General features: G+C 39.0%; 1 pseudogene across 1 annotated transcript; it reads left to right on the top strand.

Annotated features, from left to right (window-relative positions):
- Positions 1 to 27,980: 27,980 nt before the first annotated feature.
- On the top strand, positions 27,981 to 58,836 carry LOC308256671 (THO complex subunit 1-like; annotated as a pseudogene). Its single transcript has 2 exons — positions 27,981 to 28,044; positions 58,079 to 58,836. The product of its transcript is annotated as a THO complex subunit 1-like (transcript).
- Positions 58,837 to 72,089: the final 13,253 nt, after the last annotated feature.

Below are 72,089 nucleotides of genomic sequence, written 5' to 3'. Positions count from 1 at the left end.
TCCACTCTATAACTATTTTTCACTTTTTAAATTGAGGTGCCCGTGAGAGAAAGGATGAATTTATTTCTTATTTGTGATGGTGCTTAGCTTTCCATCACCAAATTTAAGGGCTTCCTTCTACCCTTGTATATTCCTGTGAAATTTCATTTTTTTTTTTTTTTGAAACAAATAGTTCAGAATTAACGTGAAGAACAAATGAATTGGGATGAGTAAGGAAAGGAGAGAGAGGTATCACCAGTCTGAGAATGATCAAAGGATGAGGAAGGACTCACAGTTCCAGTCAGGGAAAAGGCTGTGTTGTTGTTGGAGATAAAAAGGGAGTTATTTGGACAGAACATACTTCATACATTGCTCCAGGGCTTCATTCTCATTTTGTTTAGTCAAAATTCTCCTGACATCTGAGAGATTATTGACCACTAACTTTCCTTTCTCTTGTCAATAACAAATCCACCCCCTGTTCTCTTAGTCAAGTTAGATGGTGAAGAGGTGAATGTTTCTTTCTACTCTCACACTGTTGCTGGATTTGGATCAGAACCAAGGCGGGTCTGCCGGACTGGTCTGGAAATGGGTTCTGGCGAAGTCAAGAGAAACGCACTTTGAGGACTCATGAATAAGAGGGCTTAAGGTATAGTGGCGAGCTTTAATGGAAGGGCACACTGGGCATAGATGCCTCTAAAGAGGCTGCCACAGTGCCTCATCCACAACCAGGTGGCCCAGCTCTGTCTCACTGTGGAAGAAGTCCATCTCTGGGGCGCAAGCCCGCACTTGGCCTCACCAGGAAGAGGCCAGGAGCCGGAGCTGCGGTGCCTTAGCCCAGCATCGACATCACAGCTTCAGCAGTCTAGCGCGGTCCCTGTTCCCCTGTGGCCCACCTTGAATGCAGCGCTTTGGCCCTGGGCGGCTGCTATGGAGCCAGAACCCGAGAGAACGCATGTGGGTGCTGCCTATAGGGCCTTTGTTAAGCTTTGATGATATTTCCTTTGGTTTGGGAAGGGGTATTCTCTTTCAAACGAACCAATCTTTGTAACTCTTCCTGGGCTTGGGCTTGGACCCAGCCCCTAGCCAACCCCTTTCTTGGATCTCCTTATGCTAATCATTTTCCCTCAGATTTTTCCAGGCTAGATGCCTCCCCTTTATGCTAACCAGTCTGGCTTCTACGGAGCAGGCCTCAGCAGAGGAATTTCTGCTCACTGGTTCTTCCTTCCTCCAGTAGTCTGCAGAGGGACTGGGGAGATTGGAAAGCAGATCTTTCCTGTCCACTCAGAAGCCTGAGTGACTGGGAAGCTACCTCTTCCTAGTTAATTGGCTTAACTAGATGTCTGGCTCCCTTCTCTTTTGTTATTACCTAACTAGCTGCCTACTATAATAACACTAGACACTCCCTCACCCATTTTTTGATGATACTTTTAATTAACTTAGTATGTCTTTTGAGTCATTTCATAGTAAGGAAGCATATACATATATAACATTTTTTAAACAGCAGCTTGTTTTCATTATTGCATCCATAAGGCTATATTAACCTGAATATATTTAGTATTTGAATTCACTTAAACTCTATTTATTTAATAACTAGAGGCCCGGTGCATGAAATTCATGCAGTCAGGGGGGGTCCCTCAGCCTGCCCTGCACCCTCTCACCATCCGAGAGCCCTCAGGGTATGTCCACCTGACAGCTTAAGCCCAGGGGGAGCAGGCCTAAGTATGCAGTCAGACATCCTTAGCACTGCCACAGAGGCGGGAGAGGCTCCCGTCACTGCTGCTGAGCTCATCAGCTGTGAGCCTGGCTTCTGGCTGAGTGGCGCTCCCCCTGTGGGAGCACACTGACCACTAGGGGGCAGCTCCTATGTTAAGCATCTGCCCTCTGGTGGTCAGTATGTGTCATAGCGACCAGTCGTTCCGCCCTTGGGTCGAAACTGGCTCTCCAACATCCCCTGAGGGGTCCCGGATTGCAAGAGGGCGCAGGCCAGGCCAAGGGACCCCACTGGTGCACGATCAGGGTCGGGAGAGATGTGGAAGGTTGACCAGCAGGGGATGGACCATGGGAGGGCTCCAGGGCATGTCTGGCCCATATCGCTCAATCCTGATCAGCCGGACCCCAGCAGCAAGCTCACTACCAGTTGGAGTATCTGCCCCCTGGTGGTCAGTGCACGTCATAGCAATCGGTTGAGCAGCCTTAGCATATCATTAGCATATTAGGCTTTGATTGGTTGAACGGCCAACTGGATGACCAGACACTTAGTATATTAGGCTTTTATTATATAGGACAGACCAGTGGTTGGCAAACTGCGGCTTGTGAGCCACATGCAGCTTGTGAGCCGCGGTTTGCCGCTCTGTTGACTAATGAGTTTGCCAACCACTGGATAGGGGCTTAATCACAAGGAACAACAACAGCCTGTAATTATTGGAATCAAGAGTCTAGGTCAGTGGTCGGCAAACTCATTAGTCAACAGAGCGGCAAACCGCGGCTCACAAGCTGCATGTGTCTTGCGAGCCGCAGTTTGCCAACCACTGGGATAGACAAACTATGGAAGCAATCCAACTGCCCATGAATAGAATGGATAAAGAAGATGCGATTTTTGCCTTGGATGGTTTAGCTCAGTGGTGAGAGTGTCAGCCTTGGGACCCAAGGGTTTTGGATTTGATCCCCATCTAGGGCTCATGTGAGAAGCAATCAATCGTTGTTTCTCTCTCACATAGATATTTCTCTCTTTTCTCTCTCTCTCCCCCTTCCTCCCTCCTTTCCACTCTGAAAATCAATGAAAAAAATATCCTCAGGTGAGGATTAACAAAAAGGTGCGATTTGATATATATACTAGGGGCCCAGTGCACAAATTTGTGCACCTTTAAAGGAACTGTGGGCCACAAGCCTGCAGTAGGCACAGGGGCGGGTCTCGGCCCATCCTCCATGCCCCCGCCCGGCCCCTCCTGCTGCAGCTCCCGGTCCTCTGTCTGCCAGCAGCCTCTCTCCCACTGCCGCCACTCCCACGCTCTGACGACACTGGCCCCACTAACACTTGCTTATGGCGCAGAGCGACTGGGGCCAGCACCAGCAGTGGGTGCAAGTGGGGCCAGTGCCATCAGTGGTGTGAGTGGCACCTGCTGCCCCAATTGCCCCTCAGGAACCAAGGGAAGTGGAGAAGCCCTCAGGGGCAATTGGGCCGGCAGCCACTGCTTGTACCCGCTGATGGCGCCGAGCATTCAGGACCGGCGCTGGGCACCAGCAGCGGGTGTGAGCAGCTGCTCCTGCATCAGCAACGAATGCAAGGGGGTGGTGCCGGCAGCAGGTGCAAGCGCCGGGTAGGACCGCAGTGCATAGGAGCAAATAATTTTTAGTAACCACCAGAGGCTTGCCCCAGTGACAGCAACTGGCACCTGCCTTGGTCTGGCACCCCCCTCACCTGCTCCACCATCCCGCCATGGCTGATGCCCACCATGTTCCGCACATGCCCCCTGGTGGCCAGCACATGTCATAGTGACCCATTGTTCGGTTGTTCCACCATTCGGTCTATTTACATATTAGCCTTTTATTATATAGGATACCATCTCCACTAAATGTTTGATTATAACTGAGTTTCCCACATAGGTCTGCCTATTCTATTTTGGTCTTAAAGGCATCCTACTTTAAAGAAATAAAATAAGCCAGTGTTTTTTCACTGCTTTTTATGTCACCTAAAGCTGAATGGCTCACTATTATGAGTTTTAAAATAGTTGTTGCCATGTCTGGCTTCACTTGGGTTTTGCTACTGACAAACTTCTTGACATCTGGCAATTCTCCTCACCCTTCTAAGCTTTAATTTCATCTTCTCATTCAGAAAAATGAGAGGATATTAGAGTAAATGATGTTAAAGTTTCTTTTCAGCTCTGATACTCAAGCACTTTTATAAAGTGCTGAAGTTTGTTCCAGGTTATAAAATAAGCTAGCAATAGAATTGGAAATAAAGCCCCCGGGATATATCTTTAGCTATAATCAGATGACCTAGAGAAAAGAGAGAACTTTCATAAAGAGAGAGCAAAAGAATAAATGAAAAGTCTGTCTCCCAGTGACTGTCTGTGAGGAAGTGGTCCATGACCTAGGGGCCCAAATATTTAGAATGCACAAAATATAAAATTATCAGACACTTCTATTTGAGTGGGAGGATGTTGAGAATACACAAATTTCAACATTTAAAATATAAAGTTACTTATAAGCACAATTTATGTAGATGTGTTATTCTCAGAGTTTATAGAAGGATCATATCCTACTACCCGCAAAAATAATAAAACAAGTCAACATTTACATGGTGCATTTATTTTAGGGTAGGAAAATATCTGGAGGCTGAGATCGAAATTATTTGAGTAATTCTTCAGTGTGTTTAAGTTTGAATATTTTATTTCCCCTTTTATTCTTATTGTTCAGACAAAGCTACACTAACAACTCTGAGAGATTGTTTTTCATTCAGCCACTTGAAAAGAAAACCCTGCCTAAGTGTCATTTATAACCATTAAGGCAGAATTCTTCCTTTTTGATCAAACTGATCAACTCTTAAGAAAGATTACTACTAAGTTACTTTTTTTTTTCTTACAGAAAGTAACACACCTTTAAAGAGAGATGTATCTGTAATCAGTAATATATACTTATATGACATATGAATGAGTAAATTATATAGAAACATACATATGCATATACCTGTCAAAGTATATGGGTCAAATTTAATATACCGCTGCATTTTTTATTCTCTACAAGTGAAGAATGACTTTATATTTATAAATAGTTGAACAAGGATAAAAAGAATAATATTACACATTAAAGTTACATGAAATTTAAAGGTCAGTATCCAAAAAATAAAGTTTTATTGGGACATAGCCTGCTCATTTATTTATGAACTAGTGGCCTGGTGCACGAAATTCGTGCACATTAAAAGGGGACTAATTAGAGGAAATAATTTAATATTGCTATTTGCCCTTTCTCTATAATAGAAGTGTCAGAGAGGAAAGAAAATTAGTAAAATGTATATGAAAACCTTCCTCCTGTCAGAGTCTGGGGTGCACCACAGGACTCAGAGTCAAGTCCCTGCCCACCCCCATGCACCTCAAAATCGCATAAGACCCAGACCCGGCTGGCCCCCCCCCGCCATTGGGCTAGAATTAGACCCGGCAGGTCCCACCCTTGTCAAGCCTCTCCAGGCAGGGGGCGTAGCCTCAGGTCCCCTGGCCTGGTGCCAGAATGGGGGGCTTGAGGTCCTCCATCAAGCCCCGCTGGATGGGGGGCATGGCCTGAGGTCCCCCATCAAGCCCTGCCAGGCAGGGGGGTGCAGCCTAAGGTCCCCCAGCCCAGAACCAGGAGGGGGGCACAGCCTCAGGTCCCCCATAAAGCCCCACCGCCAGTGGGGCCCATCCTCAGGTCCCCTGTCAAACCCTGCTCAGTGGAGGGTGCGGTCTGAGTCCCCTGACCCAGCACTGGGGGTGCACCTTGAGATTTCCTGTCAAGCCCCACCTGGTGGGGGGTGCAGCCTGAGGTCCCCTGGCCTGTTGCTGGGGCGAGGGGAGCAGCCTGAGGTACCCTAGCCCAGCACCAGGACGGGAAGCCCACCTTGAGGTCCCCTGTCAAGTCCCGCCAGTCGGGGGCATGGCCTCAGGTCCCCTGGCCTGGTGCCGGTGCTGGGGGAGCAGCCTGAGGTCCCCTAGCCTGATGCTAGGGGGAGGGCACGGCCTGAGGTCCCCTGTCAAGCCCTGGAGGGTGGGGGGCGCAGCATGAGGTCCCCTGTCAAGCCCCACAGGGGCGGGGGAGAGCGTAGCCTCAGGTCCCTGCTGATTGCTCCTTAAGGCTCCTTATGGGAACTTGGCCTCAGCTATGGGTGCAGCCATCTTTGTGATGGAGTGATAGTCAATTAGCATGTTCCCTCTTTAGTAGATAGGATTGTTCTTGACTGCTTTCACACTCTACCAACATCTGAGTATGACCACAAAGCCTAAAATACTTGTCTGACCCATTAAGGAACAGGCTTGCCAATCTCTGACATAAAACCAATGCAAGCCCTGCCTCTGCATTGCTCCTGGTGCTGTGCTTTAGTTCCTGCAGCCAGCTGTTCAGGTTCCTGCCTCTTTCATTCCACTGGCCACACTGCTGCATTCACTGCACTGGTCTGCTAGCTCCACACACAAGCTTATTTCAGTCTAGTTCAACTATATTCCCTCTCTTCCTTCCATGATGATGTTTATTCCTAATTTTTCTAGGAGAACCATTCTCAACTTCTACTTTTCCTCAGTTGGCATCCTTCTCTAGGAAAAGCACTTCTTTTTTTTAAATATATTTTTTATTGGTTTCAGAGAGGAAGGGAGAGGGAGAGATAGAAATATCAATGATGAGAGAGAATCATGGATCGGCTGCCTCCTGTTTGCTCCCTACTTGGGGATCAAGCCTGCAACCCAGGCACGTGCCCTGACTGGGAATCAAACCTGGGGCACTTCAGTCCACAGGCTGATGCTCTATCCACTGATCCAAGCTGGCCAGGACAAGCACTTCTTAATTGAAGACATTTATTTCTCTCATACTTTTAATTCATGGAATTAAAGGGAATCAGAGTTTGCCACCCCCAAATATGCCTTTTTTTTTTTTAGATATTGTTTTAAGCTCATTATGTTAAAGAAACAGAAGACTCAGAAATGAACTTGAACCCTCCCCCTAGAGGAATTCAGATAGAAAAACCTGCTTAAAGGAATGGAATGCCTAGAGGAATTCAGATAGAAAAACCTGCTTAAAGGAATGGAGCTCCTACTGTACCTGGACATGAACTCAGTGTGACAGACAGGGAGGAACCTCCCAGTTTGTTTGCTAGACTCCCCTCTGTACCCCATTGTTTCTGGGTGGCCCAGCAAGAACTTCTTTACTAAATGTTTGCTCTTTCTCCTTTACATGTGAAATGATTGCCTGCTTTCTCTTGAAGTCCCAGATCCCTGCTTCTCTCCCTGCTTCCCTCTCCTTAGTCCACAGAGACAGAGAAACCTTAACTGCCTGAGTTGTCTTTGGGCCCATATACTTATTATATGTGTCCCCTTGTGTACTCATATAATACATTTGATTATTTTCTCCTGGAAATCTGGCTCTTGTTAATTTGATTATTAGACTAGGCAAAAGAACTTAGGACAGTAAAAAGAAAATTATTTTTTTCTCCCAAGAAAAAAAATAAGAAGAACATTTTCTATACACAGGACTTTCCAGTGTGTTTGCACCATTATACCTATAGGATTACACCATTATTCCCTATATGTCAGTAACATCTTTTTTTTTCTGTATAATCCATAGCTTTTTCATATATTATACTTTTACTAGTATATTTATCTGTTCATCCTTTCATCCATACACCCATCCATTTATCTAACAAATGTGTATTAGGTACATGCCAGTCATGAAAAAAGATAGGCCAGGCTGGTGAGGCTCAGTGGTTGAGTGTCGATGGATGAACCAGGAGGTCAGTCACTGTTTGATTCCCTGTCAGGGCACATGCCTGGGTTGCGGGCTTGATCCCCAGTAGGGGACGCGCAGGATGTTTCTATCACTCTCTCCTGCTTCCTACCTCTCTGAAATTAATAAAAACTATATATTTTTTAAGAAAGAAGATAAAATATAGTCTTTGCCTGTGCAGAGCTCACATTCTGGTGTGGGAAGAGATATAAATGATTAGAGTTAAAAAAAACTGAATACTGCCGAAACCGGTTTGGCTCAGTGGATAGAGCGTCGGCCTGCGGACTGAAGGATCCCAGGTTTGATTCCGGTCAAGGGCATGTACCTTGGTTGCGGGCACATCCCCAGTGGGAGGTGTGCAGGAGGCAGCTGATTGATGTTTCTCTCTCATCGATGTTTCTAGCTCTCTATCCCTCTCCCTTCCTCTCTCTGTAAAATATCAATAAAATATATTTAAAAAACAAAACAAAAAAAACTGAATACTGTATTAGGTAAAATATTGAGGAGGATAACTGAGGGGCAAAAAGAAAACTTCAGTGTTTTATTATCATTGCCTTCCAACCTTTACAAGAATCTTTTTAAAAAATATTTTTAAGTTGTTATTATTGATTCCTAGAGAGAGAGGAAGGGAGAGGGCGCGAGAGAGAAACACCAAAGTAAGCATGAAACATCCATCAATCTGCCTCTTGCACACCCCCTACTAGGGGGTTGATCCCACAACCTGGGCATGTGCCCTGGCCAGGAATTGAACTGGCAACCTTTCAGTGCATGGGACAACGCCAAACCAACTGAGTCACAGCAGCCAGGGCTCAACAATCTTTTAACTTGAGTCAATCTTATCTATGTTTTACCTTTATTTAATTTCTTAGCATCATTATGATATCTTAGTTCTCAAAGTCCTCCTATACTCTGCCAATAACAATATTTACTTCACTCTGTTACCCACAAAAGCAGCCATATTTAAGTCATTCATGGTGATTTGGAAATTCCTCCTTAGTTAGTGTTACTAGTTCTGGTTTCCCTGCTGTTACTTTAGCTGCTCTTGACCCATATTTTGGCTTCCTGCCTTTCCACATGTGTCGTCAACCCACACTTTATCTGCCACTTCCACTAGACATGCCCCCGTTTGTCATGTCAGCAGTGCCTCACTAGATCTCCCACACACTTCAACTTTTGGTCTTCATTTGAACTCAGACTGCCAACCTGATGCTTAGGTAAATTGCCAATATTTGTTTCCTCTTCCCTTATTATATTTAAATGATTACTGCAGACAATATAAGAGTGCTGAATTTTTTCCTTAATCATTGGTGCTCTCTAACATTACCTCGGGTTTCAACGCTGCATAATAATCTGTTGCAAACTGCTTCAGCTCCCCTCCAGAATCTCTCAAAACTTCCTTTATTTTTGTTCAATGATTGCCATCAAGATAACTTTTTTTGGATTCCACTTTCTTCAGCAATATTTAGCCTGTGTCTAAATTTGCCCTTCACGATCTTGTGCTGTCCAGGCTACTGGGAAACAAACTTTGGAATAGCCTTCTGGACCTTAAGCTAAATGGGGAGTTTAATTATTTCTTCCAAAATTAGTAGAAGAATGCTTCCACATTGTCTCAACATCAACAAAGATTATGGATTCCACACACAAACAGTAATAGGGGATATTCAGAGTGAGAAGACATACTGTACCCTGGCTGGGGCAGAGAGAAGCGTATTCTCTGTATACTTAATAACTAAAAGCAATACATTAAGGGATCCACACCTGCACCCACTATTGCATGTGAATAACATGTAAGGAAGCCCATAGAATCACTTAAGAATGAAGCTGTGTTGTGTCTTTGTCATGCATTATTTCCTAAAACCATGTAGGATGTAATATCTAGATCTGACTCTGACCCTTATTAGCTGTTAGAACTTGGGTCAGTCATAAAACCTCATGCAGCTTCAGGATTTTAAGTGTACAGTTAGGAAAGTCATACCACTACCCCGAACACTGTTCTCATATTTAAAATGATACATTGTATGTAAACCATATAGCCAATGTCTGGAACATAGTAAATGCCCAATAAACTATACTGATTTTAAACATTTATTTTTTGTTTAGAGTTGACATATTAGTTTCAGGTGGACACAATTGTGATTAGACCTTATGATGTAACTAGAGGCCCGGTGCATGAAATTCCTGCATGGGGGGGGGGGGTCCCCTCAGCCCGACCTGCACCCTCTCCAATCTGGGAGCCCTTGGGGGATGTCTAACTGCCAGTTTAGGCTGGATTGGGCCTAAACTGGCAGTTGGACATTCCTCTCGCAGTCCGGGACCTCTGGCTCCTAACCACTCACCTGCCTGCCTGGCCTAACCACTCTGCCTGCCTGCCTGATCCCCCTAACTGCCCTCCCCTGCCAGACTGGTGGCCCCTATTAACTTTTTTTTTTTTTTTTTTTTTTTTTTTTGTAATCTTATCCCCTTCACACACAATTGTATTTGACTTCCTTATTGGCTTCTCCCTCTCACACAATTTTTCTCTCTCCTTTTTTTGTAACACTTTTTCCTACTGACTCATCATTTATAAACTTTTCTTTCCTCCTTATTTCCTACTTCTGTTCCATCATCCTTCTTCCCATCTTTCTCTTACCTTCCCTCCCTCCCCACATTCCTTCTTTCCTTTATCTTTATCTCTGCTCTCCCTCCCCTTTTTCTTCCTTCCCACCTTAATTTTTTTTCTTCACTTCCTCCCTTGAACCTGCTTTGCTCCCTCCCCCATTTCTTCCTTCTTCCCATTCTCCTTTTAAGCTCTACTGGCTCCCCTTTAAAATATTTCTTTCCTCCCTCTTTCTTGCTCATCCACACCCTTCTCTACTTACTTCCACTGTTTTAATATCTATCTACCTGCCTAATCATTCACTATTATTTATCTTTTTTCTTTTCTGACTCCTTCTTTTAAAATCTGTCCCCAGTACACAACTATACTTGATTTTCATTATAGCTCCTACAGTTAGTTCACTCACACATCCTCTTTCCTTCTTTAACTCTGCTCTCTACTGACTCCTTTATAAAGTTCTTCCCTCCCTCCTTCCCTTCTTAAAGCTTTGGTTGGGAGGGGGGTGTTAACCCCCAGCCCAGGGGTCAGCCCCACCCAGGTGTTTGCTGCCCCCCCTTCCCTGGCCTCCCCACCACTGTCTGGCTCCCATTCCCTGCCCAGGATGCCCAGCCCAGCGAGGGTGGCCAAGGCCCGCACGGCCTGGGCGCTGTTGCTGCAAAGCAGGAGCACCTCCGCCCAGAAGGCCTCAGACCGTCCTCCACTCTGTCCTGGACTGTGGGCACCTCCCCACCAACAGCCACTACTGCCCTACTCCCGTGTCTGGGCGGGGCTCCCTGCTCCAAGCTGCCTGCACCTCCGCCCCTCTTCTCCGCCCTGCAGGTGCTCCGCCTCCCTTAGGGTCACCACCCACTTCCGCTAGCAGTTTCCTTCTCTTTTCCATTCCTGTGCCTATCGTATCCTATCCTACCCCAGGCCTTGCAGCTGCCTGAGCAGAGGGCGAGGTCCCAGCCTGCTGATCTGGTCATGACGTGATGCTATAATGGACAAACTTGCATATTTCTCTATTATTATATTAGATCACCATGGTAAAAAGTAGTATCCATCTGACACCATACATAGTTATTACAATGTTGTTGACTATATTTCCTATACTGAACTTTACCTCCCCATTCTGTTTTTATAACTGGCAGTTTATACTTCTTAATCCCTTTAACCTTTTTCACCCAGAAACCCCACCCCCCTCCCATTTGGGCCATCAGTTTATTCTCTGTATCTATTAGTTTGTTTCTGTTCTGTTTTTTATATTTTACATATAAATGAAATCAATGATATTTGTCTTTAAGTGGTACTTGTAAAACAATAAATAATGAGCATCATGTCAAAAAATAAAAGTATATTATAGTGATACTTGATGCAAAAACAACTGCATCCAGAAGAGTATTCATTGGTTATTTCAAGACAAAACTGACTTAAAACAAACACAATCTCAGAAATCTTCCCCATCCCTTCAATTGCGTTATGTCCCCATTTAATATATATTTATATATATATTTTACTTTTCTAAACGAGAACTTAAAATTTGTTTCTACCACCAGTTAACGTAAGACTCACATGTTTTCTCCCTTCTCCCTACCTTCCAAATCCTATTTATTTTTCCGGCATTACAAGGTGGATCTTATCCACCCCCACCTCTTACCATTCCTTTTAATGACCTCTTCACTGAGAACATATTATCATTGTCTCCTGCTAAATATTCCTGCCACTGTATTCTCTGCCCTAGACAGTGTATCCTTCTGTTGGTAGTTTGATATTCCGAAAAATGCATTCTAGGAAAGGCCATAAGAGGGTGGCTTACCATCTAACTATTTGGGTAGAAGAACAAAAATGACTGCCACAGGCATAGTTCTCAAATCCTCTAATCACAAAAAGACTATAAATTCTTTTAAGGAAAGACTCATACATTACTCACTTTTGTAAACCTCCTGCGACCTTCAATGTGGCCTGGTTCAAAATATAAGTTCTTCAATAAAAATTGAACTGGGCCCTTGATGCATGTCATTATTCAAGTCTCCATTGTTATATTATCAGAGAATATTTCCCCTCATTCTTATTTATTTTAGCTAAGTGTGCTGCAGAATTATACACAATGCATGGCTGCAGAGGAAGGAGAAAATTAGCCTTTGAGACTGGGGAAGGCCAACATGCTTTATTATTCTCCTTTCTCTGGTATCTCAGAAATTGCCACATTTAGCAATTCATTTTGTTCTAAGTTGCATTATAAAAAAATGTTAAAGTTTATGAAAGTAATAGGATAAAAGTGGACAGAGTTCTTGCTGAATTGATTGGATAAAATCTAAATAAGAAAGAAAACTCAGAAAGAAGCCATTGACTTTGTATCATATTCAATGGCCAACATAAAGTTAGATAGTGAGTCTATTTTTTTTTCTAATAGGCACATAAATTTTATTTTCCCCAGTGTAAGACAGGTAGGGAAAAGAATATTTAAGAGAGTCTTCTAAAACTGCAACTGATGTGTTCTGTTTGTTGCGCAGGCATATAAACGTGACCTTTAAGCTTTTCTTATATCACCTTCTCCACTCCAACTATCTTAGTTCAGGACACTTTCATCCTAAACTGCTGTATCAGGTCAGCATCCTAAATGCATCCTTACCAACTCAATGCAATCTTCTCTATACTCTTTCTTTGGCGTCCATATGGTCCCTTTGACTAAAATTATTCACAGACATTCTTTTTCTTATTGGAAAAACATGCCAATAATTTTGATAGGTATACATTCCCTCAAAATCTTTCCAATGTACCTGGCTAATTGTCAAATGCTTTCAAAAAGTCATTTATTTTAGACAGAGGCAATTGTAAAATATATCCCATTTGATAAAAATCCCAGAAGATTGTAGGATAGAAGATAGAAGAAAAGTTAGCATTTTGTTGTCGTTGTTTGTTTGTTTCTCACACAACCCCTCTGTTTTGGGGGCCCTTAAGATCTCCCCGCTTTTGGATATTCACTAGAAGGACTCACAGGATTCAGCATATAGTTACCTGGCAGCTAAGATGTATTGTCCTAATGTTTAAGGTATACAGGAAGATAATAAGGGGATAAGGCATAGGTAATATCTGGAGAAATCTATGTGCAGGTTTTCTTATTCTCTCTTTTTCATATGAGGGGTCTCATGAAACATAATCTTTCACAGAACCTAAATGTAACATGAGTTTGAAGCTCATTAAAGATTCACTGCCCAAAGTATGTATTGAGGGTTGGTTACAAAGTACCTTCTGCCTACTGTTTATCAAAATCTCAGATTCCCAGAAGGAAAGCGAATGTTCAGCATAATCCTATCATTTGCACAAAGAGTATAAGACGGTGAACCATTCTTGTGGTTAGCTGTTGCAAAGGTTCATCGTGCAAGCAGGTTATTCTAAGGAGAGCAGTGTCAGTCCTATTATGTTACCTGTTTTTCTGCAAACCTTCATACTCATATCTGCATAGAATGTAATGCGAAGTGTAAGCATCAGAAGTAGCGACCTAATCCTCAAAAGAGAAGCAAGGGGAAAGTTGCATTCTGTACCCAACGTAGTGAGAGAGATAGCAGACAAAACAAACCAGAAAGGTGAATATATGCTAATGCATCTGTTTCCTCATGAATACAGGTGCACAGTTCTGTATAATGGGTAAAAACATGTGACAATTTTGATAGAAATGCAGACCATCATACATCAAAGATGCCAACATATGCAGAAGTATTTAAGACTATAGTGAGAAGCATAGATTCCATGGTTGTTTTCAATTCTCATTATAAATGTCCAGAAAGATCAGTTACTTTTCTGTGTGTACCTGGAACAAAATTTCATCAGCTATTTCATTACAGAAAAAAAGATGGCTCTAATGCCAAAAAGACAGAGTAAACCTCTTTGTGGACTATGAGTCCATCCTGAGAGTTGGTGGGTCTTTGGGTGCAGAACAGGGAATGACTGGGTGTTTACTAAACTAGATGACCCAAAACTGTATTTACCTGAAGTCTGGTATGAATAAACAGAATATCAAATCTGTTAAAAAGCACATTTTAACTTAAAAGAGATATTAATGGACCAAAATCTAAATGGAAAAAAATCCAAGTGGCAATGTTTTCAATAGGGAAAAGTTGGGGAGTTTATAAAAAAAGATTGCATGAGTTTTATGACATAAAAAGTTTACAGTGTCTTTGCATATTTTTGTATTATAATTCTATTTTCAAACTGCCCATACAAATAATTGAGTGTGATACTTTTGGTACTATCTTTTCTATAAAGACATAAAAATAAGGTGATATGATCGTGACTCGAATGGGAAATTTCCTCATCAATTAGTTGATTAGGAACGCCTGGCTCTTGAATGACAGTTTTGAAACTTGAAGGACAAAGAGGACTTTATAATTTAAAAGTTTCGCCGAAACCGGTTTGGCTTAGTGGATAGAGCGTCGGCCTGCGGACTGAAGGGTCCCGGGTTCGATTCCGGTCAAGGGCATGTACCTTGGTTGCGGGCACATCCCCAGTGGGAGGTGTGCAGGAGGCAGCTGATCAATGTTTCTCTCCCATCGATGTTTCTAGCTCTCTATCCCTCTCCCTTCCTCTCTCTAAAATATCAATAAAATATATTAAAAAAAAAGTTTCAAGAAAAATTAATAAAAGTTTCTTAGGAAACAACTTGCAAATCCCCAAATATGGAACAAGTTTAGCAAGAGCAAAAACAAAAAGAAATTTTATTTTGCAATAAGCTCTGTGAGATGTAATGATGGAATCAATTTAGCATATAGAAAGGAATCAATTTAGCATATAGAATGGGCTGAATGTGGGAAGGAATAGGGGAAAGAGGGTCCAGGGTATTATCCAGATCTTTCCTCCTCTTTGTTTATAAAACTTCCCCTTAAATTAGATACAAATAACTAACCCTACCCCTTTGTTTAATATATAAGAAATGTAACAAAAAATGCTAATGATCGTACTTTTAATTAAAGACAGGTTTGCAAAGCGATGCTTTAATTCTGATCTGTTATTTCTTGTGAGTTTTATTACTATAAAATATTTTTAATCTTTCAGGTGAACATATAATTTTTTATACACTCGTATGTATTCAATTTTGTCATGGCTAAGGCAGATAAAGCTACTGCCTTAGCAATAATAAGCAGAAATGTATAAATTTAGGGTAGATGAAAAAAACTGGCTTAGAAAGAATAAACAGCAGTGTGTAAATTCTCCTAAGGTTTGAATTGCTGACCACTTTATAGTGTTTACAATAAGGAAGGTCTAATGAACAGATGCCTGGATGGAGTTTACTTCCTACTGGATATCCTTCAATAAGAACACTCTCTTAATTGGTATGTAGTGGGCAGTGGTGTGCAACAGAAAAAAAATAGTCTTTATATCCTTAAAATTATGATATATTATTTCATTATCAGCCTTTAATCTTGGAATAATTAGCTTATTTCTATTTTCCCTTACTTTTTGTATAACTCAGATTAGTTTCCCACTGTTTTAATTTTTAAAATGTTCTCACTGTTTTAAATAAGATAGTTGAAAACACCAAACCTGACTCTTGAATATTACTGCCAACAAGAAATAAAATACAAAGACTCCCTCATGAAAAACATGATATAACATAAATGCTTACTCTTTATCAGCAAAAAGTGAAATACAAAATTCCTGATTGCAAAACCACTAAATTATTTTCCATAAAGCACAAACAGATACACAAAGAAAAAGCCCTTATTCTCTTTTTCAAAACAGTTAATTATAGATTTTTTATGTAAATAGCTACTTCCCTTTAATGGAAATTCAATTCACATTTATTTATCCTAAGGTTTGTTAGCGGTGCTGTACTAAGTATTACAAATATTAAAAAGAAAAAGAGAATTTCTGTGGTCAAGGACATTCGTGGACCAGAGGAAGCATCTCAGGATTATATTGATCAATCCTTAAAGCACAACCAGACTTCACATGGGAAATTTCAGCCATTAACTTCCATATATGAAGGAGTTTGGGGAGAGGGCTTAATACCTATTGCAATCCCTTGAGAAAAATTCAGGTAGAATGCTATTGGAAAGATAGTCCCTTCACACTAAAATTTTCCACCATTGTAGTGAAGGATGAAAATGCTCCAGTTGGAGCAGTAGGCATGTGGGGACCTGGAGTTGAAACACAATTCTCACAACTGAATGTGTTGGGCAAGTAGGACCGTAGGTCATGTTCATATGTCTAAGGGTAAATAAGGGAGGGGCCTCTTCACACACACACATTCAGAAAAAACCCACCAAGAAATATCTAAATTTTCACTTTTTTTATAAAATGCTATATCTATTTTGTTTTTCTATATGATATTTAACAATATTAGTACGTATTTACTGACTGCATGCCAAGTGTTTTGTTAAATGGGTCATATTGATTACCTACCCAATATTAATTCTTCTCCTGTTCCTGCAAATCACAAAGTACCTAGTCTTTGTGGGGGAGGGGGCAGCAACCAAATACAAAGCAGAAATACTGATATTCAGTCTTTTGTTCAGGCAAAGGTAAGCAGAATAGAGGGGGCAGCAGGGAATGTATGACAAGTCCAGGACAGTTCTTCAAAATACTTTAATCCACTGACAGGCATCCTCTTGCTCTACCAACTGTCTGTTATTAAGACTAATGCTATGGAGGCTGCCACTTGCTAGGCCAATGTCCCTTTAGGGCCTTGGTTTGAAGGAGAGACCATATCAAACTTTTCCAACAATTTTCCATTAATTTGACAGCCGCACTGTGACTGAGTATCTTCTCAAATACTAGTGAGAAAATCACACAGCTGTTCTTGCTTCTAATCCTATGTAATAAAGAGCTAATATGCTAATTAGACCAGACAGCAGAACGACCTTCTGGAATGACCTTCTGGAATGACCAGTGGGCAGGTGGTGGGGCTGCGAGGCAGCCAGGGCCATGAGGACCGAGGCAGCTGGGGCTACAGAGGCCTAATCTTGCAAGAATTTTGTGCACCGGGCCTCTAGTTTTACATAATTCAAAACTCTCTTTAGCCTTAATATCCTCTCTCAGCATCCTCTGTTCCCAAAGTGCAGAATGGAATTGCACCATCCAGAGACTGGACACAGACAAAGAGCTGGTAGCAGAAATATATGAATCAGGGGTAGTAATGGTGGGATAGGAAAGTAAAAAGAATTGGCCTTATATGTGTTTCAGCATGAGAAGTCTTATGGTTTATTAATAATTTTATCTTAGACCATACCAGATGAGCACAAAGCAATCATATATCCTACATGGGTCAATATGAAGAAAGCCCAGCCCAGCCGTTTATGCTGTGGGTGAAGACTAGTGGGACAATAGAAAACATGTACATGCTGTTTAAATATGCATTTTTTAGAATTAAAAATTTAGTAATTTTGAGAAATTTAGCCAGATTAAAAAATACTTGCCCTGACCAGTTTGGCTCAGTGGATAGAGCATCAGCCTGCGGACTGAAAGGTCCCAGGTTCGATTCCGGTCAAGGGCATGTACCTTGGTTGCGGGCACATCCCCAGTAGAGGGTGTGCAGAGGGCAGCTGATCGATGTTTCTCTCTCATCGATGTTTCTAATTCTCTATCCCTCTCCCTTCCTTTCTGTAAAAAATCAATAAAACATATTAAAAAAAAATACTTGATGTGCATGTGCATGCAGAATTTTGCAGAAGTATATTTGTCATAGGAAGAAAAACCTGAAATACACATTATGAAGGAAATACTTATATGATTTACATGTTTGTACATTGAAATAATACATTTCAAAGTTATGTTTACATATAAAGATATTAAGAGATTGAGAGAATGAGAATTGTATGGAGTCAATAGAAAACATGATATAATAAAACTGATAAGCAATATTATTTTAATTAAACAAATCTGTATAGATAGGAATTTATATATATAAAAGCCTAAGCCACTGGTCAACTGGCCAACCGGCTGACTGGCTGGTAGCTATGACACATACTGACCACCAGGGGGAAGACGCTCAATGCAGGAGTGGAAACCATAAACATGGAAACATGGAACAGACAGATGAATCTCAGAGGAAAGAGGGGAGGGAGGGTGGGAAGAGATGAACTAAAGATCTTATATGCATACTAGAGGCGCAGTGCACAGATTTGTGGACCGGTGGCGTTCTTCAGCCTACGGGCTGAAATGGGCTCTCCAACATCACCTGAGGGGTCCCAGATTGTGATAGGGCATAGGCCAGGCCAAGGGACCCCACCAGTTCATAAATCCATGCACCGGGCGTCTAGTTTATAGATAAAAAACATATATAAAAAATACCCATCTCTAACTGGCAGTGTTTAATTTCTTAGTTCTCATTATTTTAATATTTAGAAAAAATGTGACAATCACTTTTAAAAAGAGTTCTTAAAAGGTCACTTCTTTGGGTTTTAGTGAAATTAGATATTCTTTTGTTTCTGTGGACTATTTGAGAAAATAACTTTTAAGGCAGGACATAAATAGAAAACTTCACCAGATTTTAGTGCAAGCCTTTAAAAACCTCATTGCAGTATGTCTTCCCCTTCCCCGCAAATTAACATTTCTTGTAGGCTAGTTGACAGTCCCTTGTCTGGACCTGACCTATGGTTTAGTGGCACAATGTGCTTATCGGACCAGTAGTGCCCTCCCTGTGTTTAAATGAGGATCCTTCCATTATACCTCCTATTTCAGAGTTGTTTCTAACTTTTCTGGAATTATCTTGTCTGATTTCTTACCAAGAAATACTTCTGCTTGCTTTTACTTAATTCCCTTCTGCATCCTTTTATTGTGCTCTAGTAGAGATAACAAACTAAAACAGCTCCCAAATAGCTACTTAATTCATTGAACCCGTGTTTACTCTGTTTCCTTCATCAATGATTTATATTTCCTCAAGAGGATAGATCTCCCTAGGCTGACTGATACATCCCTTGGAAGATATACGCATGTAAAAGAGTTATTTCCCTGAAATAGTTTTTCTAGTTTAATCACACTGGGATGCTCTTATCTTGAAACTCAATTCCCTTATTTTGCTGAACTGAACTTTCAGTAGGAAAAACAGCTGGCAGAAGCTGCAGCCTGGCAGTTTTTCTCCAGTCTCCCATTCTCAGATAAAGGTGAAAACTCTTTAATTTCCTATTGTCATTGCAAAGTAAAAAGGAACAATCTACAAGGAGGAAACTCAAACTGAACTGCTTAAAAACTACAACCTGCCCTAACCGGTTTGGCTCAGTGGATAAAGCCTCGGCTTGCGGACTGAAAGGTCCCAGGTTCGATTTCGGTCAAGGGCATGTACCTTGGTTGCGGGCACATCCCCAGTAGGAGGTGTGCAGGAGACAGCTGATTGATGTTTCTCTCTTATCGATGTTTCTAACTCTCTATCCCTCTCCCTTCCTCTCTGTAAAAAAGCAATAAAATATATTTAAAAAATTAAAAAAAAATAAAAACTACAACCTATGACTTACTAGTAAAAGTTGAGTTTCAAATGTAGGACTCATTGCATACATTATCTTAAACAAGTTCCAGTATATGGACTTCAGTTTGTCCTTGTGGAATTAGGAATCTTTATGTCAAAGCATTCTTGTGAAATTAAATAAACCACTCCAGGCAATATGACTGAAAAATAGAAGGCCCTAAATAAATGCTAATTATATGGCTAATATGTATTAGATACTTTAACATAGAATAGTCCTTGGATAAAAGATTGTGTGGCATAAAAATTCTTCTAGCCAATAGGAGCATTTAGGAGAAATAATGGAGGATGATAGAATTAAGAGAAGTGAATTTCATGTAAGATAACTAACTTCTAATCAATAATAATAATAATAATGCCCATTTATTCACTATTTTTACATCTGTGTGTGTGTGTGTGTGTGTGTGTGTGTGTGTGTGTGTGTTGTAGCTACTATGGGCCCTAGGCATTATCTACACTAATAAAAGAGAAACATGCAAATTAACCATCACTCTGCTATGTCAAGCCACGCCCACCAGCCAATCAGGAGCAAGTATGCAAATTAACCCAACCAAGATGGTGGCTGGCCAAGGAGGCTTGGGTTGCCCTGGAAATGGAGAAAGCCAAGCTTCCCGCCCAGCCTGGCTGGCCCTGGTGTCCGCTCAAGGCTACGAAGTTTCAATTATAGAAGATAAATAAATCCCAACAAAAACGGTGGCAGCCATGGAGCTGGAGAGAGTAGAAGGCTTGTGTTGGCCCCGGCAATGGAGGAAACCAAACTTCCCGCCTGCCCTGGCCTGCCCTGGCCTCCGCTCAAGGCTACAAAGTTTCAATTATAGAAGATAAATAAATTCCAGATACCAGGGCCTCCACTAGGGTTGCCAGGGCGGTGTGGCCGGCCTGCAAACCACCACAGGCCCCTCGCCCCGGCTGCCCCATGCCCCAAGGGAACTCCCACCCTGATCTGGGACACCCTTCAAGGCAAACCAGCCGTCCCCCACCCATGCACCAGGCCTCTATCCTTTCTAATAAAAGAGTAATATGCAAATTGACCATCACTGCAACACACAAGATGGATGCCCCCATGTGGTCAAAGATTGGCTGCCCCCACATGGACACAAGATGGCCAGGAGGGCAGAGCAGTTGGGAGGGACCAGGCCTGTAAAGGAGGGCAGTTGGGGGTGACCAGGCCAGCAGAGGAGGGAAGTTGGGGGCGACCAGGTCTGCAGGGAAAGGCAGTTGGGGGGGACACAGGCCTTCAGGGAAGAGCAGTTAGGGGTGACCAGGCCTGCAGGGGAGGGCAGTTAGGGGCAATCAGGCTGGCAGGGGAAGGCAGTTAGGGGGTGATCAGGCTTGCAGGCAGAAGTGGTTAGGGGCAATCATGAAGGCAGGCAGGTGAGCAGTTGGGAGCCAGCAGTCCTAGATTGTGAGAGGGATGTCCTACTGTCCGTTTAGCCCTGAACCCTCAAGGGGTCCCAGATTGGAGAGGGTGCAGGCTGGGCTGAGGGACACACACCCCCGTGCACAAATTTCGTGCACTGGGCCTCTAATTACAATGTAATGATAAGACAAATCTGCCACTACCTAAGTGAATCTCACATTCTAGACAAAGTAGGGACAAACAGAAAGCATTGAAGAAGACAATAAATAAATAAATTGGTTTGATTATTTATGTACACTAGAATTCACAAAGAAATGTGAAGCAAGGAGGTAAAAATTTGAGGTTTATATACTATTATAATATGAACCTGGGAGGGTTATAGAAACAGGGAGGGATATATTACCCTCTTAGACTTTTGATTAGAGACCTGCAAGTCAAACTAACAAAAGACAAATAAAAATATCAAATTTTACAAGGATTAAAATGCCTTCCATCATATATATATTAGAGGCCCAGCACACAAAATCATGCACAGTAGCCTGCCCCTGAGAGAGCTGCTGCTCACCACCATGAGAGCTGCCCCACCCCACCGCGCTGCGAGAACTGCTGCTCACTCGGGCCGGGGAAGGGACCGAGAGGTGCTCAATGCACCTCATTGTTACCGGTCCATTGGTCATTCTGGTCGTCATGGACACTGGCTTTTTATATATATACTAGAGGCCCGGTGCATGAAATTTGTGCATGGGGGGGAGGTGTGTCCCTCAGTCCAGCCTGCACCCTCTTCAATCTGGGACTCCTTGAGGGATGTCTGACTGCCTGTTTAGGCCTGATCCCACTGGAAGTGGGCCTAAACGTACAGTAGAACATCCCTCTCACAATCCAGGACTGCTGGCTCCCAACTGCTCACCTGCCTGCCTGATATCCCCTAACCACTTCTGCCTGCCAGCCTGATCACCCCCTAACCACCCCCTGCCAGCCTGATCAATGCCTAACTGCTCCCCTGCCAGCCCAATTGCCCCTAATTGATCTCCTCTGCTGGCCTGATTGCCCACAACTGCCTTTCCCTGCAGGCCTGGTCCCCCCAACTGCCCTCCCCTGCAGACCTGGTCCCCTGCAACTGCCCTCCCTGTAGGCCTGGGTCCCCCCCAACTGCCCTCTCCTGCAGGCCTGGGTTTCCCCCAACTGTCCTCCCCTGCAGACCTGGTCCCCCCAACTGCCCTTTCCTGCAGGCCTCGTCCCCCCCCCAACTGCCCTCCCCTGCTAGCCTGATAGCCCACAATTGCCCTCCCCTACAGGCCTGGTCCCCCCCAACTGCCCTCCCCTGCTAGCCTGATCGCCCCCTACTGCCCTCCCCTACAGGCCTGGTCCCCCCCAACTGCCCTCCCCTGCTAGCCTGATCGCCCACAACTGCCCTCCCCTACAGGCCTGGTTCCCCACAACTGCCCTCCCTGGCTGGCCTGATCGCCCACAACTGCCCTCCCCTGAAGACCATCTTGTGGTGGCCATCTTGTGTCTACATGGGGGCAGCCATCTTTGACCACATGGGGGCAGCCATCTTGTGTGTTGGAGTGATGGTCAATTTGCATATTACTTTTTTATTAGATAGGATAGATAGATATACTTTTATGCCATATTGCTTTATTCTAGCCTCCTTCACTAAGTTTAAAGATTTGCAAGTTAAATTTAGACGTGTAGGGGAACATTATAAACATATGATGCATCATGTTAGGGTCAGTTTAGTTTTACAGACCATGAGAAAAAGAAAGGGTGTCATAACTGGTAAAGAAAATCAGAGTTGGACAGTAAAGTGGTAAAAGCAAATGTTTTTCAGAAACTATCACAATAGAGAAAAAGACATCTCAGTATAGAACTGGGCTCAATTTCAAATACAACAATGACAAATGGGGATTTATTCGAGGAGCAAAATAAGATCATTAGACAAACACACACACACACTATATGGAGGGGTGGTAATTTTGGTTAAATTGACTTGAATGGATTCTTCTGAAGGTAGGCCAAGTGATCAGATACCATAGATAGGGGATGAGTAATTTCATGAGATATGAAGTGGGTTTAGATATCAAGGATGAAAAATTCTCACTAAACTAACTTAGCAGGATTCTTGTTGCACCTGAGTGATGCCAAGATGTGTTGACTTAACCGAATGGGGGCTCAGAGGAGTCTGACTAAAGTTTGGTCACAGGAAGTCTTTGTTAGGATGAAAGTAGGGAATGCGCCAAATGGTGGCAGGAACAAGGACAAATGACAAGTAGGATGACCTCTCAGAATTCTTGCATACATGTGAACAGAAGAGAGGCTATGTAATAAATCTAAAAACTCAATGGCCAAAGTAACCTCCCAGGATGATCATAAAATCCTAACTGAGCAGGTCATGGTGGGTAGTCATGGCCCAGGCTATGACTTCCTTAGTGAAAGGTTTAAGCAAGCCCTGTCCAGTGTTTTTGAGCATTTTGTTGCCTGTATACCATCCCTGTTTACTGTAAATGTTAACTATGCTGTACCAACCCATGTAAAAGAAGCATAAAGCTCTTCATTTTACTTTATCCAATGATAGGTATTTCCCAGGCTGGCTTTCTCTAGTTTCCTTAATCTACCACCAATAGATGTGATGTAATCTTCCCCATGTTTCCTCCTTTGATTCCAAAGGCAAACTTCCATTTTCTAGAAGCATTTTCCCAATCTGGTGAGATCTTGCTTCTGGGCATGTCCTCAGTTTGGCTCAAATAAGTAGATTCATAAAATTTTCTATACGTTTGAATGTTTTTATGGTCAATACTAGTGCCTCAGTGCATTGATTCATGCACATTGAAATTAATTAGAAAGTGGCCAGCCGGGCAGGACTGGGCAAGACAGGCCGGACAAATCCTGGAGCCAACCTCTCACAGTCCCTCCTCAGCCAGCCTCACCTGGGATGGTGCTGCGGCTCAAAGGGTGTCTGGGGACTGAGTGGGGTCCCTCTGACAGGTGGGGTCCATCGGCCTGACTTGTGGGGATTGTGTCAAAACTGCCTCTCTGACATCCCCTGAGGGGTCCTGGAGTGCAAGAGGGTGGTTCTCAGGTGACGCACACGGGAATCGGACTCTCTCCTCTCTGGTTCCGTGGTGCGTCACCCGAGAACCACTGCTGCCAAATCACCGCAGCTCAGCAAGTCCTGCATTGAGCTTCTGGCCCCTGGTTGTCAGTGCATGTCATACCCAACGGCTGGTCAGATGGTCGGATGGTCACTTAGCCTTTTATATATGTAGATAGAGAACTTACTACTTCTGATTTCTTTTTCTTTTCTTTCATTTTTCTTTCTTCTCTTTTCTTTTTGGATCCTTTCTTTAATTTTCTTTTTTTATTTCATTTTTAAAAATTTCTCTGTTAAGCTTAAATCTCACCAATATGCTATGTAGGTAATAATGTTTACTGACAGAGATATTACACATTCAGGCAGCAAATAATTTTAAATTCAAAGACTTGTTTGGAAGAAAGTTTACAAACCCATAGGACTAACTACTTTGATAAGGTCAGAGACTCAGTGGAGAACAATATTGATCATTAAGGGAAAACTTTACTGTATTTGCTCCTGAATAGACTGAATTGCTCATTGAGATTTTTCTATTGAAAAGGAGTTGTCAGAGTTGCTCAAATTCCTCTTTCTTAATTAGGCCTTTCAATTTGAGCTATAATTTCAGACAAAAAAAGGAGGTAATTCAATTCTATAGCCAGGGAGGGATAGTGAGTGGAATAAAAGGATAATTTTAAAAATCCAATGAAAATACAAAATAACAGCAATTTGGTGAGTTCATTGGCATCATTTTCTACTGTTCGTAATTGGTAGACAATTAACATTCAATTGTCTCATCTTAGTTGTTTTTTGTTTTGTTTTTCATGTTTTTCTTGTCACACACAGGACATTTTTCTATATTATTTTTTTAGACACTGTTGGCCTTTTCTCATTGGTCTCATTTCTTTTTTTTTTTTTCATCATATATACCTTAGACCAGTGGTCGGCAAACTCATTAGTCAACAGAGCGGCAAACTGAGGCTCGCAAGCCGCATGTGGCTAGTGAGCCGCAGTTTGCCGACCACTGCCTTAGACAGTGTGTGCGTTTTCCATGATAGTATCGCCAAACACAAAGTCCATGTGTTTACAGTTACAACCTCTTCTTGCCTTTTTGTTGGAAAACACAACTTGAGTATTACTTATTGATGGACTAATTATTGCCAAATTGTGTGATTTTTAAGGGTGGTTAAAAGAGTCTCTGCACTGTAATACCTTTCTAACTGATGTTTAAAATCCCCTAAATAAATATTTATGTACTGGCATTTAGTGAAAACACTCCAGAATTGCAAATGTCTCTTTGCAGATATTAAATAAAACCTGAACAGGAAGTGGATTTTCTGTTGTTTTTAAATAGAAAATTATGCAGGACATTTGACAAATAACAGTAAGAAAGATTTTATTCAAGAGGAACTTTTGAGATACATACACAAGAAAGCTACTACAATGGAACTTTGTAGTAGAGGAGAAAGATGGGGCTCAACTCTGAATACAAGAAGGAAAAGTGGGGATTTATCCTAAGGAGCAATGTGAAGGGGGGTCAGAGGGTATTGGAAGGTTCAAGACAGGCCCACCTAAAATGTGCCATTTTGCCATGAGGATTATTTAATCTAATAGCAATTGAGACACTGTGAACTCAAGAGAAATTTTACTTTTCCTTTAAATAATTTTAATTGGAGGATCTTACCCATGACTCATCTGTATGTCTGAGCAAACATCTAATTACTGACAATGTGTTCTTCTTATTGTCTTATGAGTTGCCTTCTTCACCTCTGAAGTCTCAGACCCCTATCCCATTCTTTGGCTCTAGATGGCATGTATACCTCCTTTTACCCTTCGGTATTAAAACCTCTTATGTATATGGGTTTCTGTACATATGAAATTAAATTTTATTTTCTCCTTAATCTGTCTATTGCCAACTAGATTATTAGGCCAGTCACAAGAACCCTCATAAGGTAGAGCAAAATTCTTCCTCCCCAACAATGGAAAATTTCTAAAAGGAAATATTAGGGATAAGGGCAGATTCTGACTAAACCCACCTGATAGGATTCTTGCTAAAATTGAATGATGCAGAGACAAACAGGAAAGTCAAAAAGGCAAGGCTTACTTGAAAACAAGCTCAAAAGAACATGAGCAGAACTTGGTCAAAGAGAGAATCTCCCTTGGTTTTCACATAAATATATTTTAAAGTGTTTCCTCTCGTACAATAATGCAAATTTTCTGAATTCAAAAGCAAAACATACTCAAATCAAAGCTGAGACAGGGTGGTGTCAAATTAGTGCATCAGCAACAATGCCCAAATCCAGATGTGCTCTGAGTGGCCCTCATATCTTTTGGTCAATGACCATTGCAATCACTACAAAACCTGCAGCAGGTAATAATGGATGGAAAAGAAGGGAAAATAAATAAATCTTCTCCATAGCCATTTTCATGTTATGTGGCACAGCTACTTGGCTCTCCTTTCTCTGATTGGAGTGTTGTTACCATTGGAAAGCTTGGCTTTTCTCTGTCAATACAACCTTGAAAATGGGTGCATTAAGTGCCCATTCTTGGATGGTCCAGTAATTAGTACACAGAAATCCTTCTGAGAAATTTTTCTTCAACATATACCCTACTTTGTCTTTTTTCAACATCAGGTGGTTTAGACCTCAACAAATGTCTTTATGCTTGTACTTTGTGTCTGAGCAAAGCGAACTGCAGTTATTCCCCTTTTATCCATGGAGGATACATTCCAAGAAACTCAGTGGGTGCCTGAAACCATGGATATTACCAAACCCTATATACACTATTTTTTTTCCCTATGCATGTATACAGTTTTACTTAAAGAAAGCACTTTATAGCTTCTTTTTGGCATATCTGAATTTCCGGCAACACTACCCTTTTGCTTTCGGGCCATTATTAATTAAAATGAGGATTACTTAAACACAAGCACTACAATATTGGGACAGTGGATCTGATAAGTGACTAATGGGCAGGTAGGGTATACAGCCTGGATAAACTGGACAAAGGGAGGATTCACCTAGGCAGGACAGAATGGGACAGGGTGAGATTTCATCATGCTACTCAGAATGGAGTGCAAGCTAAAGCGTATGACTTGTTTATTCTTGGGATTTCACATTTCATATTTTTGGAATGTAGTTGACTATAGGTAACTAAAACTGCAAAAAGTGAAACCATGGGAAAATTACTGCTTTTGGCTGGAACAGTAAGACACTGGCAACTTGCCTCTTTGCTTCTTGGCTGCCCTCACTGAAATGCACTTTCCAGTGAAATTACTACCTTTTCAGGTCATTTGATGCTCAGCAGGAGGCATTTGGAAGAATCCTGGGAAATCAATCTTTTCTTTTGCTCTAGAGGTGTTCAGCTCATATCAAAACTCTATGCCTCACCTTTTTGTAATGAAAGTTGTTAGCTTAGAAGGATTATTATTATTATTTTTTTTAGGATATTTAAAATGGATGCTAGAGGCAACCTACACACAGTCCAAGTTTCTGATTTTTTTTTCCTATCAAACTCCCAAAACCCAAGCATGTATAAGAATGCCTTTGAAGGTTCTGAGGCTGGTAGTTTAAATGTGATTGAATAACAAGTATTATTATTATTTCCTAATCATGTATAAAGGTGTCTTCATTACTTATTATTCCACCTCAACTCAGCCAAACCTGTATATTAAAATTTCTTACTTGGGATAGTCACCAATGGTAGTAGCATTGTTAGTATTATTCAGGGTTTAGATTGGAGAAGATAGAGATCCATTTCACACAAGCTTAAGAGAAAATAATGAAAATGTATTAGCTCACTTACCAGAAGAGTCCTGTGGTTGACTACGCTTCTGAAACTTCAGAAACTTAAATATATAAAACTTCAATCTTTGTCCTTCTTGCTCCAGGACCCTCTAAATGTTTTGTTCTTATTTTCTTCTTCCTCTAGGGAGCCTTGGCTACAGGGAAATAAATGCTTAAATTATCTCACTTTTATAAACCAAAAGAGAAGGGAAGGAATCTCAGGGAGCCTATGGCTAATGACCCCATTTGACCAATCACTGTGAAAGGTGTGGGGGCCTGGGATATAATGACTAACGATGACTGAGTCACAGTTTTACTTCTATGGAGGATATAGCCCAGAACTACCTGAACATGGGAATGGTAAATTCCACAGGAGAATAATTATATTATTTTGAAAAGAGGCAGGTATGATGAGGGGAAAAAATAAAATAAAACAGATGTCCATACCATATAGCTTTTCTCCATTTCCCTTGAGATACATACACTTAGAATCAGATTCTTGAAGCAAAATGGTCACTTTCAGAATCAGTTGCCTTCCCTATTGTTAACTATAAAATAAACATATCTTTGGGAATGCAGATGTCATGTTTTGACAGTTTTGCCAAGGAAAAACTTTTAAAAGGAGCAGTTGGTTGAAACCATTCTTGCTCCAAAATATTTTTCCTGCCATCCTGAGATTTTACCATCTGTAACTTCATTGTATAAGGCATTAAATCCCCTAAAAACCCACACAGAATTTGGATTTTATGACTGATAGGATGTGCAGGACCAGTAACTCTACCTCCCAAGTTAGTCAAGAAATCACTTTTTTATAATGATCAAGCACTCTTTACACCTGACCTCCAGGGATGGTGAGTCCACTGTGTCTTGAAGCAGTCTGTTCTGGTGTTGGACATTTCTGATTATTGGAGAACAAAGAGTAAATATATTTTAAATGCTACAAAATACTTTTTCCATAGTACTGAGATGAAGACTACTATCCTGTAATCTCATTGACATTGGGGTCAAGTAAAACAAGTATAATTTCCCTTTTCTGAAACACCCCTTCATATATACCTAGAGACAGCTGTGCGTTCTCCATGCATCAATCCTCCTTCAAGACAAACATTGCTATATTCTTTAGCCTTTCTTCATTTCAATAAGTTTAACTTATATCTGTTAAAAAAGAACTTCATTTTTTTTCAACACCTCTTAATATTTAAGGAAACCGCCCACCCATTCCCCACACAAACCTGAAATCTCTCTCTCTCACCTTCTATAACAGAGACCATGCTAGTGCAGAAATTTGAGATTTTTGGAAAGAGGGAAAATGATAGAAACTAATGAAGATATAAATAGAGGTAGAAGAGACTTTGCTGTTTTAATCGCTTTCTTCATTTTTTTTTTTGGGGGGGGTGTGGTGGTATTGATGGCAGATAATTCCAGTATGATTCTATTCATCACCAGCTCTAAAGAGGATGATAGTTGGTATAACTCTCATTATCTAAGATCAGATCAAGGCTTAACTTGTTTAGTCATCACAGCAGACCTGAAAGGTATGATTTTCTCCATTTTGCTAATGAAGAAACTGGGGCTTTTCTAGAGTAAGTACATTTTACAGGAGCCAAAATCCAATGCAATTATTTCTGATTGTGAAGCCTATTATCTTCCCACCTGGTCATGGGGGATATAAGAATGACATCCGGTCACAAGAAGGGTTTGATGCAAGTCACACCTGTTGAGTAGGCAACCATTTATTCTGCATTTCCATTGATTCTGATACAAGCTACAAACTGAATGAACCTCAGTATTATGCCAGATACAGCATTTATATAAGAAAGACTATGTCTTTTGTGATTCCACTTATAGGAATTAAATAGAAAAAAACAAATCTATAATAGTAGGTTCCTACAGCATGATAATGGGAATGGGAATGGGAAAAACCTGCAAATAGTACAAGGGATCTTTAGGAGGTAATGAAAATATTTTTAAATGAACTGTGGTATATTTTCACAATATTATAAATTTACTATAAATTATTAAATTGCACATTTAAAAAAGAAAGTTTATGTCATGTAAAGTAAACCTCAATGAAATAAAAGTCCTGCGCATCAAAATTAGAAAGGACCAAAGTAAGCAAATTGCAGAGTTTGCAACACAATAGTAACGCTCTTTTGCATACTCTGAGATGTTATAGATTGTCCCATCATTCTATATATTCTAAGAAAATAATATGCTAATTAAACTTAAATGTGTTTGTCATATATAGGGTGTTCCCAAAAATGTATATACACACTTTGAATAATTATGAATACAGTGTTTATTAAAATACATTTCAGTTTCAAAATTGAGCTTTCAATTATTAAACTACATATACATTTTTTGGTGGGGACACCCTGTATACATATAGGTGCTTTGTTGGTGGGAATGTAAACTGGTACAGCCATTATAGAAAACATTGGGAGATTACTTTAAAAATTAAAAATAGAACTATTATATGATCCAGCAATTCCACTTCTGGGTAGATATCCAAAAAATTGAAATCAGGATATTGAGGAGATGTCTTCACTTCCAAGTTTGTTGCACTATTATTCCCAATAGACAAGACATGGATATGACCCAGTTGCTTGTCAACAGATAATGGATAGATGAAGAAAATGTGACACACACACACACACACACACACACACACACACACGCACACACTCCAGTAATATTTTATTTAGCTTTTAAAAGTAAACGCTAAATAAAATACTATGACAAGACAAAAAAAATGTTCTCACTTATATGTGGAATAAAAAAGTTAAACTCATAGAAACAGAGTGTAAATTGGTGGTTACCAGGAGTAGGGGCTGGGGTAAATGGAGAGATATTGGTCAAAGGTACAGACTTACACTTGTGAAATGAATCAGTTCTGGGGACCCAAAGTACAGCATGGTGGCTATAGCTAATTGTACTCTATTATATACTTGAAACTAGTGGCCTGGTGCATGAAATTCATGCACAGGGGTGGGGGTGGGTGTTCCTCAGCCCGGCCTGCACTCTCTCCAATCTGGAACCCCTCGAAGGATGTCCTACTGCCAGTTTACAGGGATTGGGCCTAAACCGGCAGTCGGACATCCCTCTCGCAATTCGGGACTGCTGGCTCCTAACTGCTCACCTGCCTGGCTGCCTGCCTGATTGCCCCTAACCACTCTGCCTGCCAGGCTGCTTGCCCCCAAATGCCCGCCCCTCTAGCCTGATCACCCCCAAGTCCCCCCCCTGTGCCAGTGTGCTCACCCCCAACTGCCTCCCCTGCTGGCCTGTTCACCCCCAACTGCCCCCCTGCTGGCCTGCTCACTCCAAACTGGCCCCCACGCTGTCCTGATCACCTCCAACTGACCCCAACTGATGGCCTGCTCGCCCCCAACTGGCCCCCCTGCTGGTCTGCTTACCCCCAACAGCCCTGCCCCCCACCAGCCTGATCACCCACAACTGCCCTCCTCTCTTGGCCTCTAACCGCCTCTACCTTGGCCCCGCCACCATGGCTTGTCCAGAAGAATGTCTAGAAGGTCTCCTGGAAGGTCTCCCAGTCAAATTAGCATATTACCCTTTTATTACTATAGATAGAGGCCTGGTGCACAGGTGGGGGCCGGCTGGTTTGCCCTGAAGGGTGTCCCGGATCAGGGTGGGGGTCCCGCTGGGGTGCCTGGCCAGCCTGGGTGAGGGGCTGATGGCTGTTTGCATGCTGGCCAAGCCCCCCAGCCAGCGGGGACCCTCACCCTATGGGGGTGTGGCCAGCCTGGGTGAGGGGCTAAGGGCTGTTTTCAGCTGGCCACGGCCCGCAGTGACCCAAGCTCCCAGCCCCTCCTTTTTGCTTTTTTTTTTCTTTCAGCACCTCCCTGAGCGGAGGCCAGGGGCGGCTAGAAGCAGGTATCTGGGATTTATTTATCTTCTATAATTGAAACTTTGTAGCCTTGAGCTGAGGCCAGGGCCAGCGGGAGGGAACTTGGCTTCCTCCAACACCAGGGGCAACCCAAGCCTCCTGCTGGCTCCAGTTCTGTGGCTGCTGCCATTTTGGTTGGGTTCATTTGCATACTTGCTCCTGATTGGCTGGTGGGCATGGCTTGTGGGCATAGCGGAGGTACAGTCAATTTGCATGTTTCTCTTTTATTAGATAGGATTTGCTAACAGAGTAGATTTTAAGTGTTCCCCTTATAAAGAAATAAATAAATAAATAAATAAATATTGACTGTACTCTGCTATACCCACAAGCCACTCACCCCAGCCAATCAAGAGCGAGTATGCAAATTAACCCAACCAAGATGGCTGTGGCCACGGAGAGAGCAGGAGGCTTGGGTTTCCCCAGCAATGGAGGAAGCCAAGCTTTCCTCCTGCCCTGGCCTGCCTTGGCCTCCGCTTAAGGCTACAAAGTTTCAATTATAGAAGATACATAAATCCCCCCCAAAATGGCTGCCACCACGGAGTAAGCAGAAGGCTTGCCTCTGCTCCAGGCTACAAAGTATCAATTGTAGAAGATAAATAAACCCCAGATACCAGGGACTCCACTTGGGTTGCTGGGGAACGTGGCTGACCTGCAAACCAGCACAGACCCCTCACCCAGGCTGCCCCATGCCCCAGAGGAACCCCCACCCTGATCCGGGACACTTTTCAGGGCAAACCAGCCAGCCCCCACCCGTGTACCAGGCCTCTGTCCTATCTAATCCTATCTAATAAAAGAATAATATGCAAATTGACCATCACTCCAACACACAAAATGGCTACCCCCATGTGGTCAAAGATGGCTACCCCAATGTGGCCACAAGATGGCCGCCACAAGATGGCCAGCAGGGGAGAGCAGTTGGGGGAGACCAGGCCTGCAGGGGAGGGCAGTTAGGGGTGACCAGGCCTGCAGGGGAGGGCAGTTAGGGGCAAACAGGCTGACAGGGGAGCTGTTAGGTATCAATCAGGCTGGCAGGGGAGTGGTTAGGGGGTGATCAGGCTGGCAGGCAGAAGCGGTTAGGGGCAATCAGGAAGGCAGGCAGGTGAGCAGTTGGGAGCCAGCAGTCCTGGATTGTGAGAGGGATGTCCGACTGCCCATTTAGGCTCGATCCTACCTGGATCGGGCCTAAACGGGCAGTCAGACATCCCTCGAGGGGTCCCAGATTGGAAAGGGTACAGGCTGGGCTGAGGGACACACACCCCTGTGCACGAATTTTGTGCACTGGGCCTCTAGTAAATAAATAAAATGGCATTTATGTGAGGTGATGAATTTGTTAGTCAACCTTAATGTGGTAATCATTTTACAATGCATACATATATTATATCATTATGTTGTCCACCTTAAACTCACAAAATATTATTTATAAACTATATCACAATAAATCTTGAAAAAATAAGTTGCAGACATCAGAATATTTCAAACTTATATATTTCAGCATGCACATTTTCAAGGTGAGAATACAATTATTTTTATGAAGTCGGTAGATTTTGTGATTAAGTTGGAGCCAAAGCTCAGTGGAAAGTAAAATTTTGTGAATCACTTTTGTTGTTGCCTGTTGTTCATCCTCCCTAGAAGATATGTTTTTTCCGTTGATTTTTAGAGACAGTGGTAGAAGGGAGAGAAGGAGGAAGAGACAAAGGGAGAGAGAGAGAAACACAATGTAAAGGAGACATATTCATTGGTTGCCTCCCACACTCACTCGGATCAAACCTGCAGCCCAGTTACATGTCCAGGAATAGAACCCATTACCCTTGGGTGCTCGGGCTGTCACTCTAACCACATAGCAACACCAGCTATGACTTGTCAATCACTTTTTATATAAATAGAACAATGTACTTTTCAAAAGTAATTTGCATCCACTAGCTCAATGTTTCATCTCTAATACTATGATGTAGGAAAAACAGGCATTATTTTAATGATCAGTGTTTTTAGGGATAGTAGACAATTAAACCCAAAAGGACTAAGAAAGTTGCTGAATCAATGTGTTTTAAAAGGCTCCTTATCTCTGATTTCCCAAGTGAATGAAGGAAGGAGCTTAATGTTATGCTAAATGCTTAAAGTCATTGTTAACTTTTATTAATTTAATATCTCTATAAGGTAGACATTGTTTTCCTCAGTTTACAGATGATGATCCGGAAAATCAAAAGATACAAATTCTTCACCAAAAGTCACAGAGGAAGTGGTAAAACTGCAAAGTAAAGATTACTTTTCTGACCTTTAAAACTATGCTACTTATATCACCAAACTGGGAATACCCAAGTGCTTTTCAGTGCTCAATGTTGAGCCCCTCTGTTACAGAGAGCCATTTGTTGCACTTAAAAATCATAGCTCAGCAGATAGCTCTTTTCTCTGTCTTTGGTAAATAATAGTAAATAGAAATAGTAACTAAAATATATCTAAGTGATATATTGAAGGTATAGAAAGAACTAGCACTTGGAAGCACATTAATTAATATGCACTGCACTAATATCTATATATCAACCCTCACAAGAACCCAATCCCATATATAGTAAAGCATTTTCATGATCACGTATGTGGTAATAATGATAAGAGAGAAAATAGATATTCAACTTTGGAAGTGTGTACATGTTGTTTTATTTTTCAAAGTGTTACAGTTCAGTGGCTTGGTGTATTGAGAATGTTATTTGTTATTTTGAGATAAGTCTTGAATAAAGCGAATTCAGAAGAGTGGCTACTTTTTGGAATATCTCTCTCTGCTCTCTTTGCTTCCATCTCCCTTCTTAGAACCATGTGCCCTCTTACTGCCTCAGAGGTATTAAACTTCTCTTGGTAATGGCTGAACACTGTTATTACCATCATTTTACTCTCGAAAGAAACTGTATGAAATCTTCAATTTGGTACAATGTCTATCATAGCGTAAACATTATCCTGTAGGGCTGGGACATTTACTTGATGAGCTGGAGGGATATAGTTGACAAGAATTTCTTTGATTGCCTCTTCAATCACACAATGCTGATGAAAATTATCTTACACAGGACCAAACTGGATAAATACATGGGATTCTACAGGGAGAAAAAATAGTCTTGACACACGTTTTAGTTTTCTATTTCTCTTAAGAAGCTTTTTTCAATGCTGAAACTTATATATTAAAGGTATTTTGACCACATCTTATTTTATGCTCCCAACAAATCTTGGGAGGTAGGTAGGTGGGTTTATAGAAAGGTCAAGTACAGTTATTCTCACTTTCCAAATGCGGAAACTAAAGCTGAAAGAGGCTTCAGTCACTTGGTTAAGGCCATACAGAATATTCACGGTTGCAGGTCTTCTGATAGGATGTTGAACACTTTGCCCTAAATATCCAGGCAGCATTCACCAGGGACTGTTCATCTAGCATCTGCCTCCTACAAAACTTTCAAAGTATTTTGAAGAGCAATCGATAAACTTTTAATACCATGCTTTCCATAGTTGGAATCATGGAATCATGGAATGGGTAAAACCTACTAGTACTTTGTATGTGCTCCCACTCATGTGTGTGCTTCCTCCTAAATGCCTACCCTTTCCTTTCTCCTCTTCAGAGTTCTAATGAGCCCCAAGGTTCCCTTTTCATACCCTCTACAAAATGTGAGCTCAGATATAATCTAATTTAACAGTCATTTACCTCTTCTTGTGAGTATAACCATAGCGACATTAATAGCATTACATTATATATAATATTTCACCCAACATGAGTCATTACGCTCCTATTCTTATACTTTTACAACATTAGCTCAAATTCTGGTACAAAAAGAATCGTCACCATTCTAAAAATTTCTGGCATCACTAAGTAAATCTATGCTATAAGCACTTAGAAATTCTAACGTAATATCTCACAAAGTGGCCACTATTCTGCTCATGCATAAATCAATGCTGACTGCTCTCTAATCACTGGTGGAAAGAACTGGATTATGTGTAACCACAAGACTTGATATTCAGTTAATTTAAACCAGCTTCTCTTGTCTAATAAGAAAATGTAATAAGACACTACATCTGCATACCTTAGTGACACTGGGAAGGAATGTGTGGTCTCCCTAATGTCTGAATCATTCACTTGTCAAATCAACCCTTCTGGAACAGCTCAGCAGGTCTCACCTGAATAGAAGGGAAAGCTTCTTTTTTTCCCTCTAATTGTATATTTATTCTCTTCCTCTATATATTTAGAGTGGTGTGTCAATTTTTGTTGTTTATCCTCACCCGAGGATATTTTTTCCATTGATTATTTTCTTAGAATGGAAGGAAGGGAGGAGGAGGCAAGGAGAGAGACAGAGAGAGAAATGATAGATAGATGATAGATAGATAGATAGATAGAGAGAGAGAGAGAAAGACTGATGTGAAAGAGGCACATAGATTGATTGCCTCCTGCACGAGCCCCAATCAGGGCGGGGAATCAAACCTGCAACCCAGATACTGCTCTTGACTGGGAATCAAACTGGAGACCCCTTGGTGTGAGGGACAAAACTCTAACCACTTAGCCACACAGGGTCAGGGCGTTAGTCTATCAATTTTTAGAGCAATTAAGATTATAAACATATAAACACAAGAAATAAAAATGAAGGAAATACATGTCTAAAAGCAGAAATGATAACTACAGTTTAAGCTTAATTTTTAACCTTCTATTGGTATATGATTAATATTCTATAATAATTTTAAAAGTTGACAGAAAATTTTATTTCATATTACCCACATAGACACAGTCCAAGTCTCCACCTAACTTTGAACAACAAGGCTTGTTCTGGAACTTCCACAATACAGCTAAACCTAACCCAAGCCCATGAATGCAAAAGGTAATGAAGATTTAGTATTTACATAGGTACTTTATTAATATAACCATATGTTTTTAAATTAACTGTGTTCAGAATTGCCATAAATTTCTTCTCAAATAAAAAAGAAGAAAATATCACTCACTTGCAACAACCTGACATGCACATAACAGATGGCTGTGGGGTTGTTTTTAGAGTAAAAAAGCATTAAGAGTGAGGCATATCATCTATTATTTTGCCTTGCCATCTTTATCACTTTCAATCTAAACAGAAAAGTGATGTATTACAGGAAAATGGCCTCCTTTGTGACATTTCTGATATGACTTTATAATTTCAACACCAGAGTGGTTCATTTTCTGAAATGAATGAGACATATTTTAACATTTAACGAATGCCATGTTTTGGAAATGAATCCTGCAGAAATTCATTAAGCTACTGCATACATTCTAAATATCAGAAATGATATGATTTCAATGATAAAAATATCTCAAGAAGTACTCTAAAATATGCCTGTGTGTATGAAGATGGTCACTGCAGGAAGAATTCTTAATCAATGAACAATTATATGATCGGCTTATTGTAAAGAAGAAAATGGGTGTCAATTATACATTGTTGACATGGGTCTTTTTGATAGAATTTTAATGGCTGTGAAGACCTCTTCCCAAAAATGTCTTCCCAGACTGCTTCAGTGAAGACTGGTTTTCCTTTTTTTTGTACAAAATATCAATTGTTATGACATGGTTTGTGCCTTCCTCCAGGAAATGCAGATACTGCCAAAATGAGTGAAATATAGGGATAATAAATTCCTGGAATTTACTCCAAACTATTTTTCATCTCTAATGATTAGGCCTTGTTTCAAACATAATTAAGATAAAAAGACAGCTGCCCTGGCCCTGGCTGGGTCTCTCAGTTGGTTGGAGCATCGTCCTGTACACCAAAATGTTGCGGGTTTGATTCCAAGTCTGGGCACATACCTGGGTTGTGGTTCCATCTTGGTCAGGGTGGGTAAGGGAGGCAGCCAATCAATGTTTTTCTCTCACATCTATATTTCTCTCTCTCTCTCTTCCTCTTTCTCTCTCTCTCTCTCTAAAACAAACAAACACACATATCAATAAAAAAATATCCTTGGGTAAAAATTTAAAACACACACACACACATACACACACACACACACACACACACACAACCCCCACCCCCAGCTCCTCTGGATGAAGTGGGATTGGAGAAACTTAACTGTAAAAACTCTTTCAATCTTGATCCCTTCAGTAGTGTGAGAGGTACTCATAAGAAACAGGTGTTCATTACTAGTCTATAACACCAATTGATTTTGTTTTTTTAATGAAGTATATCTTTGCCTGCAATTCAATGGTATTCACCTAAATGAAGGACATGGGCCTTATAACTGACTCATAATATGATGCTCTAGACACATAAAGACATAATATGTACCTGATTGTTTTATTTATTTATTTTTAAATATATTTTTATTGATTTTTACAGAAAGGAAGGGAGAGGGATAGAGAGTTAGAAATATCTATGAGAGGGAAACACTGATCAGCTGCCTCCTGCACACCCCCTACTGGGATGTGCCCACAACCAAGGTACATGCCCTTGACCGGAATCAAACCTGTGACCCTTCAGTCCACAGGCCGATGCTCTATCCACTGAGCCAAACCGATTAGGGCTGATTGTTTGATTTAAATGTACTATTAATATGGTTCTGGAATAGCTTCATACTTAAAGGCTCCATGCATTCACAAAATTAAAAATAAAACACTTTTTATTATTTTTGTTAATCTCATCCAAAGATAATTTTCTATTGTTTTTTGAAACAGTGAAAGGGGGATAGACAGAGAGAGAGAACCGTCGATGTGAGAGATACACATCAATTGATTGCCTCCTGCATGTGCCCTGACCAGGGCCAGGGATTGAACCTGCAACCGAGGTCCATGCCCTTACCCAGAATTGAACCTGGGATCCTTCAGTCCACAGGCAGACACTCTATCCATTGAGCCAAACCAGCTAAGGTTAAAAATAAAAATATTTTTTAAAACAAATAAATAAAAAAAGCCCAGATTTTTTTGAAGAAGAATAACTTTAATATAAATATTTCATTAAACAATGCAAACTATTTTCACTTTTTTTCCTAATTAATCATACAGATACACTTACATCAAGGCCGTTTTAAAATGAGGTTCTGCTTTTTCCAAAGTAGCATGTTATAACCAATTCTCATTTCACAGTTGAACTAAAAACTAGAAATGAATAACCTATGGCCCATGGCCAGGCACCCACAGGGGAGATGAATAGTCCTGCCATCTGTTATCCCAAAGGGGCCTTCATAAATAGCACCAGACTGTCAGATTTAAACTCTGTGTAAAGAGAGGCCGTATGGCAAAAACAGGAGACATACTGAGGGCACGGACAGAGGCGGGGAAAAAGGCAGACAAAACAAATTTTCCCTAAAATGTTCAAGAGAGAAGTAAGCACACATATCCACATTCTGAGGACAGGGTCAGGCTATTTCAGGGGGAAAATAAGAACTGATTTTAAAAATTGGGGGCCTGCCCCTGCTACTAATCACTCATGCAAAATGAGAAACATGTCAATTCTTTAGTCTCCCATTTATTGTTAAATATAAGTGCATGTGTGTGTGTGTGTGTGTGTGTGTGTGTGAGAGAGAGAGAGAGAGAGAGAGAGAGAGAGAGAGAGAGAGAGAGAGGAGGCTCTTCTGGTGTCCCTTTCAGGTATATTGTTCCATGATGATAAATAAAAATGGCTTTTCCTAACAAGTATTCCACTAACATTTCTGCCTGCCCAAATTGTATTTTCTTTCTCTTGTTTGTTACATATCATTGCGTCTACCTTGTTGTGTGCTTGTCTCATTAGAAGGTGGTACCGCTTAATGGAATAGAAAGACTGCACTTATAAATTATTCTAATCTAGAAAAGATGGGCATTCAGCATCTCTCCTGGTATAATTATTCAACCGAATGTGATATTGCAAAATCATTAGTCGAATAAAACAACCAAGTGAGCAAGTAATTTCATTGTGAGTCTAAAGAGATTTAAATTTGGTTCAGCACTAGCAAGCAGCATCGCTCACTAGAAGGGCCTTCTAGGTACATTATATGTTCTATGCATGATAAGTCCTGAGGTAAAAGGCATAATTTAATGCTTGAGAAGAACTATGCATCATGGAGTCATTTATTATACAAGTCTTTGTTGCTGGGTATGAAGAGGAAAAAAATGTATTCACGTGGAGAAGGGCACACTCAGATACAGCCTGTCGTTTTCAATTCCTCAAGTCAGCTTAGCTGTGTGATTAGCATTCTACCTGGCCACACTTCCAGAAGGACTGAGCGAGCATTCCCTGCCAAAGGGTTTTAAAAATCACATGAAAATGTCGAGTCTTGAAAGAATTTCCAGATTCCTGAAATTCAGGTTGGTTTGTTGTCTCTTGACAGCTCATGAATTAGATCACTAAGCCTGGATGTGCTCAAGAGAAAGATGAATGTATGTGCGGCTGGCATAGCTTTCTTTATCAAGTGATATGCTTCAAAAAACCTTGCCATTTAAGCGGTTCTATAGTTCTACAAAGCTTTCATTCTACGGAGTAAGATATTTTCAGCAATTCATAGTTTTAGAAATGTTTTCTTTTGCTTTGGATTATTTAAGTACACATCAACAAATGCATAGAATAAAAAAGTAATTACTTTAATCAGAATACAGAACGACTACACTTCAACCTTAAAAATACGTTACCAATACTTTTTGTTAGTGAAATTAACTAGAAACACACATGCACATATCTATACATATAAAAGGTTAATATGCAAAGTATCCCCTCAGGAGTTCGACCAGGAGACTGGGAGTTTGATCACTCACTATTATGTGCTCTGACCACTAGGGGATGGTGCGGAATGAAAGCCCTGGGTGGCAGCCAGAAGCCAGGGAAGGAAGGTCCCGGCTGGCAGCAGGAAGGCCCAGATGGCCCTGATCGCTGGCCAGGCCTAGGGACCCTACTCGTGCATGAATTCCGTGCACTGGGCCTCTAGTATTATGTAATTGTGGAAGGAACAAATGTAAAATGGGTTTTGAATGCAAATTTGTTATAAAATTTTAGACTTAAAATTATCCTGGAAACCCATTCTGTAGCTTCCTCTATGGCAGTGGTTCTCAACCTTCCTAATGCCGCGACCCTTTAATACAGTTCCTCATGTTGTGGTGACCCTCAAGCATAAAATTATTTTCGTTGCTCCTTCATAACTGTAATTTTGCTACTGTTAATGAATTGTAATGTAAATATCTATGTTTTCCGATGGTCTTAGGCTCTACAGCAGTGGTTCTCAACCGCTAGCAGAGTCACCTAAGACCATTGGAAAACACAGATATTTACATTATGATTCATAACAGTAGCAAAATTACAGTTATGAAGTAGCAACGAAAATAATTTTATGCTTGGGGGTCACCACAACATGAGGAACTGTATTAAAGGGTCGCGGCATTAGGAAGGTTGAGAACCACTGCTCTAAGGGTAATCTTATAATGTGGACAAGTTTAGCAATTGCATCTTATTTTCATTATAAATATTTATTTTCATCTCTCTTTTACACTATTGTTGTTATTTTATTGTTTAAGATAAATGCATAACTAAACTACACTTATGTTATTTTTATTTTATGATTATAAGTAAGTTTTACCATTTATTTGAAGCAAAATTAGAATGTTGGGTCTTGGTTGATTGAGAACACCTAACCCAAACTCTTCAACTTAGAGAAAACTAAATCCCAGAAAACAAATGACTTGCCCATTATCACAGGAAAAAGTAAGGGACACAGCCACAACTAGAAGATGGATATCTGGACTCTAGGTACAGCATTTTTGCCACTAAAATAGGCTTTTTGGGTCTAATACTTGGTGAAAAGGAGGTATACCATTTAAGACATTTCCTTAAAGTTCTAATGGAGATTGATAAAAAATTTAAATTTAGTAACACATATTTTTCTCTGTTATTGGGAAAATCAAATAGACTAGCTGATTTCAGTTCAAACCTTCACAGGACCCAACTCTTCTACCCACTGTTTATTATAACCCCAACCTCACAAAATTCCTCTGTGAACATATCAAAGGGGAACTGATAATATTACAATGATTGAATGTATGCAAAGATATCTACAGTTGTTGTTTTTTTTTTAATTTGTTCATTTGTTTACCTCATTAACTGGGTATATAATAAAATAACATAGGACTTTTGGTGATTTCCTGAAACAAAATAACCCATAACTCTTTCTTTGAGAAATTTTTTAATATTGTGGTTTACAATTGGGATAAAATTTCAGCACTGTCTGGTATGATACATATGTTACTTGTGGCTGGATGTACATCTCAAAACTGTCACTCCAGGATGTCCTCTTTATGCAAGCTACCACGTAGTTTGAAGTCTATGTTCTAATGAGCTAAACTGGCTATCTTCCCATCACATATGACTGCTTCTATCTTTTTTTTTTTTTTTACTTCACACCAACCCCTCTTTTGCCCATAATACCCTTCAATGTCATGGTTTCAATCTATTCATTTGACTGAAAAAGAATTTGTCCACTAATACTATATATATATATATATATATATATATATATATATATATATATAATGAGAAAAGTATAATAGAATGTGCTTTTATACTACACAGTTGAATAGTGGTTCATCTGATATGTAAATGTACATATACATACATGTGATATTTAAAATATATTTTTCTCTATTTTCTCTTTGTTTATATGGTAAAGCCAAATCTGCTAATTTTTCTCACTTAGTAATATGCATTTTGTGAAACTCTTCCTGATGTGAGCAAATACTATATATTATGAACTTTTAGATTTATTGCAAGAAAATGATATTATTCAGGCTCTCCTGTACATATAAAAGGTACTACTCAAAATAAATAAGAGTAAAATAATATATAACAATAAAGACACAAAAGGGAGTATTCAATAAACATACATAACACCACTAAGAAGTAAACAGGGCTGTTTATTTATTTGCTCTGTTTTTGTCTTAACTGATGCCAGAACATATGCTGTGAAAAGTATAGATGAGAATGGAAAAAAAAGTTAAAAATAGACTCCATGGCAGGCTGAACAAGAGGATTGGGGAAGGACCAAGTGAGTCCTATGGTTACTGTAGTTTCCCATCAGGTAATTTGATCAAGATATTAAGAAGAGATTCAGTTTAAGTCTATGCTTACATAATAGAAACTGAAATGACACTAGGCAGACATTTGGTAAAAACAAGAAATAGAAGGGTATATATTGATTTATTTCATAGTTTACCTGTTGGTGAACAGTTTTGTACTAAATATTTACTATGTGTGTAAAATAGCATGCTCTATCCAGAACACACTGTATTTCACAGACCCCAACCTTTTCCTTCAAGGACTTTATAACCTAGATTTACAGATGGCATAGCTCTTTCAAGTGATGTAAAACAGAAATGTAAATAACTATGAAAAAACAATAGTTGGCTCAGTGGTTGAGGTCAACTTATGAACCAGGAGGTCACAGTTCAATTCCTGGTTAGGGCACATGCCCAAGTTGCATGCTCAATCCTTAGTGGTAGGCATGCTGGAGGCAGCTGATTAATGATTCTCTCTCTCTCCCTCTCCCTTCCTCTCTGAAACCAATAAAAATATATATTTTTAAAATGCCAGAAATAATACGTGGGAAAGTATGAAAAAAAGACATCTGTGAAGACAGAACAAGCACTCAATAAATATTTCCTATTATGAAGAGATATAAGACTACAAATGTTAAACAAGAGCGAGATCACCAATGGCTGGGATGTTCAAGTACAACTTTTAGGAGAAGTAGGACATGCTGGCCTGAAAGGATGGTTATAATTTAGATAGGTTAGGAGTATAAATGGGCAGGTCTGTAAGTATTGCTATGCAATGTGAAGTGCCAGACATCGGTATGAAAGAAGAGATAGAGACCACCTTGGTTTATTTATAGAAATTATAGGGAGTATTCAAATAGAAGACAGGAGAAAGACAGTTGCTTCTAGGGTTGAGAGGGGCTTGGATTGTCGTGGTAAATGAATAATTGTCTAAGGTGTTTACTTCACTGGTCCACAGTTTCTTCAAATGTGTAACAAGAGAGTTAAAACATACAACCTATTTCGTTGTCTACTCATTGTGACTCAGTTCTGGGGGAATTATAACATGGGTGTAGTCATCGGTTTAGTGTTTTGTCTGAGACTTTTGGGGTTTGTGAGTGCTAAGTCATTTCAGGTGTAAAATCTCTCTGTTTTGAAGACACAGTTTTAAAATTATTTTTTTTCAAGAACTGAAAATAAATACTACAATATATACTTTCTCCCCTTAATCTTGCCTCTGGGGGAAAAAAATCCTAATACTGTTTCTAGTTAACAACTCAAATAAAAGACAATGACTACCTTATAATGGCTTTTTAAATGATTACCCACAACTGTAATGAGTAATTATATCATTTGCTATAATGGCATTCACTAAATTAATTATGGATTTGAAGTCAAAATATATATGACATTACTGTGAAGAAAAAAGTAAGGAAGGTGTACTAGGTTAATGATGGAGAATTGTATGCCTTTTATATAATTACAGTTTTTTTCCATTTATTGGATCTAGTTTAGTTTTTTTAAAGCATTACTTTCAACACATTTTATTAAATTTAGTTGAGTGTGGTCACCATACAAACTGCAATTTACTATTTCTTACCTGAGAAAACCAGTCTTCATTTAGCTTAGGTACTTACTTGAAGATACATAGTTAATCAATCAGTGGTAAAAGAAGGCCACTTGGCTGGTTTCATTCTATATCTCAGAAATTCTGGTTTTGATATTTAGCATAACAGAAGTCACATGTTGGTGAATTGTGGAACAATATACATCAGAAATGTATATATGGCATATTTCACTATCTAATGTTTTAGTGAACATTTGTTGGTCATCAATGTAATGTCACAGGTGACCAAATATGAAAATGACTGGTTAACAAACAGTAATGAATACACACAGCCATAATTCACTTTTCTTTCTGGGAGTATCATATTCCAACAGCACAAATAAATTTTAGTTCACAATCGCAGGGAATGCATTTATAAAACAACTATGTGGATTATTAATGTTGGGCAGTCTGGATCCCCTCACTTTCCCAAATGGAAGTTGTTTCCTTAATGACCAAATTTATCCTTTCATCTTGTCACTCATAGCGCAAACAAACAAGAAGTTGACAAAGTTAGCTCGTTATCATCGGGAATCTGGAAGGACAATTCCTGAATCTACTTTAGAAGAGTGAACAACTTCTTATAGTCTGTGTACACAGGACAAATAGGGTCTTGTTTCTCTGCTTTCTTCAAAATATATCAAAGGAAAAAGAATCATCTTGAGAATTGAAAGTGCTTCTTCCATGGTCTTTGTCATTTTTGCTCTATTGCTTTCTCTGACATGTAGCTCTCCTATAAGGCAGATGTTCAAGTATCACAGATGAAAGGTAAGGAGAAAGGTTGTTTTGTTTTAATTTTTGTTCCTTTTTTTCCTTTAAGAGAAAAACAATTTCTGTACAGATTCCTGGAATAATATTAATCAATATTTCACTCAGTCTTTAGATTTTGTGCCCAAGGTCCATAAAACATTATTAGCTCTTTTCATATAATCTTCTGTTTACTTAGTTGCTAATTTATTTTAAACCATAGGGTTTCTCAGAATTAATAATTTAAAAAAAAACTGTGACAAGTACATAGTTTCAAATGATACGTGGGACAAGAACTCATGGTATGCCAGTGGAATAGGCTGACATGTCTATATCCAAGAGCTTTTTTTACTGAAGGAAATTTTAATAAGATCTAGATGTAAAAGGGTTTGATTTGAAAAAGGATCAATATTACTGTGAAGAATTCCCAATGAATGTGCCATTGAAAACTATTTCTATGGATGGAACTAAGCATTGCTGATGCACTAGAGAATTATGTGTTAAACAATTGCTAAAGGACCTCCTGCAGCTTCAATATAAAACTGTAATTCATTAAAAACAGGATATGGTGTGCTGTGTCTAACACAGACCTCTATTTCTTAGTCATAGGACTCAGATTATTTAAACTACATGTTCAAAGATTCTGATAAAGAAGAAATAATAGAAAACTGGGTTTTCAAAGTTTTTTTTTCAGTTTTAAATTTACCTCTTTACCTTTATGAATGAGACTATTTATTCTAACTTCAGTGTACCACTATAAATGTTACCTACTGATGAAAATAAAACAATTGTTGGATGCCTATTATGTTGCATGCACTGCAATAGAATTAGCATATCTAGAAAAATAAAGAAAATAGTTTTCTCTTCTGTAGTTGTTAAGAACTGATTACAATAAAGTGAAATGATTACTTTGTGTAATTTGTAATAATAACTTTTAGTTAATGAGATTTTCCTATTGCCCCGAATTTCATACTGTATCTCATTTAATTCTCACAAACAACTACATAATATGTAGATTTCTTCTATGCTTTACAGATAATAATATACTTGTAATGTGTAGAACAGGAAACTAATGTGGCCAACTCCCAGAATTGCTAAGTGGAATATATTCCAATATAGTCTGTCCAAATATAAGATAATTTTTTTAACAATGTCTGCTTCCCCTAAATATAAGCTTGTTCAACTTAAGGAAGACAAGATTTTACAAAGAAAGTAACATTAGATCTGAAACTTTAAAGATAGTTGAGGAATAGGGTAGGCATTAGAGACGAAGGAAACGAAAGTTAGAAAGGCAGAAATCATGTAAAGCAAGCATAATCAGGTAAGACACTAGTTTAGCATGTTCAGTATAGAATTCTTAAGAAGAGATTGGATATGGATTCAAAAGAAGGTCTCACCATATTAAGGGTTATGAACTTTATTCAAGAGACCATAAAGCTTCGGAAAAAAAAAAAAAATTTAAAAAACGTGCCCTGTTGGTGTGGCTCAGTGGTTGAGCATTGTCAGACATGTGCCTTGACTGGTTCGATTCCTGGTCAGGGTACATGTCTGGGTTGCAGGCTCGATCCTCATTAGGAGTGGCTGTGCAGGAAGCAGCCAATTAATGTGTCTCTCTCATCAGTGTTTCTCTCTATCTCTCTCCCTTCCTCTCTCCATAAAATCAATAAAAACATATTAAAAATAATACCAATAATAATAAATATTTTGGGAAGTAGCACCACCTAATTTGGGTTTTCAGAAGATAATTTAGATACTCAAGAATGCAAAAACTATTAAGGAGGTTACTTTAGTAAGAGGAATTAGAAGAGATTAAATGAATACTTTCAAGGTATTATTGATCATAGAATCTAAGAACAACAAAATATCTGTCCCAGTTCATACCACTTTATTTTCAGCAAAGGTCCCAGGAGAAATATTGTACTCCACAGCAAATGAGACTATTGGGCCAGGGTGCCCTGGCCTCCAGGCTAGGTATCTACATGTTGATTTTTTTCAGCTTGCTACTTTGTTTTTAAGTCTTCAAACATACTTTTCTAATCCATCCTGCTTACTTTGCACAACACATTTTCTTTTTATGTAGTTAAGAAAAGAGAATGATTGCCTCTTAAATCAAGTAATAATTCTTGTAGTTACCCTGTGTATCGGGCCCCACGCTTAAATCCCATTTTCTCCTGGAAAGCCGTCTTACAGCATTTAGTCAATACATTTTCTCCCACATTCTGCCTGTGTTCATGCTGATTGCAAACCTAGTATTACCTTTTCCCTTCCATTCACACAACTAATATTTACTCATTCAGACAGTAGCTGCAGTTCCATCAATTCCATGAAACCACCTGCTATTGCCCAAATGTATGAGCTTTCTGATGCTGAAGTTCTATTATACTTACAGATTATCACAATTTAACACTGAGAAATTCCATGTGCGCTTGTTATAATGCAGACCAACTAAAACGGAACCTTAAATTTCCTTTTAGCTCTAGGATTAATTACATTTGTTTATAACATTCTCAGTAGGTGGGGAAATAGCTTAGTACCGGGATATACAATTTAAAAGATCTTTAAAACCCTGATCCTTATGCTTTTGCTACATAGAAGCTTTTGGTTCACATGATTTAGGCTTTACTGAACATTTGGATATTCATACAACAATCCAGACTTTCCCCAGCTATTTCCTTTGAACACAAAACTCACTTCACAGCTTTGACTTCTACACATTCTCTGGAAAATGCTATTTAACAGGTCATTGGGAAGCCCCAAAGGGCTCAGAATAGTGAAAAAGCTCTGAGAATCCTCAAGTTCATAGAAATATTTTCTCACATGCGCTTAATTACTCATAGCCATCTATGCTAAGTATTTATGGATGGAGGAAATTATAGACATGGCTTCTTACCAAGAGGCTTCTTGGCCTCTTTCAGGGAGTGCTCAACACTGAATTGGGAAGGTTTTGGGGATGTGTTAAGGTGAGAAAATTTAATGGAAGCACAATAGAGAAGACAAGACTTGGTGGGAAGTAAAGCTTAAAACAATGAAATATATACCTACTGACATACAAACGTCAGTATTCTGAATAGATACAGGTCTAAGGACATCAGGAGTAATCTGAGGACCACTGCCAGGAAGGCACGGTGATGTGTAACACGCAGGGCACGCACGATATGATGGCTGTTGACAGAATCACCTCCTACCCTTCTGTAATGTGATAATGAAGTCAGGGTGGTCTTGAGAGAGCTGTTTTTTTATACCTGACTTTCATTTTCTGAATCTTTTTTGTATGATTCTCTATTGATGTTTGTCGGCTCCTTTTTAAAGAACTCAGCCATCGCATTGCACTGACTTTTTGCTCTTGGGCCTCACACATTCCTTGCCAGATGTTCTTGTTTTCATGGTCCAAACTAGAGTTAATCTCTGCCCTAGCCATTCATCCAAGACAGCAATTTTCAACCTTTTTCATCTCATGGCACACATAAACTAATTACTAAAATTCTGCAGCACCCCAAATATATATATATATATATATATATATATATATATATATATATATATATATATATATATTATGATCTGAAAAAAAGGTATAATTTTGATTGGTTTACAAAAAAGAAATAATTGTCTACCCTTTTTGCTCTGAAGTAAATTTTTAACAATCAGGTGCCTGTACTTGTATATCGGGATTTCTGGTACCAAAAATTAGCCAACCAGACACAACCTTATTACATGATGTGACCAGTAAGATAATATGCAACTCTATCAGATGACATATATTTATGGTTCAAGACAGGACATTCACACTGGATGACTATTGTTGTGTTGGCTACTGTCATATTTTAATCTGACAATCTAAGGGAAAAGACGTCAGTGCCCCTAATTAAATACGTATTGCATATTCTAAAAATTCTTGCAGCACACTGGATGAAAATTGCTAATCTAGGGTATGATGAAGAAAGACCCAAACCTATGATACTAAACGTGCAAATGATGTTAATAATATAGCCGCTAAACCTGACTGGTATGGCTCAGTGGGTGAGTGCTGACCCATGAATCAAGAGGTCACCAGTTTGATTCCCGGTTGGGCACATGCCTGGGTTCCTGACTCAATCCCTGGTAGGGGACATGCAGGAGGCAGCAATCCATGTTTCTCTCTCATTGATGTTTCTATCTCTCTACCAATCTCCCTTACTCTCTCTAAAATCTTCCCTAGTAAGAGAGTAAAAGGGAAGAGCATTGGGATCAGTTGTTATAGCAGATGTAATTGATGATATATCAAATTATATAGGAAAGTAATTTGGAGGGAAGGATTAGGAAGAACAACTTTTGCTAAGAAATAATAACACTAATCAATCAAAATGTTAATTACTTTATTAAAGAGAGTATAATATTTAGACTGTGAGGCTTGTGTGTACTAATAGACAGTGATCAGAACTGGCAAAAAAACAAGTCATATAAATTTATTGGGCTTTTATAATTATTGGATTATAGTTTGCCATCTTTATATTTCCTCTACCACTGTCAGTTGGATCTATGGATGTCTCACATTATCAAATATTCTTTCCATACCAATTCTGAATGTGGCAGAAAACTTTAAAGTATTTTAGCCACTCTTAGTCCATTTAGTTCAACTGTGATGGGGCTTAACATTAAATATGTCCATGTTCATTATCTTAATGCTGACATCAGTGTTTCCCTTAAGCTTGGTGATTTTATCATACTGTTATGAAGTCATCTATGCCAGAATTCTAGATCCCAAATCTTGAGATCTAGGATTTCTGGTTATTCTCTGGATTCTGAAACCTGTTCTTTTAAATTCTGAAATGCCTCATTCTCTCACTGGCCATATGGCAATAGCTGGTGTCATGTTAGCCAATAGTAGAAGTTGCAGCAAGCTATCTTCCTGTCATTGCCTCCAGTATTGTTAGCCCCCTTTCATATATGATATGCTCATCATTAGGGATTTTCCATTACTTTACCTAGGACCCTTAGATGTTTATATTACATGCTATGATTGAAGACTGCTACAACCTTTAAAAATAAAAATTAGGCTGTTGAGTTAATATGTATTTTTATTTTGTTTTTTTAGTTATTGACTTCTGGGGGAGAGAGAGAGAGAGAGAGAGATTTGTTGTTCCACTTATTTTATGCATTCATTGGTTGGCTCTTGTATGTGCCCTGCATGGGGATTGAACCCATAACCTTGTTAAATCAGGACAACGTGCTAACCAACAGATACCTGGCCAGGGCCACTATAGCTTGTATTTTTACCCCAAACAGCCCTCGCAAATCTCTCAGAGCCTATCTCCCGAAATGAGTAAATCAATACCAGCTTTTTGCTTCAATAAAAATTCCTAAGATAGAAAATAAGCAATTCCATAAAACACATATGGGGCTCTTGAATTCTATACTATAGTTCCAAGTAGTAAAATAAAAAGCATTCATGCTATTTTTTTCTTTTTTTTTCTCTTTCTCTCTCTTCTCATGCTGATTTTTGCATCTATGAATGAATAATGGCTAGATAGCATGTGAGATTAGTGAAAACCTCTAGATGTTAACAATTTTCTCTTTTCCTGGTCTCCTATAATCACCTCTTTAAGGTAATATTCTTCATACCGTCTACCTCACTTTCCTTTTATTCTTATTTTTTTTGATAATATGTGATCTAAGGTACTCATTAATTTCTGACTTTCTGATCATGTTTTGCCTTCCACAGCATGCATGATGATCTAGTCATGTTTCACAACCCCCCTGATGAGATAAATATTTCCATGCAGCTTTGCCTTCTTTTGCCTCTTCAACTATGTATTGCCTCTGGCACCATCATTTTCTGTAACTACACTGCATTTTCTGTAAGTACACTGGCATGAGGGGAACAAGTGCCCTGAGGGGTCTGAAAAATAGGGGATTATTTCTAAGGTATATTATCATAGATGCAAAAATACAATAACAGGCTCAGTTAAGGTAAAAGTTGACCTTTGACAAGGAAGAAAGCGGACTAGGAAGTGACTACCTCCATAGCTCACTTTTAGTTAAGAAGTTTTCATTTCAGATTATCTTATGTGGTCACTTTAGGTCTCTGAGTTTGTAAGGCCTGCCATGCAGACCTCCCTTGAGCTTGTCAGGTTTAGTATGTGCCCCCTTTTTTCATCCACACCTTGATAAAGCCTATTAGAACTTTAAATTTACTCAGTTGGATTTTGTTCCTTAGCAGATGCATATAGTGTATGATAAACTCAAATTATGTAGAAAGAATAGCTTTTGATAAAATGTAACATACTTTGAGGCTAAAAAACAAACCAAACAGGTTTTGGTTTCTTTACATAAGTAGTTTGGAAGTTGCTACTCTCCTTAAAATCAAGTAAAAAGCTAAGAAGACTAAAAAAATCAGTAATTCATCTTCGATCAATAACAGAGGGTAAGATGCAGGGCAAAACACTGCCCCCAAGATTGGAGTCACACCTTCCTGGGACATGGACTCACACACAGACACTGCCAGGAGAACCATGGCCATAACTGAAATTCACGAATGGCTGCCTGAGGCTCAGTGTGGATGGGTCTGAGAATTAAAAACCCCATAGGATCCAGTTACAGGGGTTCTTCAATAATATTGTAAGATTTGCGATCAGGAGTTCAACTAGGTTTCCACAGTTCACATCAGAGAAAAATCCCTTATACTTCCAGCAGGGGAAAGAGAAAAAGCAACGATTTTGAAATATACCAGAGCATTGTATCATCAGGAAAAACTGATTATCTAAAGCCTAAGCAGCCAATGTATTATCAGAACCGAACTGATAATATCTAACTGGGGAAGAAAAATACCCAATTCCAGCCAACTTTAGAGGTCATGTGCCATGGAAGGGGGAGAAAAGAAAAACTGAGAAACTCTTGTCTTTTATACAAAGGAGTTGAAGATTCATATATGTTTATGTTCATGTATGTTTAAGCAACTTTATTTATAATTGCCCAAACTTTCAAGCAATCAAGATATCCTTCAGTAGGTAAATAAGTGTAGTAAATCCGGACAATATAATATTCAGCACTAAAAATAAATGAGGTATCAAGCCACGAGAAGACATGAATAAACCTTAAACACATATTACCAAGTGAAAGAAGCTAATCTAAAAAGACTACATACTGTATGATTTCAACTACAGTTGACCTTGAACAACATGGGTTTGAATTGCAGGCATTTACTTATAAGTAGATTTTTTTTCCACTAAATATACAATAGGCCCTAAGTAGCCCCAGATGAGGAGGAATAAATAGGCAGAAAGAGAGTATTTTTAGGGCTGTGAAAAATACTCTGATAATATTATAATGATAGATGTCATTATGTATTTACTCAAACTCACACAATGTACAACATCAAGAGTGAAACATACACTATGAACTGTGAGTGATTATGACGGGTCAATGTAGTTTCATAACTTGTAATAAATGTACCACTCTGGTGGTAGATGTTGATAATAGGGAGTGTTATACAAATGTGGGGGCATATGAGAATTCTCTGTCCCTTCTCCCAGTTTTATTATAAACCTAAATCTTAAAAAATAAAGTTTTAATTTAAAAATCTCTTTGAAACTTTGAGTTAGAAGGCATCATTCTTAATTTGATAAAAATTATCATAATAAACTTAGAGCATCATAATTAATATTGAAACATAGATTAGTAAAAAGGTAAAGATGTCATACATTATTAATTCTATATAACTTTTTAATAGTTGTAACCAATAAAATAAGGCAAAATAAATAAGAATTTTAAATAAATAAATAAGTTCTACCCTCCAAATAGGGTCTTTAAAGATAATAAATAAGTTATGAAGAAATGATATAACTCCACATGTAGAAAATAGAAGAAACATACAAAATGAATAATAGAGGTTAAGTAACTAAATGCAAAATTAATATGTAAAACTCAAATATATTTTAATATTCTAGCAATAGGAAGATAGAAATTAAACTAAAATTTTAAATATAATAGCATCACAAGGTATAGATATTTATGAATAAAATATGCATTGAAAATAATTAAAAAGAGCCACATAAAAAAAAGAAATGTATTTGATGTTCATAGATTTAAGTATTCAAATTGATGTTAAGCTTTAACACAATCCCAACCCAACCTATGTGGCTCAGTGATTGAGTGTTGACCTATAAACCAGGAGGTCACAGTTCAATTCTTGGTCAGGGTACATGCTTGGGTTGCTGGCTCAGTCTCCAGTGTGGGGTGTGTAGGAGGCAGACAATCAATGATTCTCTCTCATCATTGATGTTTCTGTCTCTCTCTCCCTCTCCCTTCCTCTCCGAAATCAATAAAAATATTTTTAAAAGATTTGACACAATCCCAATAGTAACTCTAAAACAAATTTTATTTAAATATTCTAGCTGACATTAAAATATATACACATGTGCAAAATCCCTTGAATAGCCACTCTTAAGCAGAAGAATGTGGAAATTATTGCACCATGATATAATAATACCATATATGATATTAATATGATAAGTTAATAGACTAATACAATAAAATGGAGACCCCAGACAGAAACTCAGGCTTTTATACACATTTGACATGTGACAGGTGGCATTACACACTGTAGACTTCTGGAGGAAGGCTAGGTCATATATTAAATGGTTATGGAAAAATTGAGCATCTATGTACATTGTAAAGGAAATGAAGTTAGGAAATGCAGAAATATGTGCAAAATATAACTTATTAATATTAAGATTATATAAAGTACTCCCACACATTAGCATGAATGGGACTACAACACCCACCAATGGATAAGATAGATAACACATGCTACCCAAAAGGCAAAATTTAACACATATGTAATACCTTAATCAATAAAGAAATTAAAAAAGGCAAAATTCAAATGACCAATGTCCATGAAAAGGTTTCAAGCTAATTATCAATTATGGAAGTGCTAATTAGATAGATAGATAGATAGATAGATAGATAGATAAATAGCTAAATAGATGCCACAAGAAAATCTATCTTTTATCTTTTAGAAAAATGCTAAATAGTAAATCAAGAAGAAATGATGGAATTAACCATTGAATTTGGCAAAAAACCTGAGAACACTTGGAAGAGGATTATTCTTCAGAGCTTCAAGATAAGAGTCCAGCCTGGTGGGCATCTTGATTACAGCTTTCTGAGACCCTGAGCAGAGAACTTAGCTGAGCACACCCAGGCTTCTGGCCTACGGAGTGGTAGGATACTAAATGTGGGTGGATTTAAACTGTCAAGTTGGTAATAATTCATTAAAAGTGTAATAACAATTGAGTCAAAAAAATTTTTTGATGTAAGTTTACAAATGAGGAGAATGAAATTCTTTTTTGGGAAATAACATTTTACTCAATTGGGCTTAAAAATGAGTGTTCCATATATCTAATTGATCACAGATGTTCATTTCTAAAATCAATTCATTATTCATGAGCCATACAAAAATGGGCTAGATTTGACACTTGAGCTATTGTTTGCCAATGCTTTCCTTAAAACAGTCACAATTGTACATGTGTAATTACCTATGTTTTCCCCTGAATGATGGTCTGAAGACAAAATAAACCAACAGGAATGAGTCTGGGTGGGAGGCAGGAGGAGGAACTTGTGTTTTAGGAGGGAGAGGAGTGGGAACATCTGAGCCACCACTGCCTGTGCTTCTGATGATTCCCCTGGAGGAAAATACCTTCTTTGGTAATCTTTCTGCATTAGCATCTGTAGAAAATATCAATTGATGCCAAAGTCCATCACGGAAAATGAATTTTCCAAAAGGGAGAAGAAGAGAAAATATAAAGGTACTCCTTTCATACAAAAACGCAGCCAAATCACATAGATTCCTTCTTACCGTCCCCTCCCTTTCCCCAAGTAAAATTGGTGCCATTTGTGAGAACATTAACATAAGTAAATGACAAACTTTGCAGTAGATTTTACCAATATCTGAGATTGTGTGATTGTTTTGCTGAAATAAAGATGATTTCTTCAGCAGAAATGCATTGCTCTAAGTAATACTGCATTTAAATCTGTGGCACTCCAGCATTTTCAATATTTTTCTCCAGAATAAGGTCCCAAAATTAAGACCCCCCAAAATGGAGTGATACAATTTGATTCAGTGCTAGAACCAGCGAGGCAGTGGTTATTGCTTCACAGAAATGAAAACATTTTGTTATTGTTTTCTGGGGTAGAAAATGAGCAAAATAATATATAGCATAACTATAATATGAGCTCAAGGAGAAAACGGCACATTATTATAAATCATTATGTGAAACAGAAAGCAAGGAACAGCCATGAAATCTCCCCTGGATTCCTTCATTTTGGTTGAGAAGCTGTTTGGTTTGTTTTGATACATTCATAATGTAGTGCGGAAACGGGTTTACTAGATATATAATGCATCATCCGGTTACCTGTAAAAGAGGAGGAAACTCCTAGGGAATCAGTTCAATGGCATTTGGGAAAACCCTTATGATGCTCACTCAGTACCTGTTGATTAAAGAAGTTAAAAAGACAAGGACTGCCTAAAGTTCTCTGTGAGGAGGATTTCTCAGACTTTGTTGACCCTTTCAAACAGAAGATGACAATTATTCCATTAGACGTTAGTAGGGACACAGATTGCACAGAGAGCTGACCAGAGTGGGAGACTTCAGCTGCCATGTTCTCTGTCTGTCCTGGTTGAAGGCAGCTAAAGGTCATTTATAAACCTCATGTCAACTTCTAGAAGGTCTGAAGGCACTTGTAAATCTCTGAATTTACCAGCACCTTTTCACACATGACTCACTATTTAAAAAGAAAAACAAAGAGAGAGACAAAAAAAAAAAAGAGAGTAAGAAATGTGACTAGCTTTTGAAATAGTAGTATAGTAACATGTGGTGAGGCAAGAAGCCGCTCTAATGTGTTGGTAGTAGAGAATAACAAGTACAAATTAATCAGAAATGTGCTAATAATCTCTTAAAAACTGAAACCTAAAAACGTTTGTCAAATATGGCTGCAAATTCTTTTGCTTAACAAATCAATAGATCTCATTGGACTTCACAGCTTTCATTTTGTAAATGCTTTCTGAATACCTACTGTTTTCAGATATTACATTAAAAACCAATTCAGTCATAGGTAGCTAGACCCACGATGGGACTCAGCAATTGACTGTGCTAGAATTTCCCTGGCCTCTGAAAAATAAATGTCAATGTCATCCTCCAGTCACATGTCAAACAAAAACTTTTACCCATTTTACAGATTGGGAAACTATATACAGGAATTAGATGGCGATAGGAATAGCTCAGTATAGTTTTTTAAAGTCCAATACTTAGAACGGGACTAACTCACATCAAGACTTTTCTGCTGCTTCTCCTTATATCCTACCTTTTATTTTTTTCTAGACTCAGAAAATTCTGAAAAATAGCCTTGAAATTTAAGCTCAAAGGCCAGTTTCCAGATCAATTATATACCAATTCTGTGGCTTAGGCACCAAATTTGTTTCTATGAGCTTGATTTCCCCATTCCTAATACGGTGACAATAAGCTAACCTATCTTTTCAAACAAGGTTTTCTGAGAATTCAATATTCTTGATAAAATATAAAGCAATACACCATTGCAGAGTGTAGAAGCTTTTTAAAGATATTTGTGGCTGGAATAGTAATTTATTTTCAATTTTCTCTATACTATAACATTGTCATATTGATGAGGAAAATAAGACATTTTTTGGGGGGGAGACCAGCAGCTTGACTCTGTACCTAGTTAACTAGTATCCCTAATGCACATTCCTGATAGCTTATAGTAGTCACTGCCCCTTCCTTATTATTTGGTCTTGCAAGACTTATTTACCTAAATACTCACATTTTACAGAGGCCATAAACCATGAACAATACACAACCCCAAGAGGGAGTTATCTGCACTGGTGCCAGGCCTGGACTTTAGGTGTGGTCTCATGGCCCCCATCCCAAAACACAGGGCTTTTTGCAAAGCCTGCAAAAGGTCCGGAAGTCTGATCGTTATTTGGGGACAAAGAAACCAGAGGGTATAAAAAGAAAGCTTCCTCCACATTGGTTTGCTCAGGATTTGGAAACAGGCTCCCCTGAGTCACAGTACTAGTACATCTGGAAATAAATGGGCTTTTCCTGTATCTCTTGGTACTCCTGTGTATTTTTCGGGCACTTGGTAAATTCTGTAACAATATAGTTATGCAAAGATTGTACATTGTAGGGCTTTTTCATTTCAATTTATTCTTACTCAGTGTTAGTGTGTATTGTCATTGTCCGTGACACCAAGTCATATAATTACCTGATTGCTTAGAGGTAGTCAGTCACTTTCCACAATTTTAGCTATTGTTTCTTTTGCTATTGGGGGAGTAAGTAAAGGTATTTGCACCACATCTACACCTTTTGTATTGTTATGATTGTCTTCCTTTGGATCAGTATGACACAGTATTTACTTTTGTGGGAAAAATATTGCTATTGGAGCTCAAATACATTCTATTCTGCTGGGAAAATTATTTACTATTCATGTGCATTGATTTCTTAATAATATTATCAAAATCTAAAATACACTATTCTGTAAATGAAATCAAATGTGTTTGGCCAGGCTTTTCCCTTTACCTGAAGAATCACTTCCTAACTTGTAGAGTCAGTTTAATCTGGAAAATGTCACTGTTTTCAGTACCAATCAGCAGGAGAGCACCTTGAGTCAGAGGCACACTGAAGATAGGGAAGAAGGGATGGATGTAGAAGAAAGTGAAATGGCAGGTGATGAAGCCCCAGCAACTTGCTCCATTCCAATTGATTGCAATCTGTATTGAAAATCCTGGTCACTTCAGGATTACTTCGCAACTCTGTGCAATGCTATGAGATTTCATGGAAATTTTTTTTCTAGTATTCAGAAGTTCTAGCTGTTTTCAAGAGTTATGAATTGGATGATACTCAGTCCTCAAGATAAAAGGTGGTAGAATTAAAAACAGGAGAACATGTATATTTTGCAAAATGTTTAACAAATGAAAATTGATGGGTTTACAATTGTGCAATAGTAACTTTCAATGACACATCCTATATCAGGATCTCATCTTATTTCAATGTTCTCAAGGGACAGGTCAAATTCAAACTATATTTTAACTAATGAGCAATCACTCTGGATTGAAGATACTACAAAATCAGTTTATTTAGTACTATCTAAAAACCCACCTGTTGGAGAAATATTTTCAAAGAGGGCAGAGCATTAAACACTGAAGAAAACTGGAACTCATGGAAAAGTAAAGTCTGCCCAAGTTTTGCAAAGGAAAATAAACCTCAGATACCAAGCTGATGAGAGCAATATGGAAGAGAACAGTAGCAGAAGTTTTCACAGGGAAAGAACCCAGCACAAAGGGTCTGATGGGAAATTGGTTAGCAAGGCTTTGGGATCTCTGCCCTGGTAATATGAAAGCAGGTACATCAGAGACAAGGGGATATATGCCAATTTTGAAGGTATACTTTGAAGAAGCCTTTGAACAGGCAAAGCCTGAAAATGAGACTATGAATAATTCAAATTATGGTTGGAGAGTCTTGAGACTATCAGTATGGAGAGCCCTCATTTCTTTTAGCCAAGCAACCAACAGTTTTAAACTTTGCCAGAATATCTTGAAAATGTGGTAATAAAGTTAGCCAAGGAATTACCACCTCCTTCTGAAGAAATAAAAGCAGATGAGAGTGAAGATGATGATGCTTTATTGAAGGGAAACAAAACCCTGATGTTCTGGGAGACAAACCTGCAGCAGGGGAACAAATAGAAGTATTGCAAACAAATTGGGTGAACAATGGAAAGTTTGGGCTCCCTAATTGGAAATAAAACACTCAGAAATTATAAATTAGACAGGTTGAGTGTGAGAGTGAAGAGATGAAGATGAGAGCTAGGAAGCTACTAGTTGCCTGGCAAGATCAAGAGGAAGTACATGCAATGCCTGGGATTCTGATTACAAAGCCCTGAGTAAGTGTCCACAGGTCAATGTTTCAGAGATTCAGCAGAGGTGAGAGTTGGCAGGTAAAATGCTGAAAACACAGAGAACTTTTCATGGTGATGAAATTTTACTGTATGATATCATAACGATAAATATAAAACATTAAACATTTGTGAAAACCTACAGAACCATGCAGCACAAACAGTAAACTTTCAAATGCATATACATTAAAAAATTAAAAGGTCTGAAGATCCTACAATATAATGCAGAATATGGAAGTTGATTCTAAATATGTTATAAAGGGCCCTGGGCAGGTAGCTCAGTTGATTAGAGTGTCAGCCAGATAAGCCAAGGTTGTATGTTAGATACCTGGTCAGGGCACATACAAGAATCAACCAATGAATGCATAAATAAGTGGAACAACAAATCAATGTCTATGTCTCTCTCCTGTTCCTTTCCTCTCTCTCAAAAATCAATCAATCAATAAAAAGTAAAAAAAAAATTATAAATGTATAAAATATCATTAAAGGTGATAGGAATAAGGTACTGACCTAATTAACTTTGGAAATAAATGGCATCTAAGACTGAAAGCAAATGGAAATACACATAAGCAATGTACTCCAGTTGACAAAATTATTTTTCTACAATGAACTAACAATTCTGAAACTATTATACATGCAGAGTGGAATTGGAACTTAAGTACATGAATGCCGGATGGTGGGAATCAGGTTTCTCCCTGTTGAAGTGGGAATGTATAGGTAGGGGGAGAGGCTAGAATGACCTGTGTGCTGATAAATTCAAGTTGGAGATCCTATATAATAAAAGCCTGATATGCTAAGAGTCCGGTTGTCTGGTCGTCCATTCAACCAATCAAAGCGTAATATGCTAATGATATGCTAAGGCCGCACAACCGCTCACTATGACATGCATTGACCACCAGAAGGCAAATAGTCAACCAGTCGACCAGTCACTATGATCTGCACTGACCACCAGGGGGCAGACGCTCAGACCGGTAGGTGAGCTTGCTGCTGAGGTCTGGTCTATAGGGACTGAGTGAAATGGTCCAGAGACACCCTGGAGGCCTCCCACATCCCTCCCCAGACCCAATCATGCACTGGTGGGGTCCCTTGGCCTGGCTTGTGCCCTCTCGCAATCTGGGACCCCTTGGGGGATGTCGGAGAGCTAGTTTTGGCCTGACCCTGCAGATCAGGCCGAGGGACCCCACTTGTGCACAAATTCGTGCAACAGGCCTCTAGTATTAGTATAAACTCATGACTAGCTTTATATAGATACATGTGGTTACATATAGAAATTTTTATAGATATTTGTATTTACATGGATTAATACCAACACCTCATCTATTTTCTTGATGTATCAGCTGACAAAGTCTACAAACAGCAACACTCTAATAATGAGCACACCTAGCATCTAGATGTTGGTTTCTAATACATCCTCTAATGAAAGTAAAGTATCCTTGGAAAATGGCTGATTCTGGCTGTTTCTAGGGTTAAAGAAGAAAAATACAAGATAAATTGGAAGCATTTTGTAATGCCAGAAAGTTGGTGGAGTGCTCAAAAGCAAAAAATCCCAACTGTACATTGATAGGGGTATGTCACAAGTATATAAAGCCAACCGAAAGTGCTCCCAATGCCCAAAGTTAGAAAAAGTCGAGAAACAAAACAAATAAAATAGTATTGGATTATACCTCAAAGTACAAAATAAATATACATGACTCCTTATATTGATATAAGTAAGTGATCAGATACAGAAATAAATAAGGAAGAAGAGACGAATCTCAGAAGAATTATAAATAATATATGGAAATACTCTACTCTCAAGGAAAGGGAACATAATTCCCCACCCCTTGGTATAGGCATTCATAGTGACTTCTCCCAATGAGCACATTATAGAAACACTCTATGGAAAGGGAGGAAAAAAGAGCAGTTTTGCAGTGGAGGAACCTGACAACCTACTTCAGCCAGGTGATCAAGATTTATTACAATGACTCTATATACTCTTGATATGATGACAGAAATGGCCCTCTACTTCTGAGGTCTTCTTCCCCTAAATCTATATTCCATAGTCTAATTAAAAAAAAAATTAAACTGGACAGTGAAACATCCTACAAAAGACCTGATCAGTACCCCTAAAAACTCTCAAGAACAAAATCTGAGAAACTGTGTCAGTCAGGAGCCAGAGGACATGATTCAACTAAATGTAATGTATCGTGAATGGGGTCCTGACACAAGCAACAAAGGGCAGTAGGTAAAAACTAGAGACACATTGGTTCATTAATTGTCACAACAATTGTAAGAAATGTATTATACTAATTTAACATGTTTCTACAGAAGGAGGAAACTGAGTGTGAAGTATTTGTGAACTACACTAGACAAAGCATAAGCTGCCCGACCTACAAACCAGGAGGTCACGGTTCAATTCCTGGTCAGGGCACATTCCCGGGTTGCCGGCTCCATCCCCATGAGTGGGCTTGCAAGGCAGCCGATCAATGATTCTCTCTCATCATTAATGCTTCTATCTCTATCTCCCTTTCCCTTCCTCTCTGAAATCAATGAAAATATATTTTTTTAAAAAGCATAACCTCACCCAGTATACAATTGTATAAATCGAAGAAATCACAGTAGACAGAGATCATTGCTCTTTGAGAAGTTGCCTTATAAACTTGTTCCTAATGATATAAGATACCTCCTTTCCCAAAATGGGATGTTTTAGTTGTTGAAGACTTGCATTGGGATTGTTGGAAAGTATAGGTTCAAACAGTCCGTGTAGGATTATTTGTTTCTAAGAATCTTCCCTGAAATTATACCATGTTTTAAAACCAGATTTTTAAAAATGGATCCCTCCATGCATCTGTATGAGAAATACGTACCTGTTACACTTGTAAAAAGACAAGGGACTTGGCCTTCCTACAGTTTTTCTGAATCATACTCTCCAGGGATCTTTCTCTTTTAAAACACTGGATGTCATCCAAGGCTGAACATTGGTCTATAGAGATTTAAAAATAGTGATGTCTGGGTCCCAACCCAAGAGAGTCTGTTTTAATTGGTCTGGAGTGTGACCTGGGCATGGGTTCTTTTTAAACACTCCACAGATGATATTAATGTACAGTTAAGGTTAAGAACTCCTTTTGCAAAAATAGCTCCCCAGGTGGTTTTTATGCATATAAAATTTGAGAACCACTTCTTTTAACTAATTCCTAAGCTGCCTTTCCTATACCAGGTGACCTTGTCAAATCTGCTCAATCAGGGATCTATTTTACAAATGCCAAGTGACTTCCGAGATTTAAATGGCAATGCTGGAATCCTGATTTAGTCAAATGCATTTCCCCACGTTTAGAGTCTGACTTGAGTATATCATTTATTGAACCATATTCTAGCTAATAATTGCTAATGTACCACACTACAAGCTTTTAGCAGCTCTCTTGTTGTCTTTAACTGACTCTCTTGGTCTGGATTCACTCATATCATATTATCTACTGGTTCCCTGACCCTGGAATTGTAGCCCACAACCTAGATTTCAGACATATAATTTTATAATACATCATCTGTATATTGTACTGTGTGTTCACCTCTCAAAGTCAAGTCTCCTATCACTATTTATCCCCCGCTTCCCCTATTCTACCTTCACCCACTCCTCTCCCCCTCTGGTAATCACCATACTGCTGTCCGTGTCTATAAGGTATGAGGGTTTTTTGTTTGTTTGTTGCTTAATCACTTCACCTTCTCATCTAGTCCCGAAATCCCTCCTCCCATCAGTCTGTTCTTTCTATCATGAGCCTGAGGTAAGGGAGCTATTATCAAAAGAAAAGAAAGGGTTATTTTTAGACATTTTTAGGCCAGGACATTTTTGGGGGAAAGGAAATACTAAAGATACACCTTTATAAATGATGTCAATAGCCTCTTCTTTCTAATGGGGAGGGGGTAAGTGGAGAGAGCCCAAGTGACAAATTACCTCATTGGTGTTGACCAGAAAATCCCAGACTGGTTGATTAAGATTATATTTTTGGGAAAAGCTGAAAGAGCAGTTAGATCAGGTCTTAAATGTAGATTTGGCTTTAGCATAAGTGACACCATTTGGACCTGTGGTATTCTGTGTAACACATTCTCTTTCATTTTCATTACATTAACTGATTTTCCAGTAATGAATCCAAGCATACAATAACCCACACTTACATAGTGTATTACAATCATGAATCACATAATGACAGGAATATGTCCTGAGAAATGTGTTACATAATTTTATCATTGTTTGAACTTCATAGAATATAATTACACAAACCTTGGTCATATAGCTTTTTTCACACCTTCACACAAACCTAGGTCGTATAGCTTACTTCACACCTGTGGTATTCTGTGTAACACATTCTCTTTCATTTTCATTACATTGACTGATTTTCCAGTAATGAATCCAAGCATACAATGACCCATACTTAAATAGTGTATTACAATCATGCATCACTTAATGACAGGGATATGTTCTGAGAAATGTGTTACATAATTTTGTCATTGTTTGAACATCATAGAATATACTTACATAAACCTAGGTTGTATAGCTTACTTCACGCCTTGGCCACTGCCTCTCCATATTGACCATTCTCCCTGATTCATTTTAAGCCTTCTCCTTCTTATAATCCCTGGGCCTCTTTATTTTTTGTAAAATTTCAGATGATTTTTTTAAAGGGGAGGAGAAATGAGAGAAATAAAAGTATATTGCTTCTACACAACAAACCTGGGCATCATGTTACTAAACTGAATATCATAGGTAATTGTAACACAATGGTAAATATTAGTGTATCTAAACATATGTAAATATAGAAAAGGCACAGTAATAATGTTAGTGCAAAAGATTAAAAATGGTATACCTGTGTAGGATACTTACCAGGAGTGGTGCTTTCAGAACCGGAAACTTCTTTGGGTGAGTCAGTGAGTGAGTGATGGGTGAATGTGAAGCCTAGGGCAGTGGTCAGCAAACTCATTAGTCAACAGAGCCAAATACCAACAGTACAACGATTGAAATTTCTTTTGAGAGCCAAATTTTTTAAACTTAAACTGTATAGGTAGGTACATTGTTATTAACTTAATTAGGGTACTCCTAAGTGGGCCTTTGCTAAAAATGTTCTCAATCTGATTGAGGTACGTTCGCAGAGGTTGACCCCTTCCAACTCTCCCATCCACACTTGTCTTGTATACTTGTTTCATCTATCTCCTTTCGTTCATCCTCTCTATATGTCCAAACCATCTTAACATACCTTTCTCAATCCTCGACACTACATCTTCTTTCACTCCACAACGTTCCCTAAAATTAACTTAATAAACTTTACTTAAGGTTTTAAGTCTTAGTTAAACTATAGGTACATTGAATAAAACTTGATATCATACTTAATAATGATATTATTTATTGATAAAATTAAATTCCTTACAATTTACCTTACAATATCCATAAAATTAAATCATGGCAATGACTGACAAACACTAATGTGAACAATGGCCTTGCATCTCCTTGGAAAGTTGTGGTAAGTCAGGTTTGTATGTTGTTGTTTTTAATTTTAGGCACGATTCCAGGTTCTCATCAATAAGATGACTTCTCAATTTACTCTTGGTAAGGTTCATGCTTAAAAATGATTGTTTGCATAAATATGTAGACCCGAATAAGAAAAGAACAGCAAACGCTAGTTTTTTCATTTCATTATATGAGTCAGGACTACTATTCCAGGTGTTAAAAATCAACATGTCTTCCTTCTTTAAGTCTTTCAAAACAGACCACTTGTGCTGTGAACTAAGTTCACATTTGTTTTTCTCCAATATTTCTATATCAGCACAAAGACATTCAAATTTCGAGCTCCACAATTTTTTGTTTTTTAAATCCAGCAATTGTATTTCAAAGTTGCCAATGTCAATATTAAAGGGAGAAAAATTTAATTCTGTTACAGTAACATTAAGAGGTTTTTTAACAAAGGCTAAGGTCGCTTTGCTGTTTCTGAATTCCTGAAACCTGTTGAGAAAAGCTTCCCTCATATTTAAAAGTGTTGTTTTGAAATAGCAAATGTCAATATCAGAATTATTTTCTTGGTGATGTTTCAACAGGCTTGGAAAGTGAATCAAAGTTTCTCTTTCAAAATCTTGAGCAAAGAGGTAATTTGTTTTCGAATGAAATAACTTCTAACATCAAAAAAATTGTGTTTCCTTTCCCCTGTAGTTTATGATTAAGCTGATTTAGATGAGACATAACGTCTACCATGAAATAAAATTTTTGGATCCACTGATCATTCATTAGTTCTAGATAGTGAACACCCTTCTGAAGGAGAAATGCTTTAATTTCTGTTAATAAGGAAGCGAAACGTTTCAAAATGTTTCCTCTTGATAACCAACGTACCTTGTTATGCAGCAGAAGATCTGCTTACTCACTCTCCATTTCAACTAAAAATTATTTAAATTGGCGATGATTAAGAGCTTTAGCTATAATGGAGTTGATAATGGTAATCACCAATTCCATAACTTTGCAAACTTCTGGAAATGTCTGCGCACAAAGCGCTTCTTGATGAGTGATGCAATGGTAAGTAAATATCTCGTGATTAATTTTTTCTTTCAAAATAGCAACAAACCCGTTTCTTACGCCAGTCATACTTTTTGCCCCATCTGTTGAAATTGAGACAATTTTATCGAGTGGAATATGATGTTTTTCAACGCACTCAATTACAGCATTTGCTATATCCTCTCCACGTGTTTGACCTTTGAGTGGCAATAATCTTAAAAGTTCTTCTTTAGGACCTGTAGATGAAATAAATCGTACAAAAAGTGAAACTTGCGCTGTATCATTTATGTCACAAGACTCATCAACTGCTATTGATAAAGCTGAAACCAATTTAAGATCTTCGACTTGCTGGTCGGTTATATTCAAAGACATTTTGACTGTTCTATCTTTCACTGTTTTAGCAGACAATGGTAACTCTTTAATTTTTTTTTTTAAATATCTGCTTTGTTCTTAAAATCCCGAAATAGCTCTTCGGATGCATTTATAAAACAACCTTTTATGTATTCAGCGATTGTATATGGTTTTCCTCTCTTAGCAATCTCTTGACTAACCACAAAACTTGAAATATTAACATTGTTGGAAGATTGCATCCAGTAATTAAATACAGAACTTGATTTTTCTTGACTCTTCTGAAGTTCCTCAACTGCTTTCTTCCTTGTATCACCAACAGGATATTTAGTACTAAATGACACGTGTTTAGTTGTAAAGTGTCTCTCCAAATTTGATTTCTTGTTATGCGCCTATTTTTCCTGACAAATAAGATAGATCGGAAGGCCATTTAAGTTTTGAATAAACGCGAAAGTCTCCGTCCATTCAACTTTAAATTCATGGTTTTCGTCTTCCGTTTTTCTTTGCTTCTTCTTTGTAGCCATGTCAAACAGGGCACCTTAAAAAAAAGTTTCATTTTATAATAATAAACCCACCAACACAAAATAATTACAATTCTTAAATTGATGACAAAAATACCTGTAGGATTTGCAACTGGTTGGAAAAATACAGGTAACTTTATGCTTCGAGTAGGCACTTTTGTCACCCACGTGAGATTTGCGGACGTGACTAGCACTAACCACTGCACAATGAGACTGCTGACTGACTGGCTCACTCAGCTCGTGCATGAATTGCGCACTCCTCCCCCGCGCTGCGTATCCCGTGACCCGCCTGTGCCGCATTTCCCGTTGCCCGACCGACCAACACCCCCACTTCTTCTAATGCCACTTCTTCAAAATAGACTCGCCCAGGCCGAAAACCGACTTCTGTGCAAGGGCCACGAAGTTTCAATCACACTGTACGTGTGCGCCCGCATGTGATATTTTGTGGAAGAGCCACACTCAAGGGGCCAAAGAGCTGCATGTGGCTCGCGAGCCGCGGTTTGCCAACCACTGGCATAGGGCATTAGTGTTCACTACTTTATAAACATTGTACACTTGGGCTACATTACATTTCTGAAAGTATAGTTTTTTTTCAATAATAAATTAACCTATGCTTATTATGCCATTTTTAACTTTTATACTTTGTAAACTTTAACATTTTTTAAAACATTTTTACTTCTTTATGATAAGACTTAGCCTAAAACACAAACACATTATAACAGTGTATAGGAATTTTTCAGGTCCATTATAATCTATGTAACCACCAGTGTATATGAGGTTCATTGTTGCTAGAAATGTTGTTATGTGATGTATGACTAGATTCTGTTTATCTATAATATCATTCAAAGTTAATATTTTGCCCCAAAAATCTATAGTTATACTAGTGCCCCAGTGCACAGATTTGTGCACATTGAAAGGATATCAATTAGAAGGTGGCCAGTGGGGTGGGACTGGGGGAGATGGGCAGGACATGCCTGGAGCCACCTCCCCAGTCCCTCCCCAGCCGGCCGCACCTGGGGCAGCACCACAGCTCAAAGGACATCTGTGGAGTGAGCGGGGTCCCTCTGGCTGGTAGGGTTCTTCTGTCTGACCTGTGGGGATTGAGCCAAAACTGGCTCTCTGACATCCCCCGAGGGGTCCCTGATTGCAAGAGGGCAGTTCTTGGGTGATGCACCCTGGAATTGGGCTCCCTCCTCTCTGGTTCTGGGTGCGTCACCTGAGAACCACCGCTGCCAAGTCATAGCACCTTGGCATTTCCTGCGTTGAGCATCTGCCCCCTGGTGGTCATTGTGCATCATAGCTACTGGTCAGACAGTTGGACAATCACTTAACCTTTTATATATATATAGATTTATGAAAAGTAGTCTATTTTCCTTCCTCTACTGCCATTTTTTGCAGTATTTTCTGATTTGATCTCATTTGATAACACTTTTTCATGATGACTACCAAGAATGATTGCTTTCCTGGGTTCAACATTTTCTGACCCAATTTGTTTGTACTTCTGCCTGACTTTCAAGGCTCTATATCAGTGCCCATGGACACTGGCTAAGTCCTTCTGAGGCTTTGCTGCTCCCGGGCACTTTTGCCTGCTTCTGCCTCTTCACATTGACCATGCTCCCTGATTCATTTTAAGCCTTCTCCTCCATATAATTCCCGGGCCTCTTTATTTTTGTAAAATTTCAGATGATTTTTTTAAAGAGGAGAAATTAGAGAAATAAAAGCAAAAAAAAAAAAAAGCCAAAATGATTACTTAAAATAAACAATAATCATTTAAACAGTGTGAAACATTAAACTGAAATTATTCAGTAGTGAAACATTAAAACAAGATTTAAAAATTTTAAAATTCATGGTATACACTAAGAAAATTATAAAAGTATTAGAATGGATTTTTTTTCTGTTAATATTCTTGATGTATATCTATATATGTATAACTACAATGGAAGAGAATACCAAAATTGAGAACATTTGTGAATGTCATAAAAATTTCCCTTCTTATTAGACTTAGTCATTAATTACACAATTATCTTATTTTTCAGGCATATAAAACCAATTTCTCTTTGTGTTATCTTGTATTATCCTACAATACATATATACGTACACATCTAAATACATTCTTGCTATAATAATCCTATATAATAAAAGGGTAATATGCAAATTGACTAAAGGGCAGAATGACCGGTTGCTATGACATGCACTGTCCACCAGGGGGTAGAAGCTGAATGTAGGAGCTGCCCCTAGCCTGCAGATCCCAATCACCCGAATGGGGGCCCACCGGCCAACCTCTCGGTTTCTTCCCCCGGCCAACAGGCTCTGATCACCTGATGGGGAACGGGAAACTGGGGGTGGGTGGCGGCAGACGTGGATGGTACCAGGCCAAGACCCCCACCCTGCCAGTCTCCCCACACAGAGCGGGCGACCTGCAGCGGGGAGCGGGGGTGGCACATGGGCAGGAACAGCCAACCTCTTGGTTTCTCCCTCCGACTGGAAAGTTCCAATCGCCCGATGGTGAATGGGGAACTGGGGGTGGGTGGCGGCGGGGGGGCAGGGCCAGCTGCTGGCAGCTGGGGAAGATGGCCCTGATCGCAGGCCAGGCCTAGGGACCATACCCATGCACGAATTTTGTGTGCCAGGCCTCTAGTTAAACTATATTTATCCTTACAATCACTCTCCATCCTTTTGACACTTTCTTTTATTTCTGGATAAAATTGTACCTCATAATTGTTTAAAGAGCAGTCATCCTGCAGCGTGTTTCCTTTGGGGATAAATTCTAATGTCCCGGAGTGTGCTAAAAGGTACAGATTGATTATAACCTCTATGTACTACTTGGATCAGTAAGTGATAAATAGCCATCTTTTGGTCCCCACACAGCTGCATTGCTGGATGCTGCATATTTACCCTGGAGGGCACTGCTGAGCCTAAAATTATTTACAACTGCTGAAAAGTTAGGCACCTCATTTCAGGGACGATAGAAACCTTTTAAAAAGCTTTTAACACATATGTATCATATTTCCATCAGCAATTTTCTCTTGCCTTCACACTCTCTTTCTGAAAAGTCTGTCCTGGAAAGCTGAGAGTTAAAGTGTAGATTTAAGTGTATGACTGCTTAAAAACCTTTAAATTGCAGCCCATTTATTACCTACTAAATAAGTCTAATTCATGGTTACCTGTGCCATTCACTTACCTCTTATACTTTTGTAAACTACATCTGGCCATGTAACTGCTCTGCTCCACCTTCCAGTTGCATATTCAAAATCCATTAAGAGCTCCCTTAATTGGAGGAATGAAGTTTGCTGGCCAATAAGATATTATCATTAAAGGTATATTTGTAAAGGCAAATCTTTCATCCTACTATATGTCACAAATTTTTATCTCATTTGTCTCAAATCCACATCACAAAATTTAGAAGTTGGTGTTCAATTTGCTATATTCAGTAGTATTAAATGTTTCATTTATAATTGGAGATATCTATGGATAATAAATAAAATAATTATAAAATTAGTCTATAAATGCCCTAAAAAGTATAAAAAGAATATGTATAAAATGAGAAATTATTGACAGAGATGAAGACTAAAATTCAATCTAATGTACAGAATCCAGACAAATCAATTGTTAAGTCTTGTTGAGAAAGAGAGAAAAACAAGTATTTGAGATAAGTGAAGCTATATAAACACATACACACACACACACACACACACACACACACACACACGCACACACACATACTTACACAATGTTTGGTTAAGAAACAGCCAAAATAGTGAAATAACATCTGCAGTGCATTAATAAATTTTTACCCAATGTGTTCTTCTTTAGAGAATTATGAGCAGAGAGCATAGTAATCTTTAAAGAAATTTTATCTCAATAATTGGTAGACTTCTAAAGGGCTATTCCTTGCCCAGCCTGCATTGTCTTATCCTTTTTCACTTTTTCACCTCTGCCTTCTTCATTTATTCCCCAAGTTCATTAAAGACCTCTACCTAGGCTCTGCCTTGTCTAAAAACCAATCTTGACAAAGAATTACAGTACGTGGCTGGCCAGTGTGGCTCAGTGGTTGAGTATTGACCCATGAACCAGGAGGTCATGGTTTGATTCCTGGTCAGGGCACATGCCTGGGTTGCAGGCTTGATCCCTAGTAGCGTGCATGCAGGAGACAGCTGATAAATGATTCTCATCATTGATGTTTCTATCTCTCTCCCTCTCCCTTCCTCTCTCTGAAATCAATAAGTATATGAATCACAGCCTCTTTCTTACTGCATGGAACTCAGCTACCTATACAACTTATTCCTCAAGATGAGAGTAGATACTGATGCATTATAAGTCATCAATAAATGTTTATTGAAAGAATAAATGGACAGATATATGAGTTTGTTTTTCCAGCATCATTTTATATTTGAGTTTCCTTTGCTGCCAATTAGACTCGGAGTTCTCCAATACCCTGGAACTGACTTCTGGTTTCCTATGTTGTTCCCAAATCAGAGTTTTGCATCTTGCCTATCTTTGCTTAGTCCTGACACTCACAGTTAGACCCTTCAATATGACTTTTTGCTCTCTCAATTCAAGGTAGCAACTGCAGAATCAACCCCCTTGTCTTCAATTTTCTACTTGCCCTTTTAGTTTTGCCATCAGACTAATCTACAAAAGCATGAACAGTTTATCTCCAGATTATCTTCCAACCTGATAGTAAGGATATGCTTTTTATCCTGGTCCATATTTCACTTTCAAAGCTGATCTCAGGTCTTATTAACAAAACTCAGACCAAAGCAGAGTGGAAAAGACAACTTCCATCAGACTATCTACAGATTTCAAAATCATCAATATCCCATTTGAAGACTAAGTAGGTAAACACATAAATCTGTGTTTCTTTTGATTTAACTAAGTAATTTTATTTCATAGAATCTATAGGGAGAAACTGCTGGGAAAATTTGAAGAATTTTGCATGAAATTAATGGAGGAAAATTTGAGTGTCAGAGGCAATTAAATCATTATCCCATCAGGGACAGAAATTATAGCCCTGGGTTCCTTATTATAGTGGAAGTTAACCAGGCTATAAGTAAAATATCTGAATGGAAGTTACTAATAGTTGCTTGCTCAACTTTAATTTCATAATAGTTCATTTTCTAAGTGGCTGTTAAATGTTAAGTTTGTGTGCAGGTGCATGTGGAATATTGGGGTTTTGTGGTTATGTAAATGCAATTGGCAAATAGAACATCATAAAATGAATGTCACAAAACCAACACAAACTTTACAATTTGTGGAGAAATAGATTTAAATTAAATGTATTAACTCCCTTTGAAATTGTCATTAAAAATTTGTAAGTGCTTTTATGAAGTAGGAGACAGATGTGAAAAGCTATGAGAAGTGTATGGTTCTTTGTTACTTCCTTTTGTAGGAGGGTGTCCAGTGCTTTTTTTTTCTGTAATATTCAAGACCTTTGAGATGGTTTTACTAAATCTCTCCTACAAAAGACAGGCCAAGGTTCCCATCATGGCCATTTACTCAATAATCATTTATTTTACAGCTGGCCTAGCCGCTCCATTTTCAGTGTTATCATACTTGAGTAATTTGTCCTAAGGCAACAATCTGTCATTCACCAAAGACAACTCAACCCTCTCAGCTCTTTATAGGGAATAGCTGTAGTATTATAGAATGTAATTTGCAAAATGACATCCTAGGATCCTAAAGTTTTTTATTCACTTCGCAAGGTAAGTCACTTCTTGCAAAATGATTATGCTGTCATTGTATTGTGGCAAAGGGCCAAGGGCAGATCCTTTCAGCTAGTTGAGGTCACTTGATATTCCAACTGACATTTCCTGGTCATGGTGAGATTTATCCTAATGACCAAACATTTACCAACCCATCAAAAG

The sequence above is a fragment of the Plecotus auritus genome, assembly GCF_963455305.1.
Source record: "Plecotus auritus genome assembly, chromosome: 8".
Lineage (NCBI taxonomy): Eukaryota > Metazoa > Chordata > Mammalia > Chiroptera > Vespertilionidae > Plecotus > Plecotus auritus.
The sequence above is the reverse complement of the archived record's forward strand: the minus strand, read 5'-3'. Positions and strand labels throughout refer to the sequence as shown.